Raw genomic sequence first — 71600 nt, 5'->3', positions numbered from 1 at the left:
TAAAGAGCAAACCTGGAGTCAGTGGCATCCTGGTAGGAGCCTGCAAGTGATCCAGCTGTGCACTGCAAGGCAGGCATTTGAGGGATGGTTTAGATCAAGGCACCAACTCCTGGTTGGGGGTAGCTACCTGCAGAGGACGTCCAGCTTTTGCTTGAAATCAGTATAATGTCCAACAAGTCAGTCCATCCTCATTATTCAGACTATAGGCTTGTCTGGGGTGCTGCAGCAGACCCTGGGGATGAATTTCACACGCCTTGGCTGGACTGACACCACTGGGTACTGAGGGCTGGAAGCTGGAACCCCCCTGGCAGAACAGAGCAGGAGTCCATCCCTGACAGCCTGGGCAGAGTATCCCTCCTTGCACTGCAGGCAGGAGAGCCTGTGCGAGCACGGGGCTCACACCAATGCTCCCCAAAACCTCCTGCACACCTGAAGACAAGGAAAATTACTCCACCCCCTTCATCACCAGTTTAAATCCAACGTGCTGCTGCTTTGTCCACTCCATGAGCCGTTCAGCAGCAAAAGCACATGGTGCTGTTGGATTAATCACTGCCACTCACTGGCACAGTTCACACACACATCAGCCCAGCAGGAGTAGTACCGAGCTTTGTCATCGCAGAAGTACTTCTCAAATATACATATAACAAACCTAACATCAAAGATCCTGAAAGAGAAACTTCTTTCAGATGATATCCCAGGCTCAGCCTCTATAGAGCACAAACAGAAGGGATGAATGATGCTGGAAACAACAAAGAGAAGTAAATTGTCTCCTCTGGATGAACTCAAGCTTAAAATCTAAAAGAGGAACTTGTCTTGCTTTTGTCTCTGCTGAAAATCCACCTCCTGCCTGGACAATACACGGCTGTTCAGGAGACAAGAGGCAGTTGGAGAGCTGGGCTAGAGCCTGGTCAAGCTCTATTCACAACCCCCCAGCTCACCAGAGAAACAATAGAACCTGAGCATTTGCTTTGATCAGCCTATTCAGATCTCCATCATATTAATGTAATACGTTAATTAATAGCAAGAGGTCACGCTTCTGAGGTGCCTGTCATTTAACAATCAAGACAGCTCTACCAATGCTCATCTGCACTCCCCAGCACCAAGGTACGCCAGGGTCTCATTTCTCCCTCTGAGATGATTCACAGAGGAAGAGGGAATCTGGGCTGCAAACATGTGCGGGATGCTGGGCTGGAAGGGGTTTTACAGGGTGGCCCTCGGACACCCGCAGATGGCCCATACAGAGAAAAACCTGGCAGACCTGGCATCCTACTAGAGCTGGCCAAAGTAGCTCAGGCTTCGAACTCTCACTGCCAGCCACTTGAGCTGCAGTCTCTAGGGTGTTAATGTGGCATGGCATCATCAGGGACCACATCCCCTGGGCAGCAGGAGAAGAGACAACACCCCTCTCCGACAGGCAGTGGTGAGCCAAGGCTGCGAAGCACAAAGCGACACCCAACCACCGCGTGTCACTTGAGGAGAGGCATCCCCAACTATTATATAAATTGCTGATTCACCATTTAACAAGTTAGCATTAATATTTATTGCAGCGTGTTCACAATTGTAAAGATCTTCATTTAAAATGTTTTGTGCCTCACACCCTGTCAGCAGGGACAGCACTGTAAGGCAGAGAGCAGGTTTGCAGGCTCTAATGCAAAGCGATGGTTCCAACTTCAGAAGGGAAGGCTATTTCCAGCAGGAACATCTGCTCTCGGCATGGAAAGTGGGTACCTAGTCGAGAAGGCTGGGAGCAGATGGAACGGGAAAGTTTCTCCTCCTCTTGCCGCAGAGCCGCAGCGAGCGAGGTTCACCACCTCGCCAGATTGCCTGCTGGGTGGTGCCGCCATCCCGGGCTGCATCCCCATGCTTTCTTCCCTTCTTGCTCCAAAGCAGGCAGGGAGCCGGTGGGAGAAAAGCACTTTAATTGTTCGGTGCAGCAAGAGCAAACCCGATTTAGATCTGGTGCCAGAAGCCACGCCGCTGGTGGTGACGCAGTTCTCCATCTCTCGCATGCCTGCGGAGTCGCAGCCGGGCTGGTGAGGAGAGGTTTGCGTGGTCTGCATCGCCGACGTCAGGGAAGGCGAGAACTGTCTGTGTGTCAGGAGGAGGAAGGAGGAGAGGTTGAGCTGAACCAGGCAAGGGAAAGGTGAGAGGACTGTGAAGCAAAATAAAGATTAAGGTGAAAAAGTGAGAAGAACTTAATGCTAAGATCTGTTAAACCTCCCTCTTGCAAAGCCTTATGCCGGTGCTTAACTTTGCAGGCTGTGAGTAATCCAATTAAAGTTGTTAAATCCCGCAGAGACTTAAATTCAGGGGAATTAATGATAGCGCGCAAAGTTAAGCGCACGCTTACTGGGTGAAATAGTGTGAAAAAGACTCCTTAGGAGAGAAAGCTTCGTGACTTGGAACTTTTAGAGGTGGAAAAAAAACACCATTGGATATATCAAGAAATAATCTTGCATGGGGTTGGAAGAAGCGTTTGATGTGACCTAAAAGTCTCTTCCATCTCTGACTTCTATTAGTCTGTGACAAGACTTAAAAGGTCATCTAGTCCACCCCTTTGCTAATGCAGGATTATTCCCCACAGCACAGTGCCTGTTACTTTGTCCAGTCCAGTTTTAAATGAAAAGCCTTGCAAAACTTCCTCTTCCCAAGGACCATTATCCTCCCAATTCTAATGTGTTTCTTTTTGTCAATAGTTCTGTCAGTATAATGAAATCCTCACTGTGCTAAATTGCTAAAAAAGATCTAAAAGTCGAATCTTCTTCTAATATGACATGAAAGTGCTAGTATAAAAATAGGATTGTATTAGCGATTCTCCACTGTATTGTATTAACATCCTATTTCACTTAAGAAAGGCAGGACTGAATTATCTGCGGATTCTTCCAGCCACTACTCTTACAAAGCTGTGTATTTGGGGTTCAGAGCTGCATGACTTCCCATTAAAGCAATACAATAAAATCCTATGCAGCATGCAAAATGCTGAGGCAGGAGTTTAGGGCACACGTGCCAAGCATGGAGCCTGACCCCGTTCTTCCTTGCACCCAAGCAAAGTCCACAGGCTCTGCGAAGCTGCCAGGGATGTGGGAAGAGGTGTGGGAAGGCAGTTAAGCAAGACTTGAGGCCCCAGGGGTAGAAAAAAGGACAGGCAAAAGTCTAAGAAAATGCAAGAGTTAAAAGGTTCATCCTGGAAGTGCAGTGCGGAGGTGGGATGGGAGTCCTGTTTCTGCCGTTCACAGGTCAGGGCTCCAGGCCAGCCCAGGTGAGAAGAGGAAAGAGCTGGTGACAGAGAATCTACATCCTCAGTACAATCAAAACGGGCGCTTGTAGCCAATGTTGAGGGCATGCCAAGAAATTCAGCTGCCAGGAGGAGGACTGATGCTCACAGCACACTTCGAGGAATGAAGCTCCTGGCATCCTTCAGAAGGGATGGGGAGCAGCAGCGGAGGGGTTTGGGACCGGCATCGAGCCAGTGCCTCGGCTGGGAGCTGGGACAGGCAGTGCCCGAGCAGGCAGAAAACAGAGGTGATGCTCTGAGCTGTCTCAACCACCATCAGCATGGCCCCGACCCCAGCTCGTCGGCGGTTTGTGCAAAACGTCTGCCTGCTGCTCAGTGGCAGGTACAGATGCATTCCGACTGTGCCACGGCTTTGAACAAGCTTTTAAACTAGAAACTTTGCACATCCCATCCCTATGCAGATTCAACAGAGTTCAGTACATTTTTGCATTATGTTGCAATAAAGCCCAACACTAATATTGCTCCATTTTTTTTTCCTAAAAAACAAGTTTGGATGCTTTGAAGGCCCCTGAGCTTCAGTAAGCTGTCCATAACATCCCATTTACCACGAATCTGGAAAAAACAGTTTCATCTTGTTTCAGCCCTGTTCTAGTCACTATTCCCAGCATGTTCTGCTGCCGTGCCCTCCCTGGGATTTACAGGGGCTTATTTTCCCAACACATGCTCCCTCGTTGCTATTCTTTTTCTTCTTTTTTTTTTTTTTTTTTTTTTTTTTACTGCATAGCAGAAAGCTATTGAGTAGAAAGCCAGTGGGAAGCCACAGCTATTGTATCTCTGGTTTAGTTCCTTATCTGCTGAGGGGTCCTTTTGTGATTGTGTTGAGGAAGGACATGCAGACAGTGCCTTTTATCACCAGCACGGCATCTCTGGAATGAAAGGAGAGGCAGCGGGGATGCAGATGTGACGTTAAAGTATAAAAATCCACCATATGGTAAAGATTGCTTCAGCTACAGTCTGGTCAAGATGTTGACACTTTGGTTATGAAAAGCAATATGTATCTCTCTCTTGGTGGTTTCTGTTCAAATTAAATGTTTTGTATCAGGCAGAGAACTAATAACGAGTCAGGTTTTCCCTCGACAGAAGAGTAGTAACAAATATGGAATAATGTGAAAGCTGACTTGAAAATTACTATTCCCAAAGACGCAATAAATGTAGAGATAAGATTTGCTTAGAGGACTCGAATGAGATAAATGCTAAAGGTGCTGCTGGTGGGAAGAGAGTCCAAGGGGAGTGGGCAAAAGTGAAAAAGTAGTATTTAAAAAACACAGTCTGACCTGTCAACATTTCTGTTAACACCGAATACCTCCCAGACACCAGAACCTGCTTCAGCCTTCTGCAACCTGCCCCCCCCCTTCCTTCCTGCAGATAAGCATAAGCAAAAAAACAGGGGAAAAAAAAAAAAAAAAAAGGTGTTTGGGTGCAAACCATTGTGCGTTCAAGCCAAAACAGCCAAGCATGCCTTTTTCAGTGCCTTCGAAAGGGATGAGATGTCCCAACACATAGGCACAGCCATGTGTAGGGAGGCAGGGTGTGCTGCCGGGGAGCAGCTCTGCAGGCAGGGCTCAGGCACAGCCCCTCGGCCGGGGTTGTGCTGGGGGAGACGTGGAAACACAACTGCAGCCGCACCAAGAGAAATTGAGGTGCAAACCCAACACAAAACCAGCCGAGGTTGTTCCTCCGACCAACTGCATTCTGGAGGAGCAACAATTCCAGTCTGACTCAAGCTAAAATAAAACTTGCACATCAAATATTTAATACCCCAAAGTCTCTTCCCGAGGCTACGCCCCACGGCTGTGTACCCCGTGCAGACAAGCTCCCGTCCCGGCGTGCCGAGCCGTGCACACCTCTCCCTGCGCACCCAGCATCTTCCAGTGCCTAATGTGAGTTAACAGCAGTGGCAATGACTTATTTAAGAGCAGATCAAGAAATATCCCAGCTCTCTTTGCAGACTTCAAAAGCAGCTGAACGCTACCAGTATCCTGCGATAAAGACACAGCTTTGGTGTACCGTCTGCCTCAGGGGAACCTTGCACCGCCGGCAGCGGGAAGGGGAGATGTGGCCACTGTGGGGACATGTCTGCAGAGGGGGGACCCTGACACCATCCAGCTGCAGCGCTGCAGCTGCCGGACCCACTGTGGGTGGAAGGGGAGCTGGGGTGACCCTTCCTCTGACGGGGGCCGCATCCGGCCCATGGCTCTGGCGGGCGCTCAGGATGCTCAGCCAGCACCCATCACCTGCCAAGGAGGTGGGATGCGGTTGCTATGACAACAGGGAAAAAAATAAAAGGAAAAAAAATGTTTTTCTGTGAGGGAAGCATGGTACTGGTTGTAGGTGTTGGTGCTGGGCACCTTCCATGTGCCACGAGCCAGGGAAGGAGCACTGGGGGATACAGAGCAATGCTGGGGTTTGGAGACTGGGACAGACAATGGAGCAGGGACGGTGCAGGCAGCCAGAGCTCACGCCTCGCTGAGCCCATCTCCTGCCTCCCCCAGCCAGGCCGGCCATCCCTGTGCTACACCTTCACACCTATGAGCACCTTCCCCACAGAGGCAGCGAGTGAGCAAGAGGAGGGCTGGGGAAGGAATTGGCAGGCGGGTTGGAGGCTTTCCACTGAAATTTAAAGCAGGAGACTTCAGCCCTTGTCTCAATCACAAGCATGGGCAGGTGGGGCTGGAGCAGGACAGCAGAAGTGATGTGCTTTAATAGAGACCTTGGGAACGGCTTGCTGGCCGAGGACAAAAACGTCCTCCATCAACATGTGACATTTCCCATTGGGAACTGGGGAACCAAGGCCCCATCGCCAAATTCTCCACCCCAGGCTGAGGTTGATAGAAGATTTGATATTGATTCACTGGGGCCAGGATTTCATCCTGTGATTTAAACCTAACTTCTCCAAAGAGAATAAGATCAATTTTACAGAGAATCAAATAGATAAAGAACAGCCTTTGAGCCTGTGTGCAGGAGAGGCAGAGAGGGGAGTTAAGAAAAAAGGTTCTTTCCTTATCAGGAAAGTTAAAAAAAAAAAGATAGAAAGGAACCTGGAGAATGTTGTTTGCTCATTTTTCCTTTTCCAGTCAAAACAACCCCGCCTCTGTCTGCTCTCCACATGGGCACCGCTGGAGCAGAGCAGCAGAGGGTTTCTGATAGCAGGGCTGGCAGGGAGCTGCTGCTGTCCCCAACCCCAGAGCCCACCATGTTGCTGCCCCCACCCCATGTCCAGCCATTCCCGGGTGGCCCCTGCCCCAGGAAGCTGCCTCAGCACTGCAGAGTGGCCGAGTGATTCCAGGGTGCTGGGGGTCACACCTGGTAAGCCTGCCCCAAGTGATGGGAGGTGACGAAATACACTGGTGGTACAGCCTCCATCTGCCTGGGCAGGAGAGCCACCTGCAAAAGGGGCTGGGGAATGACAGCAAGGTGGGGAAGGCAGAGATTTGAGACGAAACCAGCTCTGCCACAGCAGGGGAGCCAGGCCACACCGGAGCCCCCAGCCCCAGGGGTGCAGGGAACCCGTGCTCCAGCTATGCCCACATTTGGGGACATGAGCTCCCACCAAGCAACCCCCACTCCTCCTGTCCAGGAAGCTGGAAAGCCATGCATCGATCTTCTCTCTCTTGGAGGTTTTATTATCGTAATTCCTTTTTATTTTGGCCTTGGAAGACAATCCATCACCCTCAGGCAGCACAGACTGGCCCCCGCCAAGGCTGCTGCTCTGCTCTTGCGCTGTCTCCCCCTAAAACATCAGGCCAACTTGGAGTTTCTTCTGTCCTAAAGCTTTGCAAAGGGATCAGCCTTACGTTTGTCTTTGAGCCTCTGTGGCCATCCCAGCCACCTTCACTCGCCCTGGGCAGGAGCACCTGCAAGCAGCACAGGACCCGTGGCAGAGGCTTCTGCAGACAGCCATCCCCCTGCCCGTTATTTAACTGCAATCCAGAGACAATTTTTCTTGGGAAAAGCTTTTAAGCTTGATCAGTGATGGGGTTAATATTGTTTGCCCTGTGTCTCAATTTTTTATCTGTATTAATGGAAAGTGCCACAGCAGGGTTTTCTACAGCTGTACTACTGTGGCGCTTTGCTGGGTTGGTTTTTTTTTTTAAAAAAACTCTGAGTTGCAATGACTGATCACGCTGCAGCACAGCAGCTACCAACCACGTTCCCACAGAAGCTGCCCAGACACCCCTGCCAACGGCATGATGTCTACCCTAAAGCCCAGAGTTTGTCCCCAAAGAGCCATCCTTCCTGCTGCAGCCTGTTCCTGTCACCGAGGGCTGGGAGCAGAGGAGGGAGCCATGCCGGGCTGTGGCGGCAGCAGAGGTGAGCTCTATAATTGTACACCTGCCTGTGTTTGTTCTCTGATGGCTCTTTGGGGACACTTGGTTACATCACATTCAAAAGAAAAGGACAACAACACAGAACAAAAACCAGATGCAAGTTAAACAAGTGGAAGGCCCATTGGGGCTGCCAGTGAAGTTGGACTCTAGTTTCTGCCCAAGGCGAGTGACTGCAGGCAGCTATGCAGCAGGCAGCCAGTCCCACACCTTTTCCCACCAGCACCACCCCATGGGAGCAGAGCCTGGATCCAGGAGAAATGAAGGACAGGGACCTTCACCCTCCCATTCCCTGCCAAGCCTGCAATATTCTGTGTTTGCAGAGCCCTGCTTCAAACAGAAATACGTTATATATATTTTTGCTCTGTGCTTTCAGGCCTTTGATCCCTTCAATTTATTTGTTCTTGTCTTTGTGGGCTTAACAGTCAAAGTGTATGATAATTCATTGCTTGTTAATCCAATTTGGCTCTATTTAGATATTCCGGTTTAACATCAAATATAATATAAAATAATGTCCAGAAGAAACAGAAACGAGATCCATGTGTATGAACCAGCTCTGAACCTTGGCCAGTGAGGGCTGGCTTCTTTCTTTACTAATTTATTCTCTCTGACTTCACTGCGCTGGTCTTTGTGGCAGAGCCCCTCCCCACAGCCAAGGGCACAGCAGGGCAAGGGGGTCTGCACCCCTAGAAGCTCTCTTCCATGGGAGAGCAGGGACAGCCAGCCACTGGCACAGCCCCGGGGAGCCTCTCCTAGGAATGCTGGGGAGCTCAGAGGACCATGAACTGGATCCCCTCAGGTCTGGGGCAGTCCTGAGGGGCAGCAGCATCCTGGGGAGCCCAGCCCACCCACAGCACCCAGCTGTCCACACTGTCTGCTCCTGTTTATCAGTCAAGCATGGCACAGACCAAGCCTGCAGCCCAGCAGGGCCAGGGAGGGACCTGCCTGGCCACAGCCAGCCCAGTCAGAGACCTTGCTGGGCCTTGCTTCAGCTCAGGATCCAGCCCCCAGTGCAAGGCAGCCTGCCAAGCAGTAAGATTTAGCACACCCTTACGGGCCAGCAGCATTTCCAGACAGGCACACTTGAAAGAAGAATCCCTTTTTTATCTGCAGTGGACTCTCAATCACGCTCCCTCCTGCCGCCCAGCTCGGCCCTTCCTGGCACTGTTATTTACGCAAACTTCAATGCCGCTGCTGCTGCTGTCTCAGCAGAGGAGATGCTGCAGCTCTTTGGGGTACACCAGCGGGGGCAGAGGATGGCGACAGCTGTCCAGGGAGCACGGCAGGGATGTGTCACCAACCTGACATGTCTGAGCCCCCAGCTCACTGCAAGCAGGCGCCCACAGCCAGCACAGCAAGCTGACGGGCACTGGAGGGGCTTTATTAAATCAGGAGCGAGCCCAGCACCCCTGGGGTCCCAGCAGGTTCTGGGTGAGAGCTGATTTGAGATGCCTCGAGGGGAGTCCTCCCTCTCGGGAGTTTTTAGCCCTGTTTTGGCTCTCAGCCTGCAGTCGGCCTGTGCCCAGCCCCTGGGGTTGGGGCTCTGAATTTCCCTGCTCCCAGCCCCCTAGTGAGCCCCAGTGCAGACTGGGCAGCCCCATGGCTGCTGTCTTCTTTCCTCCACCTCCTACTGCTGCTCTTCAAGGGCAGCTCACTGGGGCCATTCCCCCCAGACAGGGTCAGGTCCTACCTGGGAGATGAGCCCATGGTGCCGGCACAGCTCTGGCTGGGTCCCTGGTGCAGGCAGCAGGTACAGCTCGGGGATGCTGGAACAGCCCACTGCCTCTTTGGGCATGGGCATCAGTCTGCAGCAGCCCACTCCCCACACAGATTGCTAACCCTCAACCAAACCCCAGCTTCCCCTCCCCAGCCTGGCTTTATCTCCTTTTACCCACCTGCCAAACAAATCACTAACAAGGGTGAAACCTGGCACCAGGCTGGCTGCAAACCATTGCCCTGGGGTCCCCCTGACAACACACACCTGTGCCAGAGCTGACACCGGGCACTTGCTAGACCTAGCTGCATCGCTAGAGCCTTTACCGTGGGGTTACATCTGTGGGGGCCCATGCAGGTGTGGCTAACCCCAGCTGCTCCCTGTGTGCCCCAGCCATGTGGGGTGATGCTTGGGAGTGCAGCTCAAGAGTCTTCCCAGCACAGAGAAGGGGCTTCCCATGTTGCTGCTCTTGTTCCAGTTCCACCTTGGTGTCACCCTGGCTGGGCCACTGAATGAGCAGAGCTGATTAGGGGAGGGCATTTACCCCTGCTAGCCACAGAGTGCTTAAACACTCCATGCATAAGAGGAGTCGACGAACAGACCGTTAATTCAGAGGTGGCAGATGCTCCTAACCATCTCCCCCCAGCCTCCAAAGTGCCCACCTGAGAACCTAGGGAAAATAAGTCTTTTCTACTGTGTCTCAGTGGAGGAGAAGTGTGTGTTGGAGGTTTTTCCTACCCACACTTAGCCCTCGCGGAGCTGTTTCCCTTGAAGGTGAGGGGGTGGCTGTGCTGAGGACCGGCACCGTGCCCAGTTTGGTGAGGGCAAGGAGAGGGGCTCTGCCATGGCCAGAGCCACGATGGGGCTCAGAGCCTGCCTGCCCCAGCAGGTCACCCGTGGGGACAGTGATGACCCCTCCTTGGGGCCAGGAAAGCTCTGCTTGAGGTTTGCAGTCTCTCGGGTGCCAAAGCAGATCAGCTGTGGGAGAAGCGGACAGGGAAAGGGCTGGGGTGGCACCCAGGGGACCACACGGGCGCCCAGCCATGTGCTGGCTTCTGCAGGACCAGCACCTGGAGCCCATCAAAGCAAACCAACTTAGGCGTATTTAACCAAACACTTACTTTCCATTTTATTCAATAATTGCTTTAATACTAAAATGCATTAGATGCTCAAAGCAGAGAAAAGAAAAAAATCACATTTAGGTGGAAAACAAAGTTCTCATCAGATGAAAAAACCCCAATGTGGCAGGTACACCATTTTGAAACAGAATCATAATAATTTAATAAAGCTGCTTTATCATCTTCATAAAATAGACAAAATGGTGATTCTTTTTTTTTTCCTTTTTCTGTTTTGTTGTTTACAATGATTCAATCACTGTGAAAATGTACATAACATACATATCAGCATATACAACAATTTATTCTTCATATACTCGGCAACGGAGACACCGTGACGAGCCGTCCCGCGCTCAGTCCCGCGGCAGCCCTGCCCGCTGCCGCTGAGCAGCGATGGTGCCGCCGCCAGCTCTGCCCGCAACGGGAAGGTGCCGGTGTTCCGGTGCGAGGCCCGCGGCTCGTACCTGCTGCCCTGCAAGGCTGCGAGGAGGTGCGTGCTGCTGAAAACCAGTTTGCGTTAGGTGTGTTTGAAGATTATATCCCAGCTTAGGTCAGCTGAACATCAGCTGATGCTGATAAAGGATCCGTCTCAGCAGTGCTCGCAGTGGGGTCGGCTGGGCTCCTCCCCGACGGGGACCGCAACTCACAGGTTGGATCAGAGATTACCCATAGCTGCGAAAGCAGCTGTAGCAACAAGATCATCGATTTTCCCCAATGACAGACAAATGTGTTTCCATTCATAATTAGATTTTTTTTCCCCCCCCCCCAAGAATAGTTTCAACATATTCATCAGACAGTGTGTTCTTTACAAAAGCAACTTGTTTCCTATTTGGAAAAAAAAAAAAAAAAAAAAAGGAATTCACTTCTGCACAACGTGTGATCCACAGGCCACCTCCAGCTTCACAACGAACAGGGAACGGCAACAACCTCAGCAGGACAGTGCTCGGGGGGTATTTCTCCAGCCATCAGTCATCCCCCCCAGCCCTCTGTCATCCCTCCCGGTGCAGCCCTGCAGCCTCAAGGGTGGGAAAGGCCAGGGGCTCCCCAGGGAGCAGGGAAGGGTCCCTGGGCCAGCACAAGGTGGGTTCACCCCCTGTCCCTCAGCCCCGGGACTTTTCCAGGTGGGGTCCTCCTCATGCTCGTGGGAGAATCATAGGTGGTTGCTGCTCTCCTGGATAAACGGGATAAACGGGAGCAGAGCAAGTTTGCCTGAAGGAAATGAACAGAACCCAGCTATTTTTCCTAAACCAAATCTGAGGACAGGTTTAAGTTATTAAAAAGCACAACAATTACATCTGGAACCCCCCCAACACCCGCCCGCCCTCCCTGCAGCCTTGAACGTTTTTGCATGGCCAGTTTCAATGCAATAGGACAAAAACCAAGAGAGACTGCGATTTGCCCAGGAGCCCTGAACTCATCTCAAGTGACACAGAGGGACAGTGACAGGAGTAGCGAAATATTCAGGAGAGGGATGAGGCGGCAGAGCCAGGGCCACTCTCCGGCTCTCCCCTCGGCCCCGCAGAGCGAGGACGTGCCAGGGAAGGGCCCCTCACTCAGCATCCCTGGCTGCAGCCCGGGTCAGCCCAGAAAACTGGTGTTTAAACGATTTTCTTGGAGGCATAAGGGTTTAGTGACCTCCTTAATGCCCCCTTTTAATACAGAATTATTTCACATTCCTCCTCGGCTGTGCTTTTATTCAGAGTGGCAAGGAATGTTTCCTCTGGGTAAATTAGAGAAATGTTTCTTTTTTTTTTTCTTTCTTCCTTTTCAGTTAGCATCTATTTTTCATCCAAAATGCTGGGCTGGTGGTGGCAGCTCCTCAGGCAGAGGGCAACGTTCAGCAGAAATTAACGGCTGGCGCTTTTCGGGCAGCTGGGGATGATGATGGGTCACCCAGGGACCGGGGGAATCCGCGCTCCCCATCCCTGCGGTGGGCAATGGGGGGAGCCGTGTCCCATTCTGCTGGAGGTGGGGGTTGGACAATGGGGTGACATGGGGCTGTGTCCCTGTAAAGCCAAGAGGATCTGACAGATGGAGCATCGCAGGCTCTTGTCACTCAGCAAACACATATGAGAAGCTTCCCCCACAAAAAAACACCCAGAGCTGACAAAAACAGGTAACGTCAGAATGAACCCAGCCTAACAGTTACAGAAAATCCAGTTACTCCAGCAGCCCCAAGCCAGCCCCTTTCTTCTTTGCTTGTGTTATAATAAAACACGCATTTGGGGAAAAAAAAAAACAGAAATAAATGACAGCAGTAACAGTACACAGGCAGGAAACACTGCAGGAACAGAAATAACATATCCCTGAAAAACGGGCTCAAACTCCAGAACAGAGAGGAAAATCCCCAGTTCGCTTTCCAGAGAGATGCAGGACAGCACGTTAACGCATGGGATGGGAGCTGAATGAGGTAGTCATCAACACCAGCAAGGGAAGTGTCACAAATTTCATTAGACAACCGTTTTTTGTCAGTTCTTTCCCAATTCCTGGCCCTAGCAAGTGACAGGGGGAACAGACTGACTGTGGACCTGTCTTGGACCGGCTACAGCTTTGGGCAGGATCAATTTGCTTCGAAGCCTGGCTGGAGCTTAATTTTATTTTGAGGATAATAATGACTGGAGCTTGTTTTCTTGTTGACATTTTTAATTTAAATAAATCAAAGTAACAAATATTTTATCATGATATGTAGACCTAGAAAGACTATTTCTCTAGAAACCACTAATTTCAACTTGCTGGTACAGCAAACATTGGCAAGAGCTATATATTTTCCCTTCCATAATCAATTTTAAATTCTAGGAAACATTATTTAGGGTAGGAAAATCTGGTGAAGGGTTAATAATAATACTACTACTATGCTAACTGAAATCCTCCTACCTTACTCATACCTCACTGAGGAATTATCACTGCAAGAGAGCAGAGAGCTGTGAAACCCCTTCCCTCTCTCCCTTCTACAAAATGGCTATTAAAGTAGCTCAATTTTAAAATCAATTTTATATGAGTAAATTTGTACCCACACAAAAAAGTCCTTAATTATGAGAAAAAATAATGAATTTCTTTCATTTTTTCTCCATTAAGAAGGCACATTAATTGAATTAGTAGCGTTGTTACATATCACCTGTCTGCCCCTAAATTAACATCACTATTGCTCATTCCATACTTATTTATGATGCAGGGATAGAGAGAAATCAGAACAGTCTAAAATCCATGCCATGATGACATACAAGCACACACATACTTGGCATAATCATGGTTGGGAAATGCTGACTTGGAAGTGTGTGTCTAATTGAGAAGGTAATTTAGATCTCTTAAATAACTCCATCACTTTGACTTGGAAATGACTAGAGATGGGGGATATCTAAATCTGGGAACTGGAAAAAAACCAACCAACCAACTTCTGGAAAAACTTTCCATGCATTGCCTTGAAATTATGCAAAAGAAAAGAATAAGGGAAAAAGTTCGGCACAGTGCATCTGACAATTGCAATCCAGGCAGAATTTTCCCCAAAATGTCTTCCTGTAATGCCCTGTCACTGCCCTGCAAGAGCCAGGGGAGGCTGCAGGCGATGGTGGGGGCTGGAAGAAGCGCTTGCTCCACCGGGTCTGAAAACTGCAGGTTCCCCAAAGTTTAAGTAAGATGATTGTGATTTTTTTTTTTTAAGCTTGAAAACCTTTTGCCATCACTAGACATACAGTAATTTGCAATATCAAATACAATAATAGTACAGATAAGCATGTGACAGCAAAAGGATTCATAAATGCAGGGGTGTCCATAGCAAAACAGCAACATCTTCAAGTACAACCAACCTTGCATTGGGCAAATACTAAAACTCACCCGACTGTCGTTTTGAACAGTCGCACACAAGCAATGGCCGCTATTTTGTCTAGACTACAAAATCACCGGGGTGATTACTGAATATGTCCGAATAAGGAATTTGCCGTTCAATTCTTTCCAGGAATGGAAATTTATCTTCATTTTGAGCTATAAAAATATATAAACTCCGAGGAGGGGATACCGAGCGCTCCTGAGGACCAGGGGGGTCTTGACTCTGCCCCCCGCCACCCACCGCCTCCTGGCAAAAGCAAAACACCCGCTACTTTGCTCCGGCTGCACACCCCTGCTGCCTGTTGAGACAAGTGGGATTGTCACATTAACGATAGCTTCATTTATAAACAATACATTTAGGGAAAGCTTTTAAATACAGCAATCTGTGAACCATTGGTAAGCGATAAAAACAATCTGCGCTGGGAGTCGTGCGGTCCCTCATTCTCCTCCTCCTCCTCCTCTCGCCAGGTGCTGCTCAGAGGACGATGTCTTTTAGTCTCCGGGCGCCGGGCGAGTCCTTTTCCCGGCGCTCCTGCAGGAGCGGGTTGCCCTCCTGCCCGCCGCTCTCGCTGTCCGCCCCCCGGGGCTCTGCCTCCGTCGGCCGGGAAAGGCCACTGTTCCCAAAGGGCTCCCGTTCTCGGTTGCCGGCGCAGTGCCCGGCACCGTACGGTGCCGCCGGCTTGCCGGACAAAGGGCTCTTCAGGTGGAGGGGCGAGGTGACGGGGCTGACGGCCTCGCAGCCGTTGCCCGCCTCGCGGACGGCGCCGCTCACCTTGGGGCTGCAGGCGGCCGGGTCCACCGTTCTTTTGCCTTTGGGGTTGGCGAGCCGCTCGTCGGCGAGGGGCTCGCCGCCCTCCTTGCCGAAGGTGGCGAAGGTCCTTTTTGTGCTGCAGTCTGCGTAAGGCTCCGTGTCCACCGCCGTCGCCTCGATGGAGAGGGCGATGACATTCCTCCCATGCTCGGGGGACTTGGCGCGGCTGGGGACGGCGCCGCGGGGCATCCAGCACCTGTCCGAGTGGCCCAGGATGCGGCACTCCTCCCTGCAATGAAATCCTTCGCTCTGATCTGCGAGGAGAAAACACAAGGGCTGTTGAAGGGGGGAGACCCGCTGGGGTTGCCCGCTGCCCCCCAGCCCGCCCGGGGCGGGGGAGCCCCCGCCGAGCCAGGCGCTGCCCACCGCTCCCACCCAAACAGCGGTTATCCTACCCCAAACAGCAATTGTTTTTAAGGCAAGGCTTGGAAGAGGGATTTTAACTGCCATTTCTCGGCTGCTCTAAAGCCTGGGGTTCAATTTCCAACAGGTTGTGTGTCATCTGCCACCGCCAGACCTGCAACCTGGGGAAAGGAGCTACGGCTGCGGATCCACCACAGTGGGTCTGTCCCAGGTGTCGAGCCACTCACAGTCAGCAGTTTCTGGGTTTAGTAACCACTACTAAAAGCCACCATGTTTTAAGCTTGGTTTGACGTGACATTTAAGCTTGACTTTTTGCAGAGGGGAGAAGGGAGTGGAGGGAAGAGGGCGGTTTCTTTTTTTTTCGGATGTATACGTGTGTTTTAACTTTTCACTTAATCCCCACTGACCTCCCACACAACAGAGGCTTTATAAATCTCCAAAACTGCCCACTCCACTGAAGATTAAATGTGTCATTCCCAGCGCTGGGGCTTTATTCATATGAGAGCAATAAAGATCCTTTCTCTCGACTTGGGGCTGTCCCGACACCACTTTACAGGGCTGAAATATGGAGTGGTGGTTTAACCCTTTCCAAGGACCTTCCATGCCCAGATCTGAGCTCCCCCAGGCAGGTGCAAACCTTCATGCCCAGTGCTTGCTGGCATCCCCACACTGCCAGCAGACCCCAAGGGACTGCACAGCCTCACCCCAGCATTGCAAACGAACAAACGGGGGCCCAGGGAAGCAGCCAGGCTCAGCCAAGTGCAAAGCTGGAAATCAAATCCGGGAGTCTCAACATCCCCAGCCTTTGCTGAGCATCCTACCGTGGCTCCCGCTGAACACTGCAGGCTCCCAGCTGCTTTTCAGTCTCGGCTTACGACTTTTCCTTCATTTGATCAGAACTTGTAATTGCAGCTAGCCCTCACAAGCACAACTTTACCCTATGCAAAGACACAGCTCCTTTCTATCATAACCTATATACACACAAAGCAGCATTAAAGCAGTAATGCCATTACCTATACAAGACTGCGCTCGGTCGGTGCCAGTTTGATGGATTGAAGCCTGCAAAGGTGCAGACTCAGCCTGGGTTTGCTTCCCGTCCATCTGCAAACCGTTCATTTTGATGCTTTGTACATCTGTGTGCATAACCTCCGCTCCTCAGACACATTGGTATTTCCACCACATTCGAGCACTAGGGCGGCTGATAAAAATTCTCAGCACATAACACAATGCACCAAAATATGAGCAGCTTAACACTTACAGAGAATAAACGAGTAAAAGGCAGACCTCAAAAAAAAAAAGAAAAAAACAAAAACCAAGAAGGTTTTTTTTTTTAAAGGAGAAGCAACCAATTAATTGAAAAATCTATGGGTAAAACATTGGCTTTTTCTCTACATCACAACAGCTACCTGGTGGTGCGGAGCACGGCGCTGGGTGGCTGTGTAGGAGGTCTGGGTTTCGGCAGCCACCTTTACAGCAGTTTGAGAGAAGGATGCTCTGAGCCTTACATGCAGAATAACCTGCACTGAGATCTAAAAGCCCATGCTCTTATACTTTGATTCTGTTACTTTCAAGTACTTGAACAAAATAAAAAAAAAAAAAAAAAGGAAAATTGCCCAGAAAGTGTTGCTGTCTGCCTATTTATCCACAGCTTAACTTCAAAAGGGTGCTACAGGCATACAAAGTTGTGTAGTCTGGCTGTGATAGCAGAGGACTTGGTGATGGCTGGAGGGGCTACAGAAATATCTTGGGTTCCCATCTCTGATGAGACACTGATTTATTTTGCTGTGTGACCTTGGGCACGTTGCTGGAGCACACATCACTTCAGTCTCTCCACAGATGTAAAATGCCAGATCCGGGCACACGCTGGGCTGGCTGGTCCAGCACAGGAGGGCACAGGAGGAGCTGCTGCTCCTCACCTTCCCTGCCCAGCATCACAGCTCAGCCCCAGATCCATGGGACTACCACAGCCAAGGCAAACCGCACTCCAGACAGAACACAGGCAGGTTTTTCTTGCCTTGACCCATTTATTCCAAGTTGGCACATCTTACAGTTAAAAACACATTGAAGACTTCACTGATTACTGCACTGCAAGTGGATATTCCTCAAACCCTAGAAAGGGACCCATGCTTTAAGAGCAGTTTTATTAAAGACCACTGGCGTGGTGCCTATCTGCTGGGGAGGTGATCGGCTTTGGACACCAAGATGCTTGTCTGCAAGTCGCACCAGCAGCAGCTGAAATGCAGGCAAGAGAAGAGATGAAAAGCATTACATTAAATTATACTGTGTCAATCTTTTATTTTATGAAGGGAATGTAACAAATACAAAAAACGCTGTGCTGACAGGCAGAGGGGCAGGAGTTACCATCCATTCACAGCCCTGAAAACAACAAGTAGCTCCACAGGACATTCTGCCTCCCTGCTCCTGTCCCAACCACATGTCTCAGCTTTGGTCTGCAGAGACCATGTCCCACAGCCAGAACCCATCCTGTTCTCAGGGGCAACATGTGTCCAGGCTGCCCAGACCAGCCCCGACCTGGCAGCAAACCCAGAGATTAGCACAGAGCCCTGAGCAGCAGCCGCTCCTCCACGGCAGAATGAGGACCCAGGACCTTCAGCTACCCACCCATCACTGTCTTAACCCCGTAGTTGATATAAAATACTATTTTCATGCCACAAGCATACCCTGTTGATACACATGAACACCACGCCACTCCTCTGCTGCCCTAGTCCAAAGACAGCAAGCTCAGAGGGGTCTGGGCTCCTCCAGTGGGCTGGGCCCAGGGCTGTCACCTCGCATCCTCCTCCTGCACAGGGGGAGCTGCTGCCCCAAAGCAGAGGCGGGCATGGAGCCGCAGGGCAAAGCTCTTGGTGCTGCCCTTTGCAGCGACGTCTGACTCACCCAGCCTTAACGGCACCCAGGACAGTCATTCACATTCACGGGCTCTTTATTGTACTGTTCTGTCTTGTTTCTTACCACTTTAACAATCGGAAATAGGACAACAGGAAATTCTTTTACAGCCCTAGACCTGCCCTAGTCAATATGACTGTTACTGTCTGCACTAAAAAATGTCCTTAATGCAAGGAGCAAAGCCCAGGTAATAACCACCACACCACGCATGACATGACGAGTGGCAGCCAGCCAAAACAGGCAGCTTCCCACCTCCGTGTCTGGCGCACCGATGGCAGAGCTTGAGCAAGCTGGCGTGAAACTACTGCCCGACGAGAAGCAAAAGGAGGAGGAAACAACGGAGGGGCAGCGCTGGGTGAGCAACACCACAGCTTCAGCACTGCTTTGCACGAGCCATGGAGCAAATGCCTCCTCCTGGACAGGAGTGCCCGAGGAGCCCGACTGCCCTGCTCGCTGGAGAAGCCCAATGCACTGGGATGGCAAGGATGTGCCAGCTGGCACAGCCTGGGGAAGAGCAACACCACAGCCTGGGGCTCTGCAAGCACCCGGAGCTGGGCCGGGCTTTCTAATGAGCCGAGCACATCACACACACACTGTGGGGAGAATCCTATTGCAAATCTGGCTGTAGGGATACCTGTGTCCCATGCAGGCTGTCCCAAGAGATGCTGAACAACTTGCCTGAATGCCAGTGCCATGCACGGGTGATGGCTGTGCAGTCTGGCACACGACATGTGCAGGTCCTGCAGCAGCAATGTCCATTTTTCAGCCAGTCTGCCTTCACCCAGCACAAATCCAGAATCTCGTTTCACAGAATCACAGAATCATCTAGGTTGGAAAAGACCTTGAAGATCATCCAGTCCAACCATTAACCTCACACTGACAGTTCCCAACTCCACCAGATCCCTCAGCGCTGGGTCAACCCAACTCTTCAACCCCTCCAGGGATGGGGACTCCACCACCTCCCTGGGCAGCCCATTCCAACACCTAACAACCCCTTCTGGAAAGAAATGCTTCCTGATATCCAGCCTAAACCTTCCCTGGCGCAACTTGAGGCCATTCCCTCTTGTCCTATGCTTGTTACTTCGTTAAAGACTCATCCCCAGCTCTTTGCAACCTCCTTTCAGGTTTCAGAGCACCTTAAAGCAGGGTTGCTTTTAAAATGTTCCCCAGGTACAAAACGTCCTGGCAGAAGCCTCACCATCAAGAGGTAAGAAGTTATCCTGAGGTCAGGCTTAGCAGAAAAAATGTGTCATTGCTAAATGTAAATTCTCAGAGCAAATATGAAATAAAATCAAACCAACATCTATCCCTGGAATAAATATGCTCCTCAACAAGTATGGCAAAACCCATGTTGAGCTCCAGATTTCAAACCTGCCCTACTTGCACCTTGGGGGACCAGCAGAAAGGCAACTAATAACGATCCCCAGCCAGCCCCTGTGCTGCCTGCGGGGTCTGAGCCAGGCAGTGGGCTGCCGAGAACCACTGGCTGCAGGAACCTGGTGGGAGAGACGACGACACCTGCAGCCCCTCTGCTCATCGCTGGTGGGGAGCGGGAGCTGGCGACAACAGCACAGCGACACAAGAAGCAGGGAGGTGACACGAAACACAGGGATGGCCTGAATTCCTGGGCCGAGTGGCCTGATGCCTGCCCAGTTGAGACCTTAAGCATTTCCCAGTCCCACTGTGAAAGCTCTTGGCCAGAAGAGGAAGGAGACGGGATGGCTGCCTGAGAGCTGGAAGCCAAGAGGAGCCCAGGAGGAGCTGGCAGAGGAATGGGGTGGGCAGTGGAGCAACAGAGCCTCCAGCTCCCCCCTGCACAGGGCTTTCTCTGGTTTAAAGGAAGGATTTAAAAACATGCAGGGTGTACAAGTGCTTTCAGTCTGCTATTCAAAGCCTGCGTACCTGCGGCAGAGCAACATGAAGCCAGTGTGCAAGGCGCCCATTCAGCTCTCAGAGCAATTGAATTATCTCCAGTGGAATCGCAGTGCTGGCCAAAGAGACAAAGTTAAATCGTAGCAAGGTGCAAGTGCCTGGGAATGTAATATTCCTGATAAATGGCCAGATGACATGTGCTGTTATACAATCTAAGGTGCAATTTGGGCGATGACAATAGTCCCTGGAGTTTCCATTTTCAAACAGCCGCTCAGTTCAATCCAATCCATGTCAGAGCAGCTTTGCCGAGGTGAGTAAGTAGAGCTCATTTGTGCTATTACATGGGGAGCGAGGAAAAGGAGCGGAGGAGTTGCTTGAAAATGAAAAATAAGAAAGAAAAGGCCATCTGGAAGAATCGCAGCCGGGCTGGGATGTGCACGGGGCAGGAGGTGCATGGGTGAGCATTGTGCTGAGCAGCGCTAGCCCAAAGGCCCCAGCCCCGTGCCAGCCCAGGGCACGTGTGCCCATACCTGGGCCAGTACCACAGCTACCCTCATGCAGGAGCCTGGCTTTATCTCTGCATTTCGGTGTTTCTTCAGCAACCGTATGATTATACTGTAATCATGATGACACTGCTCCTGGGTACAGCAAACAGCACGATCATTAAAAAATTCATTTCAAAATCTTCCTGGAAGCTAATAAATTTTACAGCAGTTTCAATCCTTTCTCATTGCAACAAAGAAAAGCTTAGTTCCAGACAAATTAAAAGTAAATTGATTGCCTTAGGGGAATCTATTCAAATATCACTTTTCCATGTTAGAAATCTCTTCCTGAAACAAGAAGAGGAGAGCCAGGGAAGCCAGCACGGGAATGATGTGGGAAAGCAAATCATTAAATCTCAGTTCATGAAACCAAGGGGGGGAGGGGTGAGGTGGGGTGGGAAATCAAACTTAAAATAAAATGCAAATGTCTCACTGGGGTGCGGGCCTAACATTTGTGATGGAATTTATGAATAATAAATATGAATAAATAGTAAACATGAAGGGATCAAACACTGCTGTTGATGTTTACTCATGGTTAGCCATCTTTCATGGACAATGCGCAACTGCATTATTTAACACTCCTCTTCCAGCTACTTTGGGGTTTATTTTCAACTCTAGCACCTTAATTTTCTCGGGGATGTATGCCACAAGGCGCGAGGCATGTCCCCAAGCCCCCGTGCAGCACCCACTACCCAGCGTGCCAGCAGAGCCCAGCTCCCCTCCACCCCACCAGGAGTGGCTGTTCCCAGCTCGGGAGCAGCGATCCACCGCATTACACTCCAGATAAAATAATAAGCTCGAGCAAAATACAAACAGTCCCCAGCCATGGCTCATCATTTGCTTGTAAATTAAGACTCTGCACCTCTCCCTTATCTTCTGTAATAGCATAATATCAGGAAACAAGAGGTGGGGAATAGTGTATTATATTTTTGACCTATAGTCTTTTACAGAGCCTTCTTCGCCTTTCCTAATAAGAAATCTCCAGTCTATGCAGAAATGTAATCCTGGCGTGGCTTCCCTTGCACAATGCTCAGAGGATACTAATAACCAGGGACAGTGACAAATGCTCTTTACCGCAACGAGGAGCCTTTCTTTCCCTCTCTTTTGCCATTGTTCAGGATTTATGCAAGCTAAAAAATGCCGTATTTTTAATCCTGGATTGTCTGTCCTGACACAGGAGGTCAACAGTGCTTGGACAAAGCAACTGCCTGCAAGAAATTATTTTAACAAAACAAGGGATGTGAATTAGATTAATTTATCAGGCAATTGCTGATAAGGACTCATGGCTGAATGCAGCTCATGGGCAGCGCTTCTGTAGTGGTCTAATGGAGAGATGCAACGGGGCTTGTGCTTCCAGCTGCTGCAGATACACACAGCTCCCAGGAAGTGCCAAGGACCCACACTGATTTACACCAGCTGGGGGGTTGGCCCATTCACCTCTTCCTCTGCTCTATATGACCATTAATAATGCTCTTTCCTCTGCAGAATGGTCCCTGTATCATGAATGAAGACTGACACACCGGCAGATCTGGGTTGCCTGGCTAGCTACCCACCAGAGGGCTAGGGACAGATTTGAGACAAAAGATTTTCTCCAGAAAAATGCCTTCCTGGGCACGCTGAAGCCGTTGGGATGAGAAGGTGGCTGTGGGAAGGAGAACAATCACACAGAGCAAGAGGAGCTGGTGTTTGGGCACGCCGTGCACTCCAGCAGTCAGACCCAGAAGGTATTATGGGCTAGGCTGCAATTTAGTGCTGGCTGCCCCCCTTTATCCCGGGACTGCAGACCAATCCCCACCTCATTCACAAGGCAAAATTAATTCCCTTTCAGAGGGCCAGCAGAACACACCATTTAAACTCCAATTAATCCTTTTCTTAAGTGGTCCAAAGAGCTTGTGCTGGCCCCTGAGCGGCGGGGATTTCACCTCCAAAACTCCACTACTCATGCCTTGATACAGAGGTCATTAGCATCCTAACCAGTGTTAGAATGCAGGATCTGGTCCTCGGAGAGGAGAGCACTCCGGGAGCCGATAGACCTTTTCCATCTCAAACCATTACAGCTCCGTAATTCATAGGCACAGCTCCCGTTAATGCTAATGGCAGTTACTGTGCTGCCTGCACGAGTGCAGAATACAACCCTTTGACTTCATTACTGGAATTCAATTTCATTAACACTGGATACAGAGGGATTGTCCTAAATACACTCTTTCTTATATTTTTTTCATGTTAATGTAACCATTTGAGTATATTATACCCTGCAGAGATGGAAACATTTCTAGTCTGTTTAAACACATTTCCCACAATTGGGAGCAAAACTTTGTCTCCGTTTATGCCTTTGACACCAGCTGCCTTCCATTTAATGGGACTTTAGTCGCTAAAACAAATTAATCCAAAGGTTGCTTTTCTCCACTATTGTTAAATCCAAAACAGACAAATTCACATACTCTGTCGGGGTAACGTGGGACCAGCCAGGCAGCCACATTCCAGCGGCAGCAATAAATCCAATTATTACCCTGTCCCATTCAAAATTAGGCGTTGCTCAGAAAATAGCTACTCGACAATCCTGATAAAAATCCAGCAAAACAGAAATGACAGTTGGGGGAGATAAGAAGCAATTCCCGGCCGCTTGCACCGTGCCAGCTCCTGGCCCAGCGCCTGTCGGAGCACCATCCCTGCCCTCGCTGCAGCCGTGCTGACGTACACCCCTCGGGGGGCTCATGGCGAACGTGTTACCTAACCAGCACCTCCCTTGGCCAGGACAAAGCAGAACAACCCATCCTCATCCTCTCCCCACAGGGAAGTGGAGGGCCAGGGTGCTGGCAGGAGCAAGGAGGCAGGCGAGCCCCCTGCCTGCCCCCTCCACCCGCACACCCGCCCAACTCATCTCTCCCTTCCCTACAAGGTTTCTGGTGCTTCCACACAACAAGTGAGAAATAAAGGAGCTGAGGTTATAAACGCTGATACATAATTTACTCCTATTATCAAGATTAAACACATCTTTGCATGCTTAGCATAAAACAACTGCCTTTCCCCAGATTTCTCAAGGACATGCATAAACTTCATTATTATCTAAATAATCAAAAGAGTATTTCAATAGAATATTTAACTGTCTGCCTACTGGAAACTCACAGCCTTAATCTAACACTGATCCTCTGTTGTCCTTCATGTAAATATTGTTGGGACGTCAGCCAAAGCCTAGGGAAGTGAGCTTCATCTTCGTGGATGGGAATCTCTCGTGTCAGATACAGTCAGCCTGACTAATGAGACCTACAGCTTGCCAAAACCTACAGCCTCGCTGTCTGTTCCAGCCATTGAACGCGCTCAGAAACCCAGTGGCACCAGCCCAGCAGTCTACAGATCCCAATCAACTATCAATAGCTTAAGTGTAAGTGATTGTGTATGAAGTACGAGCCAAATGTGTTTCCTTTTTCAGTTTTAGGACCTCCAGTATTGTTATTGCACCAGTAATGCTTGCACGGAATTAATCATAGACGTACCCACAAGGCAAAACATTATGAGAAGCTCTTTGTACTTTCTAAAAGTGCGCAGCTCTGAAGAGTGGAGGAAGCTGGAAGGCTTCCCAGCACAATGGGGCGTTCCCCACTGTCAAGAGATAGCTAGGGAATTTTTTCTTTTTTTTAAATTTTTTTTTAAACCAAAAGCATTGGTTGCTGGCCATCTCTCATCATAATATTGACCTCTCACTCCTCCACCCTGAAGCCCAGCATTATCCCCTCCCTGGTGTTCTACTTTAAATCTTTTTTTGGATGAACACTTTTTTGGATGCTGGTGGATCCTCTCCTCTGAAGCACAAGGATGTCCCACAGAAATTGCACACAGAACTGGGCTGGCCATGGAGACAAGTCTGCAAAAGCTGGTCTACATTGTCCAGCATCCAACAGCACCCCCAGTCTGGTCCAGCACCATGACTCACAGTGACACAAGAATGTCCCTGTTCCTCTCTGCCCTGGCCATGGAGCTACACAGAGGGTTCAAACAAGGCTCCAGCTCCATGTCAAAGAGAGATAACGGCGATGTGAGGGGAACATCAGCTGTGGAATAGACTGTCCCCATGGCCACTGGAAGAGATAACAGCATTACCAAAGCCTGGGAATCTGGCCCATTTAATTCAGTAAAAACTTTGTTCTGGCAATTAAGTTTACCTTCATTAATTAAGAGTGTGATCATAGCATATAAATATTCATGTAAAATTACTATAAGGTCAAGAGTCAAATCTGAAACCTCATTATAAGCTTAGGGAAACTATATTACCTGTGAGTCACGGATAAGCTCAGTTTCCAGCTGTGCGGGTGGGATCCCATCCCATCCCGTCAGCCCCACAACAGTGGGGGCAAGATGGAGAACAAGCCCTCCAGTTTGTCTGTGCCTGTAAACTGAAGAGCCACGGGGAGATGGCCAAGCAAGGGGAATGGAGAATAACCATATTTTCATGATCTGTGTCAGCACTGCAAGGAAAGCAGCCGGCTCCGTGGCTCCAGCACTCTTGGCCAAGCTGATGCAAACCCATGGGCACCCGGGCACTGCTGCCGAGCCCACGGCGGGGGTCTGAACGCTGCCCTGGGGTCCTGACACACACCCCCTTGCTGTCCCACCCAGGGACAGGAGGCTCCTTGCTCCCCCAGACAGGCTGCTCCAGCGCTGCTGGGGCACAGTGGACTTCTGGCCCAAGCTCTGCCTGCGCAGCCTCCAATGTTTTCTGATTTCTCCGAGGCATGTTTCTGCAGCGCTGCCCCAAGGTCAGGCTGGATTGTGTTGGCTCCTGGCCCTGGTTCACGGGGCTGTCAGCTAAATTGCACCACGGCATCGTTACTCCCGGTGATGGTGTGACAGACAGACAGAGCCCAGCTGGATTTTCAAAAGCTAAGCACTTTGCAACACTGACAGGCAAGAAAAAAAAAAACCACTAACCCACAACCCTCTTAGTCTGAGCAGGTTTTATCTGGAAAAACCCAAAGCTAGTAAGTATAAGACCCCACAAAGTCACTCCTGAACCACTTTTCTGACCAAACCTTTTAACTGTCACTGGGAAATAAAAGTGCAATAGGTACCAGCCCCAGCCGGCGTTACCTGATTAGTCTAGTCCCTACCACATCCTTAACATGGCCTTTCTTCAAAGGGATACAGCAAGGCTGAAATGACTGATGTAATTTGGTGCTTTCAGATAGAGTTAGCATGAGGAGAAGAGTCAAGTTCATTGCACTGGAGTTCACCACAGGGCTGAGATGTGGCTGGTGCTGGGGCTGAGCCACTGGCCAGGTGCCTGCTTCTGCGGTAGGAGCATAAGACGCACCATAAGCAGGTACGTTTAACCCAAACGTGACCCTCTGCAGTGGGAATTAGCCTGATTCTTCCCCCCAAGCATAAGAAGGGGCATGCAACGGGAAGGTGGGCAGCGCAGTCCTGCAGCAATTCTGCTGGAGCCTCTTTACAGGGATCCACCCTCACTGTCTGCAGCACACAGATGTAATGCTGCCTCTTTGCCACTGCACGCTCGCCTCATTTCTAAAACACTTACACATGCAGCATGCATTAGAATTAAAAAACCATTAAACCTCGGAAAGGAAAAACTTTGACAGGATGCGTAATATACTAAGTATAATTAATTAAATTGGATGAGGCACTGGGGGATGAGAGAAGAGTGGATGGAGACTGTTCTTGGAAAAGGGATGGTAATGCACTAATGTTCAGTGTGTGCCATTAAGTAAGAAACAGCCTTGGAAGAGACGAGGATGAGCGACGGGGGCTTCAAGAGCCGGCACCAGCCAGTTGGGCACCTCGGATGCATAGCAAAGAAGGTGATAGCACGGAAGGCGGCCAATTAGAGCTCTTAAAAAATTATAACGAAGGTGGAAAAAGCACCCGAGAGATGGAAGAGCAAAAATGGTATGCAGGTTGCTAAATATGCCCTACTAGTGACAGCCTCCTCCAGAGAGCTCCTCTCACCCGCCCCACCAGGGCTCGGGGCAATGGACCACCTTCATCACCCAGCACCAGGCTCCTCAGGGATGGCACAGCTGTCAGAACAGGTGAGAGGAGATTCATACTGGAAATATCTGTCTCTCTGTGGGGTTATTCTTTAGTTATTTGTACCCCCGGGCACAGTTCCCGAGCATGGGTAGCACCCTGCTGCATCCATCCCTGTCCGTGGGCACAGGCAGCTGCTGAGGTGGGGTGGGAAGCAGCAGCCAAAGCCAGGGCCAGGGAGGGAGCATCAAAGGCAGCCCCAGTTGACACAGCAGGCTCAACATGATGAGACAGCCACAGTCTGGCTGTTCAGCAGGACAAAGTTTTAACAGGCTTAACAACAGCATCAGCACTGATCATTAGGCAATTACAACCGCTGAAAGTTGACAAAGCACCAGGACCAAATGAATTATCTCCCCAAATCCTGCAGGCAGGAGCATAGAAAAGAGAAAAGTCATCGTCAACAGCCTCTGATAGCTCACCAGGTGCAGAAGCAGTAACTAAAAACTAAAGTGTTGCTCGTTTACTTGCTGTTTGGAGAGATAAAAGGGAAAGGCCAGGAAATGAGGTCTTCAAAAACACTCTCATCATTTAGGGAGCGGTGGGAGGGAATGTCCTGGAAATACTGATACAGCCAAGATTGCTCAGCCCCTGGGGACGGCTGATTCAGCGAGGAAGGGACTGTGTCTGCTCGGAAAGGGAAGGCAGATTTAGGCTGGGGGAGTTCACTCCTGAATCATCCCCAGTGTGGTTACTTGCTCAGTTCTGCACATTTCTGCACATTCCTGCATGGCGCCAGCCAAGGGGATGGTCATGAGCTCTTCTCCTTGAGGACGTGCCCAAACCCACTCTTCTGGGGATCTGCAGAGCTTAATCCATGTGGGACCATGGTGACTCCCTGCTCTGCTCCCTTGCAAACCACGGGATGCTCAGCTTTGTCACGCTGTGCTTCTCAAGCACAGCCCTTCACTTTGAGTGACTAGGCACGCTTTTAGGAAAAACATGCAAATGTGATTTAAAGACTCTAAGTGATACAGAATATATCACATCCCTTGGGAACCTGTTCCAGGGGGTAATTATTCTAATTCCTAAAATCATGCATCTCATTTGCAGCTAGAATTTTCCAAGGCAAGCCTCTATCCTCCAGCAGCGGCTCTGCCTTGTTTGCTGAATTAGAGAGATGCTCAGTAGCAGATTTCTTCTCCCTGAGTTCACTTCTGAACACAGGCTTAGATGACCGATGTGTCAAGCAAAGTTCAGAGCACGTCCCCCGAGGATGCCATCTCTCTTGGGTCCTATTTCAAGCTCAATGGTCTCAGCTGAAAGAGTCCTGCTGGATTCAACAGGCTTTGAGTCAGATCCTAAATCTCCAAACTCATATTTGGAGAATGAAAGCCAATGCCTTCAGCTATACCCAGAAGCTCCTTATGCAGAACAGTCTCCAGAGAGCAAGGGGACAGTTTTGCACTGACAAAGCATCTCCTCTCCACCTGTCTGCCATAGCTCGGTGGTCCCTGCAAGGCACGTCTGCCCGGTGAAAAGCTTGTGTGGATTTTTATAGTGAATTAATTGGACATATCTACCCAATAACAATGGAGGAAGACTGACAAAGCAGAGGTCAGACGATGAGGGAATTGCAGGCGGAATTGTTCATTTTAATTACTTGTCTTCATTAATGTGAGGTTCCTGGATCATACAGTGATGACTAATGGGTCAAAATATTTGCATGAGTGACTATACTTTCACAAAAGGACATGTGGCTAACAGGTAGAACAGACACAGAATTTTCTTTGGATTTTACAGTGGCGTTTCCACCGCAAGATGAGGTAACTTCCCAGAGCCCAGCAGCATACCAGAAGGGACCAACCCTAGATGCAAGATAAACATTTTTGAGGCACAAAAGTGCACAGAAAAAGCATGGCTGAAGGTGGAAATAAGCGATGAATGAGGTAAAACATGGGTTATACCTGACTTGTTTGTGTCTCCCTGGCACCTGAATGAGTTGGATACAAGCAGCAGGGCTACAGCCGTTCTCCTGACAGCACCGAAAGGAAACAAAAGTTTGGAACAAGCCAAACACATTCAATTTGCCTGAATAATTTAAACTGCTGAGTTATCATGCGCTTCATGGACTGTCATCGAGAAAAGCTGTATTGCAGGGGAAAGGTCTGTAAATCAATGCATCTGAGGGACCAAAACTAATCAGAGAGCGGCTGCAAAAGCACCGCCTGTCAGAACAGATGCAGGACATGGAAGTCAACCGGGAAGCGCTGCGAGGCAGCCGGCAGCCCCGTGCTCCCAGGGATGGCTCTCAGCAGCTGTAGGAGACGCAGGGAGGGCCAGCAGAGTGGAGCATTGAGAAGACACGGCTCCTGTTGAAACATGCTGGTGAGTGGTGATGTCAGCGGCACAAATAACTCAGCTGGTAAATAAATGCCAAGAGTGAAAACCAAATGAAGGTCCTGTGTATATATAATGTCTACCTGAGTGTGCCAGACCCTCCCCGAAGGTATTTATACCCTCCACTAATGCACCTACCACTCACAAAAATACTTCTGGCTCTCTGACCTTTCCTGAATTACTACTATGAGCAGTTTTGACTTCAGATTTCTAGCCAAATTCCTCTTCCTAAAAGGGAGCTGCCTCTTTATAACTTCTCACTGAGCTGTATCAAATCCAGAAGCACAGTTAGTTGAATTGAGAAAGCTCTCCCTCTCACAGGGCAAATCCGGAGGCTCCTCGCCTGCCTCAGGAGCGGTTCACCTATTCAACGAGCTGACTGGAGAACGTGCCTGAGCAGATGAGGCAGGACCTTCTGCTGTACTCGCACCAGCTACTCTCCTGCCTCATCCCTTTAGTGTAGGTGACACCTCCAAAGCAGTCAGAGGAAATCAAGTGCCCAAATTATTTTGGTTTGCAAGCAACGCAGACACCCACCTTCCTCAGGCTTCTCACAAAAATTTCCAACCAACACTCCTTGCTCTTTCATTTTTCACAAAAACCAGGGTAACAACAACCTAGTCTCTCCAGCACGCACCCAGTGGAGCAGTCTTCACCCTACAAAGGGCCAGAAGCCCCTCACCTTTACCCTGCCATCAGCCGCAGGTACTCAGCACCCCACAGGACGTGGCACCCCCCTGCCTAGCAGCCAGCCCCCCCTTGCCGCAGGGATCCTCCCGTGACCGTCCCCACACCTCCAGCCATGTGCCAGGGAAGCTTTGTGGCGTACAGCTCTCTCAAGTGCTTCCGTAAGATGTAAGGTAGCATCTGTGGTGAAATCTCACCGAATGATCCAAGATAGTTTTCTCCAGCTGGGACTGATTGAATATAGCCTGGGCACCGGATGATGTGGGAAATCAGTCGTAGCAGAGCACAAATTGCATGCATAGAGGTAATTACTGCAGCACAAGGTTGGTAGCACCACTACCCACATGACAGTTTATCTCAGCAATTTTCATTTCCTATTGCTTCACTTCAGAGAGGGGTTTTTTCATCTTTTTTTTTTTTTTTTTGGTGGTTCAATTTTCTCCTTTTCCTACAGGGGCTGACATTAACTCAGGATTTCTTCAGGATAAAGCTCTGCTTTCACTACAGTTACTCATTCCACACATCCAGACATCCTCCTATTTACTACACGCAGACCTTGAGCCCAACCCAGCTTGACCTGACTCCGTTTCCTTGCCCCAAGTGTGACTGTCACTGCCCAAAGGTGAAGTGACACAGTGGTGACCACCGGTCAACCGCTGCGATGTGCTGTCACCCGCAGCTGGCTGCGGATATCAGTAATGAAACACAACATGTGAGTAGCTAATGAAGCTGGTTACAAAGCAAGTCGTTCTCCACACTTGAAAAAGGGTGAAAATACAATAAGGAAAATGGAAAAAAAAAAAAAAAAAAGTGTTTCTGCTGAAAAATAAAAACACTAAGAGAGCTAATGCCAAGAGTGGGGAAGCTGATCATTACTATTATAGACACTCAGAAAAAATAGGGCCACATTATGCTTACTGTGATTATACACATTGTGGCTAGCATATATCTATAATATACTTGCTATAAAGAACTTACTTTCCAAACAGACACAGGGGTTAAACGCAGGATGGAGAGGGAAATCACTGAGCAAAGGCAACACAAACCCAGCCGGAGCCTGGCACAGCCCCGTGCTCCTGCTTCCCAGCCCAGCCCGCCCTGCTGCATACCTGTGTGTCTGCCGTGAGGAAAGGCTGCCAAACTTCTTAATAATTCTGTGACCCATTTAAAAATATCTACTCTCTTACATTCATATATGCTGTATGAGAAATAAAATATAGCGCTTGTGAGTTTTGAGTGGCAGCACTTCCCTTAAGACGGATAAAAGCTGCAAGTTCTCTTTGCTGTTTTGTGCCAATTATTACAAAGTTTTGACTTATATATTATTACATAGATCATTTAGTAAAACAACCTACATACAAACCCAGTGGTATGTCTCCCTTCAGCAGTTATCTGCTGGAACAGGAGCAGTTCAGACACTTACCCATATACACCGTATTTCAGAGACAAGTGGGCTCCTTCCCCTGTACCCAGGGGAGATGCAGTCCCCTGCCCTGCAGCTCTCTGCAGTACACAAGCATAATTAAGAGAGATCCAAATGATTTATCTTTATCACACTAAAAAAGTTAACTGCACCACTTTTTTCTTTTTTTTTTTTTTGGGGGGGGGTGGGGGGGAGGAAAAAAAAGACACCTAACTTGTACCACCCCCTCCGGAGATGCTGGTCTGGCACTGTACCCGAGTCACCCCTGCGGTGCCGGGAGCATATTTTGATAGAGCAGGAGGGGATTTAACCTGATGGCACCTTCCCGTGCCTGGAAGGCTGCTCCGAACCTCGCCGTGCCGCACACCCCGCGCCTGCAGAGCCGAGGGTCAGCGCGCTGTTTGTGCCGATTATTCCTTTAATAAAGGGCCCTGTATTTTCCAGCGGCTGCAAAATTGATGCAGGTTGCCATGGTAAGCACACACTTTCCCATTTAGTAGAATAATAGACAGCTTTGTATAATTCACTGATTTCAGATGATTTCTCACCCCAAGAGCAAGTCGCTCAAGTTACATAAGTCACCTGTTGTTTAGTCAATCTGGCAATTTTAATTAGAATAAATTTTTATGATTCCTCTTCGCAACACTTAGAGCTGCTCTGCCACCAGAATGCCAAGATGTCTGTAAATTATACAGGCTCCAATCACATCTTTTTTTGCTGTTTTAATTACAGTAACATTGCAGCATTAATCATGTAAGCCTCTGTTAAACAAGTAACAGCCATCCTCCATCATAATTAAAAAGAAAGGCCAAGCAAACAGGAGCTTTGGAGTTTACCATATTTCCTCTGAAAATTGTATTTTAACTTAAGAGTTTCACAAACAGTAGTTTTATTTGGCTCCAATTAGTGTTGTGAAGGAAACACCGAAAGGTTAATAAGAGATGGTTAGTTTGTAATGCAAGTTTCCCGGTGCCAGCCCCAGCAGTTCAGTCTGTTTTCAGAGTCATTAACGATGTAGATTGATTACAGGAGGAGATCGGGAAGTGCTGGCTTGCTGCGTTAGCAGAAGGTTTGGTTTTATTCATATACCTTCCCTACTGTTAAATATGATGGCCATTACCTTGACCATTTTGCTAGTCTTAACTGCTGTGAGACAGAAAGTGTTAATGGTTTCCTTAGAGGTTACTGGAAAAGGAAAAAAAAAAGTCCACGTGAGCCTTTCTTTGGCTTGTTTATAAGGGAAAAAGAAGCTGCAAGCTTGACTGAACTGTTTATTTATCTCAGAAATATTTGAAAATCCAAGTATGGTGTAGTGGTTTTGGAAAAGGATGCTTTGGGAGAGCCAGGGTTAGCACTGTCCCGTCCTTCAGCTGAACCCTGGCAAAGATCTTCTCCATGAACTTTCTGCTTGGGCTGGAGTTTAGGAGCAGTTAACAAAACCAAGCACAAACAGAAGCTGAAACTCTCTAATCAGAAATATCGCTTCTTCATATCTCCTATATATTGCTCTCCAGTCACCCAGCAAAAATATGGGTAAGCAATAACTAAATTCGACAAAATCTCATTAAAAAGTACAACAAAATACTAGAAATTCTCCAACTTTCTGGGTTGATCGTTCATCCATTACAAACCTACACAATGGGGCACAGATCCAAGTTTTAATTCTCTCGAAGTTGCCAAAATGTTCACATCTGGTGAGTGTTTTCTGTGCTTAGATGGAAAGGACATGAGGTTCTAAAGGCTGTAACTCCTGTGACCCTGGACTGAGTAACTTCAGTGATGGAGACACTGCAAGAATTATCTTTGATGGAAGGAACCTGAAAATCGAAGAAAGAGTGCCAGGAATGTGGGATATATGATAATGCTTCTTATGCAAACAAAGGAGGTTACACATCTGATCTTTATTTAGTTCTGCTGTTGCAGGAAGGGACTGGCTTTCATTTATTGCTACGGGTATGACTTCAGTGTCACCCCTGCCCCACCATCAGTTTCCAGCAAGGACTTCTCCAAGCTGTGCTCAACGCTACAGAGCTACAAACCTAAGGAACAAGCAACATGAGGGATCTGTCCATGCCAACCAGAGTGTCTGTGCACGGATTAAACCTCCTCAAGCAACCGCTGCCCTGCTCTGCTCTGACGCAATGCAACAGGGCGGTGAGGGCAGCTGAGCCCATCGGTGGGGCAGCCTGACCCACTGCCCACCTCTGCCTGTCCAGATCACCCACCAAAGATGGAGCTAAGCACTGCGAACCTGGCAACGATAAATGTCATCCTGAAGAGAGACTTGTTAATCTGAGTGCTTGACAGCTTTTTTTCCAGTTACATTCACTGGTCTAATAAAAGCTCTTACATCCCTCTGCGAGCCCGGCTGGGCAACATCAGCAGGAGTGGGTGCCTGGGGAGGATGGAGAGAGCATCGTACAAAAAAGCATCAGTAACCACCACGCAGCCATCCACAAACTGACTTAGATGCTCAATATGTAATAATTTAAAAGAATAGGAATCATAAGACAATCAACTCCTCTTCCCAAAGCCCAGCTTAACCACTCATCATGAAAATCCTTCTCGAGGGTTTCAAAGTACTGTGAAAAGCTGACTGCTCCCTCCAGGCTGGCCACTGCAGGAGCACCACTGAGCTCACTGAGGTTGCTTTACTCAGAGATCCATCCAATAATACAGAAATCAGAAGAGCTGTAATAATTGACATTGCCCTGTAAAGAAAGCTTACAGCGTTTATCCATCTTAAGGGATGTGCTGTCACTCACATGTGAATGTTATACTTTATGTCTTGTGCTGCATATATGAATACAAGGAAGTAGGTATTTTTATTAATTTGTAGAAACTTCCAGAGAAATGCAGCTGTATTTCCAGCCTCCAAAGCCCTAGAATATGTCACTTAGGTCTTCATGTACATACAGCTCTAAAGAAAGGCTTTTCTGCAGAGTAAAAGGGAGTTGCAGGTGGAACGACTGCTGGAAATCAGCTTAAAAAATCAACAGTTTCTAATACCTGTGTTTGCCTCCTGTTAATACCATTAGTCATGTTCTCAATTTATGACTGAAATGCACACAGATACTATGGAGATGAGCATAAGAACCAATTGGAATATTCTAGATAAAACCTGATCCCCTAAATGACAATGTATCTGAATAATTTGGGATGCAACCAGCAAGAAAAGTTCCAGTGAATATCATGTGCCCAGCGCTCCTTCACATCCAAGCCTATTCCTATGCTGTGCGATAGTATGAAGAAGACTTAACGTAAGCATTTAAATACAACCCATTTCTATTCAGAGAACCCTTCATCTTGCTGGAGTTTATGAGACTCAGAAACAATTAAATCACCTATGTGAACAAAGTTACTCAAATGTGGAAATGTATGCAGGATCAGGTCTTTCCAGATGACATTTCACGCCAACCTTTACTGCTGATCTGGCACCAGAAAAATGGAAGTGATGCTTTTAGCAGTAATTCTCTGTAGAGACACATTACTGACATTGCTTAAAAACCCTCTCACTTTGATTTTAAAGCTTTTTCACTATTTTATAGCTGTGGTGACTATTTCTAACACAGGCTTTTTTATGATTTGTGTGTGTTTATTATTTTCGTATTTTCTTTTGGATTCTATTTATATCTTAAACAGCAAATCACTGCTTCATTGCACCAACGATTTTCCTTCTGCAACTGATGGCAAAAATAGTGGTCAGCACTGGGAATTAAGATAAGTTTGAAATCTGTTGCTTCTAACATTAAAAACACATATTTGAAATAGTTCCTTTCTGATTTCTATGCTGGCAAGTGCTCCTATGACTTATAGAGTACAAGTATGGCTCTGGCTCAAGGCATGGTGAAAAAGGTAGCAGAAAACATCTAAGCAGATCTATGTGCCCATATACTTTCACACAGAGAAAACACACCAAACCTGCACAAACACTACATTTGAAAGAGGGCAAAGGGATTTAAAAAAACCCCCAAAGTCCCAGAATGAGCAAAACCAAGGGAGGAATAACTACCTGAATCACAAAACAGAGTATCTAGCCTCAAAGATGCTAATTCAGGTCCTGAGGGATCTAATCAACCTCTTTGTTGAAGTAAAGATAAAACTTTTTGACAGCAAATGCTTTCTGATAAAATGGAATTTTCAATTACTCTGCGAAACATCTGGTCCGCGCTGCCATTTCCCAGGAAAAGCACTGCCACGCTCTGCAGTGTTGGAAAACATTTCATGCTAAGATTTCCCCACACTGCTGGGAGGAAGGAGTGTCATGAGCTTCAAACCCCACAGCAAAGCTCCCACAGCTGCTGGCATCACCCACCGCTGTCCGCGGAGGCGATGCTGGTGGTGGGTCTTCTTCCCCACACCAACCGCACTTCACCTCCTTGCTGGAAATCAGGGTTTCTTCCAGTGCTGAATTTTGAGTCAAGGTTAGACCAGGACGTGGAGAAAATGCACCCCGTATTGCAGGGAATAGGCCAAGATACGAAGGGGTACCCCAGGATTTACCACCATCCTCCAGCAGACTTCTCCAGCCAACCCAAAACATTGCTGAGCTCCAACAGCTGCTTGAAAACCTCCCTTTCTCAGACAAAATCTGTTTGGAAGTTCAGCTGAGGATGCCATTAGGAAAGGAGTGCATATAAACTTCTAGCAACCCTTAACACCTCCACAAATAAACAAACAATTAAATGGCAGCGAGGCAATTGTGGAAGGAGGAGCCATGCCGTGTCCGCCTTCTTCAGCATCCCACTTGGTATCAATTAGCAGGGGAAGGAAAACAATTCTGGGTGATAATGAACTCCAAATTGGGTACATATTAGAGCAATTAAAGCCATCTTTTCAACTGATTAATTTATAATCAATAATTAAGATCCTGAGGGAAAGAGGGACTGGGCAGAAGTCCTACTCCAAAAATAAGCAATGCGGCTGAGCTTCCGGCGAAAGCTCACCACTAAAACTCAACACCCTCCACACTATGGTTTGCCATTTTCCTGGAAATCTAGGTCATTTCCAAAGCAAGAGAAAAGGCTTCTGTCAGCAGGACATGCAACTGGTTTCACTCCCACCCAAGAGTGGCACCAGGGCAGTGAAGGGGTAGAGAGTCCAGAGGTTACCTGAGCATCTACGGCAGGTCCCTGGGGCTCCCATGGCCGTGTACTCACCACCAGTGCCAGGCTCACACACTGGTTTAAGAACACTAAAGAAGCTTGGACCCATCCATGCCTACCCCATGCCTACCTCTTTACATCCAGCACCTCAGTAGGCAAAGGCAGGCCAGACAGGTCCACCCTAACCCTCCAGTGCCACCACAGAGGGATTGGCCCCTACCCCCAAGCTGTAAGGATTTCTGCCAACCAGTGTCTTGCCTTAGCAGATCCAGGATTACCCACCAAGCAGATAAAGACTCCTGAATCATCTAGATGAAGTCTGAGAGTCTGAAGGACTTGTGGTGGTGCAAGCTGAGGTCCAAGCCCATCAGAGCCTGGCCATGGGGGCCGCTCACGGGGCTCTCAGGCAGATCATTAGCATCGACGAGCAACCTCTGATGACTCCCCCAACACATCTCTCTGGGGTTGCATGAGATGCAGTTCAGGCAGGGATGGAGAGCAAAGGAACATGAGCAGCCAGGCTGCCCTCTGGCCACGGACCGTGTGCTCAGGGTCGTGGGCAGCCCACAGGTCCTGCATGTCCTTGGCATTGAACTTGTGTTTCCTCCCCGTCCTGTCTGACCTGAAATTGGGTAAAAATTACCATGCCAAAGCCATCGCTTTAATCACACTGGAATTGCTGTTATCACCATCATCTCAGCATCTTGATTTTCCTGATTATTTTCTGCAGTCCCTGCTCGACAAATCAGCCCAGAAAGTATTCTCTTTAACCTTTTTTTTAAGCTTCTGTGACAGTAACTGCTAACCTCCCCGCCTGCGCTGCTCCTCTCATTGCTCCACGAACATCCTGATAACCTCACAGGCAAGTTCCCCCTGCTCCTCCGCACGAGGCAGTGGGGGTCCCACAGGACAGGAAAGCTGGCCCCCTCCACACACCTGCCTGCCCGCCTGCCTGTAGGCCCAGCTGGATGGCAATGCAGCACTGGCATGCCGGTTTCCTCCCAAAAATAAACCAAAACCAGTGTGCCAACCCCCTGGTCATCACAGGACTGGGAACCAGACACACAGGTTGCCTTTCGAAGTTGCCTTCTGGAAATATTCCTGATTTTTGAGGGGTATTTTACATGCAACGAGGAGTTCACGTTACAATGGATTGGACCGTATTTATTTCCATCTGACTCCTCCGACAAGCTCTGCCTCCAACTCATCGTCTTTAACTTATTTGCATTGTTATCTGGTGCACAACAGAGCCAGCACACAGACTTATCAGAAATGTAATCTCTGTAAAACCCTATCTGCAGTCCATTGAGATTGGTTTTTTTGACGAAGAAATGTGACAAAAAATTAACAGATGTTGCTCAGACCATTCAATGGGACGGGAATCAATTATGAACATTTTTGTTCCTACAGTCATCCCTTACTGCAAACGCATCTTAGGAAACCCTCTCCTGATCGAAATGAAAAAGCATTTCTTTGTAATAGAAGAATAATAAATGATAGCTATCAGCCTGCATTCTCTGACACGGCGCCGGTCCGCGGAGAATTAAACTGCCACTGTACAGTTATATAAATGTTTAATTTTTTTCATCTTTGGCCACAGTAGGGTTGTCTGGAAATACATTATCGCTGCGGATGCCATCCCTCTCCAATTAGCATGGCTGGCAGCGTGGAATGGGTAGGTGACCTCCACATTCCCCTCCTCGTGGAGTCTTACAGGGTTAACTACGGCCATTTAACAGACTCTATCGAGAATTAATACAGCGATCAGCTTCTCTCCAGATAAAAAAAACATTCGGCGGCGCAGATGGCAAGAACTCTCTCTCCCCCGTTTGACTCTTTTATGACAGCAAAACAAAGGCTTTTAATGATGTTTACCATGAATTGAATTAAACAGCTGAAGACCAGTTCATAATCACAGCATTTTGTTTTCATATCCTTAAGTCTTTTAGCAGTGGGGCTTCCAGTTGAGCCTCAGCTACAGCTTATCTCAAGATATAGCCAAGCGCCCCGAGGCTCTCCTGCGCTGGAGCACCAAACTGCATTCAGGCTTCTTAATTGAAAAAGACAGGATGTTTGCATAGGATGTTTGCATCCGTCAGACATTAAAAGCGACATTCATGCCCAAGTACAAATGACGGCTTGGGCTCAGCTGAACTCCTCTGACTTCTTTCCTCTAGCTAATATCGGTCTGGTTTCGGAGCAGGACTTCATCCCTGCACGCGGGGATGTGTAAGAGCTGAAACCCCACCGCCTATTTGGGGGAAAAATACAAACTCTCGCCCACTGGCCTGAGCTAATCCCTCGTGGGATGCCTGACTAATTGCCTACACGCTCTGATGACCTTTTGGAAAAGTTGCTTGGACGGCGCCTGCGCACGAGCTCCGGAGACGGGGAGCAGCATGCGCGGAGAAGGGCTCACCGGCTGAGCCCCGGAGAGGAGCGCCTGCAGGGACCAGCCCTGGGCACGGCGCCGGTAACTCCTGTCCTAATCCCAACTCCGCCACTCGCTCACTGTCAGGCGGCTGCTCAGCGCCTTGGGTTTTCCACTTGTGAAATAGAGGATAATCCTAACTGCTTGCTTACCTGACAGGCGTGGCGTGAAGATTAATTTCTATCTACCCAGCACTGTGACGATGTACAGTGTTATCCCCAACAAGCGCTAAGCATCCTTATTGTGCACCCACTGAGGCAGCACCGGTACCACCGGATGGGGCCTGTGGGGGACGGGGGGGTGATGAGCAGTCCCCAGGGCACATGGTGGTGGCTTACCTTGCTCAGGGCCTTGGGACCCCATGGAGGGGACGCTGGTGTTCAGCACGTCATTGACGGCCGTGTCGCAGTAGAGGCCCCGCTGCACGTCGTGCTCGCTGTCCGTCTGGTCGCTCTCCTCGTGGCCGCTGTCCTTTAGACTGTTCCCCTCCAAGTCCTTGAACGTGGAGCTGCTGGGGGAGACACAGCCATGATTTAATGAAGGAGACAAGGTGGCCACCAGCACCCTGCGGCATTGCAGCGAGACCTGCAGTGGGGACAAAACTGCCACCGCTCAGCCTCGTGCCCTGCAGGGACGGGGATGTCCCCAGCCATCTCCAGCACCCAGTGGCAGGGCTGGGACTGCTCCCTCACCACAGACGGCTGGGATAGGGGCTGCAGGGGTAGGGGGGGCACCCCCTGCTCAGCACCTCTGCACCCCAAAACAGCATCCAGCCTGCACCACCTCGCAGGCTGCTTCTGGCCATGGGTATGGTGTGAGCCTTTGGGTCAGGCTGGTGTAGGTATTGTGGAAGCTGAGAGTGAAGCAGGATTTGAAAATACAATTTTAAGAGTATAGATTAAATGAGCTGTTTCTATAACAAGGCTCCCTGACATCATATTAGCGCATATTGAAGTTACACAGGATCTAAACCCTAACTTTTTAGGCCAAATCCTAATCACTTAAAGTTTGTAAACAAAAGTCTTCCTGGAAATGGGAATTTCTTTTCACGATGACAACACCATTCTTATTTTCAAAAATAACCCGGTGATTCTGGGTCCAATCTCAGGCATCTTTAAGGAGATCTGATGCACAGTCCAACTCCTTGACACCCCCTGCAAGTGCAGCCACTGCTGGGGGGACCTGGGGGTGGAGCTGCTCCCAGATTTTCCCCAAGGGCTGAGTAGCTCCATCACCCCACCAGTACCCAGCTCCTAGGCCAAGGGAATGGACGAGTTTCTTTTCTGGCTGCATTTGGGATCCTTCTGCTGCTCCCTGCTGCCCTACAGGGGTGATGGCCCTGTGAACCACAGGGACATCTTGAGGTGCGCCTGCCCCAGGTGACACAGCCATCGGGGCATCCCTGCGCCCATCTGCACCCATCAGTGGGGATCCACCTGCACCCATGGCCCCAAACTTTCTCGCCGGATGATTTGGTGCAATGATGGTGGATGAGTTGGTGGAAGATGTGGCCTGTGCTTCAAAGCCCCAAAGAGCTGGAGATTTTCATTACTTTGAAAAGCCCTTTTGCGTCTCCACGGAAACCAAGCAGACCACCTACCATCTGATGCTTTGCAAAAGCACACAAGGGGGGAGCTCTGAAATACATATAAATTGGTAAACCTTCAAACATTACCTTTTAAATAAAGATGTCCCTGTTGAAGCCACTGACTTTGATTCCAGGCGACATCAAAGAATTTTAAGTTAAGAAAGCACTACAAATCTACAATTCATTTGTGTGAGTGTAGATGAGCAAGAGAGGCAGGCAGACAACACAGGAAAAGTACAAATAGATTAATTAAAGTGCTGGACTTGAGGAGATTCACTCACCAAAGATAGAAGAGTTACAACATCTTCATAAAGGCAAAGGATGAAAATGATGCCACAGTATGTTACAGAAAATATTTTTTTTTTTTCTTAGATGTCTGCACAGCGTTCCCAGTACCCGTTGTACTTAAGATACAAGACAAAGGTAGAAAGCGAGGGGAAACGCTGTCCTACACGGAGCTGCTGTTCATAACGTGCAGGCAACCTGTGTTACAACGCATTTATCTTCCCCGCAGTGAACCAGACCGTAATGCAGCAGCCACACGACATGTTTCCGCGGCTGACACTTCTCTAAAGGATGGGCAGGTCTTGGGGAATCAGCAGCAGCAGCATTTCCCAAACAATACAGCCTCAGAGTAAACCCTGCTGCGGCAGGCGGGAGCACTGCTTGCCTTTATCTTAGGTGTGAACGAGGAAAGATTAATAGATTTGGGTTTTTTTCAGTATGCCTGAAGACACTCTGGCGAGGAGCAGCGTGGTGCAGGCAAGCCATCTCTCTCGCAATCGCATTAGCATCGTTAAACATCACGAGCCACGCTGGCAAATATACCTGCCCTCCGCTAGCTGAACCCGAGCTGCTTAAACAATGTGCTCGCAGCTCTCTTACTCCTTATATTTTTAAGATGTAAACAAATGGGATCTCAGCCAGGCAGATAATTGGATATTTTTACTGCTCAGATCTGATCTCAACAGTTTGGGGCCGGCTCCTGCTCCCCATTACACCCTTGCTAGTGCGATGGCTTCTGCAGAGCCCCCAAGCGTGACCCCGCTGGGCACGGACACGGGCACGGGCACGGCCACACACCTCGGCTGGTCCCTGGGGAGAAGGGGGGAGGCAGGCAAAGAGCTGCCGGCCACCTCCTGCGCCCACATCCTGCGCGGGGAGACGGCCCTCCAGCCCTACGCGGCAGCCTCCTGATGAGTATTGATTGTGCTGTGTCAGTGCCTTTCTCTGCCTCGGAAACAGCCGGGGAGGCAGAGACAAGCCTGGCCACCTACCCCACGGGGGGATGCTCACCTCTAGTTTCACATAGTCCAGTGGGGTTCAACTGGATAACCCTGCTGTTAACCTCCCCAAGACATTTCCTCGCTACTGCTAAGCTCTGAGGATACCAGTATTTTAACCAAAGGGTTAAATTCCCCCAAGGGTAATTGCCAGGTTGTAACTGAACTGATGATTTCCTTTTTACCCATGGAAGAAAAAGCCTAGCAAAGTGCTGTTTTGCCTCTGTATTCAAACTAAAACAGTGAGCATGTATCCAACCCAATTACTTGCCGCCAAACAAAATTTATTTTTTTTTTCTTTTCCCCTGCCTCACATGGCAGGGAGATCTCCCCATCCAAATCTATCATTTTATTCCTGTGCATTCAAATAGAAGAAACTCTATGAATTTGAAAGTTGTCAGGGTAACAGCACTCCACCTAACTCACTGCAACTTCCTGGTGCGAAGGAGCCAAAGAGAAGAGAAAAAGACTTGCCTTTATTGCAAACCAAGAGCAATGGGACTTAATAGGAAGTAAATACTGTTTTTAAAATCAAATGATTACTCTAGAAACGTTTTGCATATTAAAAAAAGCAAGTAGTATATAACGCAGTAAGGAAGAACATTAAATAATCAGGATTTGGCTGGGCAAACCCAAGTGCTTTCAAGCGAGCCTACGTACCTTTTTATTAAATGAGCTCTGCTGTTCACGTAGTTGGAATCAAAGGAGTAGTTTTCAGTCTGGAAGGAGGAAAAGAAAAGGTAGATGGTTACAAATCTGATTTCCCCATGACTGAGAACAGCCAGGTTTGCTGGGCCAGGAGAAAAGCCAGCAGCAAACCCCACGGGAGGGAAGGAGCATCCCAGCGTGGGTCAGACCCCAGCGAGGAGGATGCAGCCAGGTGCAGAAAACCCTGTTGGTCTTTTCACCAGCTTTCACAAAAAAAAAAAAGGCTGGCTGGTGACCACAGAACAATTTGCAGAGAAGAAACAATGTGACTACGCTCTGTTACAAAACTAATTGCTTCTAATTCCCTGATGGACTCGGTTCTCTGTGTGTCAATTTGACTGAAAGTTCAAAAGGTATTTTTCTTATTAGTGTATAATTAACATGTTAAAATATTTATTGCATAGATATGTAAATGCCAGCAAGGTAATCCCCTGCTGGAGAATTTAATGCGGGAACTTTTCTTTGTTTTACAACATTTCATTTGCAGAGACAGTGGGCTCTGTTATTAATAAAAAAGCAAACAATGGGTGACATGCTTAAAAGTTGGACGGGAGTGAAAGCAGGGGAGAAAAGCCAATGGATTTGTCACTTGCAAGCAAAGCCCACTAACTCGCTCTGCACTTGAAACACCGACTTTTAATCTCAGATTACATAGCCCTGGATTTCTGGTGCTGGCAGCAGGTAAGGAATCCAAAAAAGCAAACAGAAGGCAGGGAAGAGAGCAGGGTCTTCCCACTCAGGAGTCCATGGTGGGAGCCGTGGGGTGGGAGGTGGTAGGACATGGTGGGAGATGCATGGTGGGATGCGGTGGGAGCTGTGCAGGGGGATGCAGTGGCAGCTGCATGGTGGGATGTGGTGGGAGACACACGGTTGAGTCACAGTGGAGGCCATGTGCTGGGATGTGGTGAGATCTGCATGGCCTGGCCAGGATCCCATGAGGACGCAGGTCTCTTTGTACGAGTCAAGCACCCCACTCCACCTGTTCATCCACCCAAAGTCCCCCCAGATCTGCAGGGAACTCACCTGGGCTCCCACCAGCATCACCCCTGGCCCGGGGGATGCTCCTTGCCCCTGTCAGGCACCCTGGGCAGCAGAAGGGGCAGACTTTGCTCTGCTCCCCTTCTTCTGGGCTGACTGTAGCATCGTCCCAGGACAGCAGCAGGGACAGCCACCTGCCCCAGCAGCCCTGTCCTGCCTCCTCTCTGCCGCCGCTCCGCCTCACCCCGGCCCCCCGGCTGCTCTCCTTCCCAAAGAGCCGCTCTGGGATACTATGGCCTGTTTTTTATGGCAATTATGAACATGGTAAAAATAAATGCATGCATCTTTAATGTCTCAATAAATAAAGGAAAGCAGAGTCTGCTGCTAACGTAATCACAATGGCAGGATGCAGGGAGTGGGGCCGCTGCAGCAGAGCCAAACGTGAAATCCAATCGTACCCCGGCAGAGGTTACACTGCTCTGCCAAGATAATAAAGCAAAGGCAGCGCTGGTTACGTGTGACCTTTTCTGAAATACAGCACAATATCTAATTTACCAAACAGGAACCTCCCAGAGAGAAACATGCAAGGAGCTGCGAGCTGGGGGAGTTGGCCTAGCACTCAGCACAGCTCGGTTATTACTTTCACATAGTAATTACTGCTGGAGAGTCACGCAGGAGATTTACTGCACAAACTACTGGTCCCTGCAGTTCCTGCATCCTCAGTCCTACAGGACGACTTTGATGGTTAGAGCTTGGGAGCAAACGGACACATGTATTTTTAAAATACACAACACTCAAGACTGTAAATGACACAGAAAATGCCTGATCCTGTGTTTATCCATCAATCCTGGCGCTGCCATCCCAGAGGGAGGGATGCCACCCCACAGCATGTCGCCCCACGGGAGAGCGCAGCCCCACAAATGGGCTCTGAGGGTAGCCAAGAGAATGAGGGCAGGAGAGATCAGAGACAGTTTTGGAGCAATCCCTGCTCGGCGGGGAGTCCTCCTCCACCACCCTGCACTGGCAGACATGGGAACGGCTCCAGCAAGGCCAGAGCCTCCGCTGGTTTCATCCCCGCATCCCGAGCCCTGCTGCTCTGCCCAGCAGCTTCATCCCTATGTGCGCGCATCTCAGCCCTGGGAAAACCAGGAGAGGTACGGGTGGGTGGGGGCCAGAGAGCAAGTTTCAATATACATAGGTACATCACAGAGCTTTAAAATGCTCAGAGCACTGACACCGCATGGCCCAGGCTTCAGGGGCCAAGGGATACCCAGGGCCATCCACACCGAATGCTGGTGCCACCGAAACCCCACCGCTGGCTCAGAAAATGCCACGTGTGCTGCCATCACGTCTCCTGCCGCAGCCCAGATACAGACCTTGTACTAAATTCCCCTCTGACCAACATCAACAGGAGCTTTGCTATTGATTTCTGACCAAAAGAGAAGACCAAATCCTGGCTGAACTGAAATCATTCACCGATGAGCAAATTCCTCATGATTTACATTTGATGGACTGGAATAACATCCTTCCCATGCAGGCTCCCCAGCCCACACGTCGCCCCTGCTCGGGATGCTCTGCACCACGTCACTAGTCCACATGCAAGCGAGTGGGTTCCCGTGGGGTCAGTCACAATATCCATTCCCAGGCTTTGAATCCCCTGCGCCACCAAAAGCAGCACAACTATGATGATTACTTCCAGATTTTGGACAAAACAAGGGTGGAAAATCTGCTTCCCTGGGCTGGGGGTTTGCACCCTTGGCGAGAGCTGCCTGCTCTGCCCGCACCAGCACGAGGGTGGGCTGCCTGCCCTGCCCGCACTGGCACGTTCCCGCCGGGGCACGAGGCAGCCCAGCAGTTTATGAGGCCTCTCCTCAGCCACGGGATTATTCGTCAAGGTTATCTCCATGCAGGCTAGGGGATCAAAACAGAAAAATAAAAAAGAAATGAGATTTTTCATGGAGAAGGGCTGCTTTATAGCTTGCATTATTCAATCGAAGTTCACTTGATTTAATTCTAGTTCATCCTGCGAAGTGCAATCACTTACAGAGGCAAAAAGACAGGGAAGGAGAGTGTCTCCAGCATGTCAACATTGTAATTGGGAAAGGATCCCCTCCCTCTCTTAATGAGGCCCAAAGAACAAAGTCAAAGCACAAAAAAGAGGGAAAAGCTAAGTCTGACTGGCACCAATGAAAGTGTGCTCTTCATAAAGTGCATCATCGAGAGGCCAGCCCTCATCTTCTTCATTATTTTGGCAGAAGGAAACAAGCCGTAACTTTTCCACTGATCAGCATCACTCCTGTAGAAATCAAAGAGGAGCCCAGCCTCAAGCCCAGCCTCGCCTTTCCATGTCCAGAGCCAGATATGGCAAGGACCTCCTGAACAGCACTGCCAATTCTTATCTCCTGTTCATCATAACACAAATAAAGGATGCTCACGCTTGTCAGGATCTGACTAGCCCTTCAGCCTCTGCACTATGAATAAACAATACATTCAAGACATCAGGAAGCACCGAATAATACCTAGCATAAAGTCTGTGGTCTCAGCCTGCATTGTTCTTGGAGGAGAGAAACTGCTGTCCTCCGGCCTTGGGATTTGCTTTCCAGATGCCGGCATGTTGGTGTCAATGCCATCAAAGAGAGAGCCCTGGCTCGGCACACAGCTTACCAGTGCCTAATTTGAAAAATGCTTTTAACTGCTGCCTTAGCAACACAAATATAAATATAACAACAGACACACTCTGAATCGAGCAATCAGCAGGGAAATTTTAAACTTTTTTTCCCCCCCAGTGGTTGCTTTCGGTTGAGGACTGCCAATTGCATTACATTAAAAAAAAAAAAAAGATGTACAAATGTCAGTACAACTCTTCTTGACCTGGACATCGGGGGGTTGACTTCCCCGTTAGCAAAAGGTCCGTTAGCAACAGGGCGCTGCTCTAACAACTGCTCACTCTCTGCCTTAGGAACAGAAATAAACCCCAGAGGATCCAAAGGCAGTTTAAGGGGAATTAATGCAAGTGCCAGCAGAAAGGTCAGTGGGCTGCAGCCACTCTGGGCATGACTAGTGCTATGGACTGATGGAGAAATAGAGGATGCTGGCTGGGGTCGGTCACTAGGGTTGGGGAGATGTGTCCTGGGCTGTGCCAGGAGGCTCAGATCAGCGCAGCCGTGTCCCTGCCAGCCTGCCCGCCTCGGGGCAGATACCCAGGATCTGGCTCTTTTTCACTCTTCCCTCTTTTCAGCTCTTTCAAATGTGGTTTTTTTTCAAACCAAACTCTGTGGAAGTGAAAATCCAGCTTTTCCCGCTGTGTCCAGATCCAGACTCTTGAAGGGGGGTTTGGCTCCTTGGTCAACACATCAGCCCCCCAGCAAAGTCCATGGTTGTTTGAAACTGGACTCATCTCTCCCGACCCGAAGTGACAGGTATCCATCCCTCCGCCAGCCTCCGCCTCTGAAGACGACTCTTAAACCATCTCAACGCGGGTTTTTTTGCCCTTCTTCTCACTTCAGGGTGAAAACATTTCTATCTTTCTACAAATTATTGTAAACCTGCTGCAACCTCCTGCCAAAGCATGTAGGGACCCTTCACAAAATCAGCTTCATAAAAATGACACATTTAGCGCCACTTTTTCAGGGTTATCCCTTGAGCCTCTTTTTTTCCCCTAAGTGTCTTGTTAATAAAGCTTGCATGTCACCCTTTATTATTAAAAAACAAAGCGGACCTTTCTCCAAGGCTGCAATGTGCATCTCTCCTTTTGGGTTTCAGAAAATCCTCCCGAAACACGCAATGGTTTCTCATCCTCTGCATCAAGCTGCACATCTTCACCAGGAACACCGGTCTCCTGGCCTTCCCTCCATGCTGCAGGCATCGTCGAGGACCACAGAAATGGCAAATCATTCCCAAAAATCCACTGGGCCTCCCCGGTGGGAAGGGTAGGGCTTGCAAGACCACTTTTAGTCCTTCTGTATCCTCAGTCCTGTTCTCCATGGGCCACTCAATCACAGGCTCCAGCATCTGCAATAAAACTGTTGCTGCCTGTTAGGAGATCTCGCCAGCACTTAATTCTTACGATTTGAACTATATTGCAGGTGATATAGAATTCATGCAAATTATATAAAAACCCTCCAGCTGCACTTGGGAAACAGGGAAAATTTCAAAGTAAGGACCAGGTCAAATGAAGTACACATCAGCAATGAGGGAAAGTCATTATCATTTAGCAAGCTGCTTATTTATCCCATGGGAAATAAATAAGCGGTCTGAGACTCTTTCCTGCCAGGAGCAGACATGGTATGAAACCCCACCAAACATCAAAATCTAGCCCCAAGGCCCCAGGAGGAACAGCCAGGCTCGTCCTGATGCTCTCACACGCAGCGAGGTGGCTGGTCTCTCTTCACACACTGACGGGGGACTCACCGGATCCAGGGCTGGGAGCGGATCACAAAGGATGTCAGGAGAGAATTTCCCCCATTGTGTGTGACGCCACGTAATTAGCCCCTGCTCTGCCGGCTGCTGATGAGGACACCGCTGCCTTGGAGCATCAGTCAGAGGCCAAGACTGGTGGTTGCAGACCAGCCTGGATGAGCAGCACAGTGCTTGACCCACCTGAGGAGCTCTGCTCCCCCTTCCCCACACTCACCACCGGCTCTGCTTAGGTGCTGACGGCATCTGCAATGTCTGCAGCTGCGGGTGAGGGCCCTGAGCACCACAGCCACAGCCTGGGAAGATGTAGCAGGAGAAAGACATGTCTTTCCCAGTTCCTCACTCTCCAACATTGGCACCTCCCGACATGGTGGGTGTCAGAGATGTGAGAGCAGCAGCAGCCCAAGGCTTTGGGTTAAACGCCCGTGCAAACTCTACTCAAATAGCTGCTAGTGCTTCCACCATGGGGGAAAGTCAGCAAATGCTGATGGACACAGTGGGGTGAGCGCTGCCTGCATCACCCCAAGGAGCCCACCACCCTCTCCTCAGACAGCCAAGCTGTGCTGTGGCTCAGAAACCCCCTTTCTCTTTGGAAAGGACCCTCCTGGCCACCGGTCTCCATCATCAGCTCCAGCCCGCTCCACGGGCACTGGAGCACAAAGCCAGAGGAGAGAGGCAGAGGGATGCACCTCTGCTGCGTCAACAGCCTCGGGCAAGACGGAAGGAAAACATGAGGCAATTCGGCTCTTATTAAGGAGCATTTAAGAGTCAGTCACCTGGAGGAGTTCAATAAAGGTTAAAAGGATCTGACCTCTGGCATCTCCCTTTGCAGCCATCTACCTATACCCCAGCTCACTGCTAAAGCCTATAATACACGAGATTGCAAACTGTGAACTAGCAACATAGTGTCTCTGAAAAAGTAAGTGCATTTAGCATCTGATATTGATGTTTTATAATTAGATGTAATACAGCAGATCATTTTCCTGCCCTTGATCAATGAAACCAGGGTTGGTTTTGGGGTTGGGCTTTTTTGCAGACACTCTGATTGCTGCCTAAACCAAATGGAGCGGTGCCTCACTCGGTTCAGCAGGAATGAGCAGAGACGAGGATGTGCAAACACAGCATCCATTTAGATTTACTATCCCCGAAATATAAACAGAATATTTATTTCTGACCTTTTAAGCACTAATTCCAAATTTAATGAGGCACAATGAACATTCCTCAGAGCCAGACTCCATGGCTGCTTAACACCACTGACCCTCTAATTATTACTGCCGCTTAAATAAAGGGCATTTGGTTCTGATGGACATTATTAAACACTGAAGGAACTGAGTCCAGCCTCCATTTTCTCTTGATGAAATAAAAAGCATTGCGGAGAAATTACTGGGAGAGTTCATCCTTTAGCATCACCCCGTTCATCAGAGTGAGAAGTATCAAACCAGACTGTATTACAGCACAGGCATGCCCACTAATCCGCGCTGAACTCCTGTCCCCTCCCCAAATAAATACAGGCTTTGTCATTTTTTGTCTGAAAATGTATCAGAGGCAGGAGGAAAGGAGCTGATGTGATGTGATTTTGAAAAAGGGTATAGGATTAGAAACCCAGATTGAATCCCAAGAGCAGCAACACGGAATGAAGCCATAATTACACTCCTGAAAGCCGCAAGTAGTGTCACCTGGTTGATTTTGTCAACGTATCAGAAATCTACAGTATGGTTATGAAGAGCAAAAATGCAATAATAAAAAACCTGCCTTACTTTCAGACGGCACCTATAACCAAAAAGCTCTTTGGTGGCTGTGGCACAGGGGTCCCTCCAACAGCACCGCTGGGGCAGGCACCCCCTTGGCACCACCTCCTCAAAATCGATCAAAAAAGCAAAATACTGACCCAAAAAAGGGGCATGCTTTCCAGGAGAAAGCATACAGATGCCTTCCCTGGACCATGAGTAGCCAGGATGCTGGCGATGCCCCAGCAGCTGCCCCGTGCTCCCCCCTGGGGCTGGGGCAGGAGGGATTTTGGGGCAGGGGGGCAATGTCTCCCTCCCGTGTGCCCACCATTGGGCACAGGGCCGAGCTCACCAGCCCCCTGAGGCACAGCCTTCTGTGCAGGCATGCTGCCTCGATACACCGAGGAAAATTCCCTGTGGGGATATAATAGCCAATAAACCTAATAAAAAGGTTTTTTCCCATCACCTATGCCTGGGACTTTCAAATGTGTAATGGATCCATGTACGTGGCTTCCAGCCTGGACTACACCCCTCCCTAAATAGTGCGAGAAACAATCTGGATCTAATCAGCAGCTCCAAGGTAATGGACCATGACTTACAGATTTGTTAAAAAACCTTTCAGAACTGTCCTTTCCCTGCCTCCTGCCATTAGGAATGAAAACAAATATAACAGAGGAACCTTTTTTTAAATGTTCCCATCACTAGGGCTAAATAAAACTCCTTGTCATTCACCTTCTGGAGCGGCAGGTCAGACCGATGCGTTTTGTAGGGAAAAGGAGAAATCACAGATTTGTCACTGCAAAAAAAAAAAAAAAAAGAAAAAAAGAAAAACCAAAAATCATTGCAGCTGAGTTAAAAATAGCAAAGGCGTGAGATGCCGCTGCCAGCTCGGCACATCGGAGTGACGGGATGCCGGGGCGGCCGCCCCGCTGGCTGCATCCCTGAGCTGCACGAGCCCTGGGGCAGGCGGGGGGCACGGAGGGCACACTGAGATGTGGCTGGGCACCGAAACGGGCAGCCAGGCTGCCACGGGGCACCTCGCTCCGCTTCTGCACCCCAGAGGAGATGGGGATGCCCCTGAGGCAGCCCAGGGCGGTGGGCAAGGGGCCTTGTGGTGGCAGAGAGGATTTCCCCACTTTGTGGCTTAGCGGGGAGAAATTCAGCCAGGGGCTCCTAGACGGGTGCCATAGCAGGCAGCAGCACTGGGAGCAGCTGGGGAGGGGAGGATGGGTGGCACAGAGACCTCAGCCATGCCCTGTGTCTCAGTGCAAACCCCATTTCTTCTGATTTTTGAGCAAGCAACGAGCACTTCCCGTATCACCTACACAGCCCACAGACAACTTCATCCTACGGCTTCACTGGAGGCCTGATCTGATCCCACGTGTGCCCTGGCACGTTGCTGTGCACATCCACACGTGGCTCTGGGGTGAAACCTCCACACCAGCAGCTTTCACCTGGCTTCAGCTAAAATTCCCCAGCAACAGCGGATAACAAAACTGAGGTGAACACTGCCCCGTGTGCTCATCCTGTTAGCATTTACATTGTTTATCTGTATTTGCATGGGAAGGCTTGCAATTGGTGGAAGCCAGCTCCCACTCTAAGCCTCAGGGGGATTTTTCTCACAACAAAATTATTTATCAAAACATGTTTTCCCCTATTTTTTTTTTTTTCCTACTTGGGCAGGAAAATACATCTCTCCAGCCCACAAAATTACCCTGTAGCTATGAGACTGACCGCAAACCTGAGCAGGACTGGCCTTCCTCCCTGCTGCCATCGCTGTCCTCAGTGGCCACAGCACCACGTGCAGAGCCCGGGTGGGGAGCGGGATGCAAAGCCTGGCTCGGTTCAGCTCAGCTCAGCCCAGCCCAGGCCAGCTCCCCTGAAAACCCACTGCCCCCCAAAACGTGCCACACTGGCTCCAGCATCCTTGGGGACACACCAGAACCCTCCTAGAAGCCCTTTCTCCACTCTGAGCCATTCTGCCAGCTCAGGGGTGCCAGGAAATGGAATAATGTAGCCCAACAAGAGCCTGTTTTCTCCAAGAATAAACTGTAGGGAAATAAATGATAATAAAGTGCTCACCAGATATGGGGATCTCTGCTCCAGCACTAACTGGATGCCCCTCTCCATCCCCACATTGCCCTCTCCCCCTGCCCGACAGCCACCCCACATTATTAACAGCCTGGTAAACACAGCCTGTTGGTTATTACAAAGATGCCAAAACCTTACTACTTCTTGTTCCTTCCAGTTAATGTACCATAGCCGAGGATGAATTGCTATTACAAGGAACTAAAAATAAAAATGTTTCAGAGGCCGTAATTGGCTTGTCTTGTTGGGCTTTTTAAGGAGCCAAAGTACCAGTTCCAGGCTATTAGCCCTAAGGTTGTAGGAGAATGGTGTAAAATATTTCTTCATTAAAACCCTACCTTCTCCATAGAGGTGTTTTTCTTTAGGGTTTTTTTCCCCCCTTTCCATCTTCATTTTTTTTTTATTCTTTTCTTTTTAAAAGACGTGAGTTATCAAATAAGCTTTAGTTAAAAGAGGGCTTCGAAAGCCCAGAGGTGATATAAATAGACAGGGCTCGGTGCAGCTGGAGAACCAGCCAGAGCCTTCACTCATCTATTCAGGTCATTTTTCTACAAAACTTACGTAATATTCCTCAGTCGCATCTGTAATCTTGGGCCATTTTTAATAATCAGCACCAAATCTTCCAGTCCCTGGGGATATGTGCTCTGTGCCAGCAAGAACCCAAGCCACCAGCGTGGGACAGGGACCAGCACCATCGCAGGCTGCCATCCCCCTGTGAGTCAGTCAGGGCTGCCCAGGGCACTCCCTGGGATGGGGACTCTGGTTTTTTTTTCCTTTTGAGGCTCTTTGGTGCTGTTTGGTTATTAAGAGCTTTAGTTACCACCACTACTCAATATCAGCAAGAACCATGACAAAGCCAAAACCATTTTTCAACCCTTCTTTCGAAAGAAGCAGATGCTCTGCTGAGAGAGAGCACCAGCCATCCTGATGAGGATGATGACGATGCCCCAGCAAAGCAACAATTTACGGGCATGACTTTAAAATGGGCTTTAAGTCCTGCCATGTGCAGAGCCTGTTCCAACCGATGGGAGCACCTTGGGGCTGCCCTCACCACTCACACAGAGCTGGGCACAGCAAGGTCCCTCTGCGACTATAGCTCGGAGCAGCACGGCATTAAAATAAATAACAGTAATATCAATAATGGTGATGACCAATCTCTAGATAACACTACACAGCAGGGGAAGCTCAGCAGAAAAATTACAACAGACCCTTTACTCTCTGCTTCTGCGCGAGGAGAAGGATGACACATTCCTTTGTGAAACAACAACCCAACGGGTATTTACTACTTTGATTTTGTGATTTGAAGGTTGCTGCTAGAAGACAACTATTTCTGTTAGGTACAATTGCTATTTTTTGATAGCGTCTAGGCAATACCTTGTTAAAAAGGGCAAAACAACAGTTATTAATTACCCTAATTAACCCAATTCATGAGACACATTTGTGTGGCTGTCATGACAACTGCTTTGACTAACTTGCCAAGAATAGCTTAGCTGTCCATTCAAATAAATCCCTGATAATTACTAGTCTAGTTTACTGGGCTTCTGTGATAATAATAATTAGTGCTACTGTACAAAAGGTCGTGCTAAACAGTTTATGAATGATGCATTTCGCATGGTGATTACATGAGTCACGCAGCATCCAGCAAACGGACGCAGCTACGTTTCCAACGTGGCAAGATGCAATTAGATGGGAGCCTGTGGCTGCTCTGCTTGCAGACAGCAGGGCGAGCTGAGAGGGAGTCAGAGGAGAAACAACCAAGGAGAAGTTGGGTGAGGCTGGGAGGGCCACTGACCTGCCTCCTCGACAGCCAGGGTGTCCATCTGCCTGTCTGTTCAGCCACCACAAGCCAGGAGAGGGTACTCTACACCTAACGAAGGCAGTGGTAGACACCAAAAAGCTTCCAAGCCTGACCTGTCACAAGTTGATATCTCACTTTGCCACCTCATTTCCCTCCCTGTCAGTGGCAGATAATCATGGGTCATCTCTCTGGTTTTGGCACACTTCCTCATTATTAGGCTTCAGGATCAATGACAAAAGGTGGGTCAGGTCACCAAAGGCAACATGAGCTGAGGGTGGACAGCTCCAGCCCTCTGTGTCTCCATCTCTACAGGAAAAAACCCTCCAACCTGCAGTTTGGGTGTCTCCATGACCAGCAGCAGCTGCAGCCTGTCGGGCGGTTGCTGGCTGTCCTGCAGGCCACAGGCATCGCTCAGCCCAGCGTCGCCGCTTCCGTGGCTGCTGTGGGCATGAGAAGAAAGGGCTACCTCCCCCAGCCCCTTCCTGCGCTCCTGACATGGTTAAGCTTTCATTCACCTTCACAACGGGAAATCCAGGCCCGGCAAATGACATTTTTCCTTTGCTGAGGTTTGTAAGTGAAAACTGATCTGTGGGATTCACTCTGGCTGCACCTATACAGAGGCGAGAGGGGACAGGACCGCGATGCCACCACCGCCAGTGCTGCAGAATCCTGCAAAACCCCGGGGCAGACAGGGCAGCAGGGCAGGGGCAGAGGCAGCACGCTCACATTTAATAGAGAGGACAGCTGTCAGCTCCCTGGAAATCTATGAAATCACCCCATTTAGAATAAATTCTGATTAAATACCACATATGGTCCTTATTGTCCGTCCCTTGTTACCTATCACAAGAGGCATCTGCATGTAAACAGGGTCTTAATCTGCAAATATTTGTCTGCTACAGCACTCTCCTCCCTCACCCCCACCTGAACTTGCAATTATTCTTATTGATTGACTTTAAGAGAGCACCACGCACATGCCTCGAGCTGCCACGCGCCAAGCAAACAAGGGAACAACGCCGGGCTCCGCTGTAATCATTACCAGGGCGAGCAATTGCCCTGTCACACATGGCAGGTTATGGCTTCAGACTGGAGGCAGCAAGGCCAGACGAACGCTTAAAACGTCGTTACAGTGTGAAAAGCAAGGATGTAGAAATGACACCTCCTTTCTCAACAAATCTGTTCCTGAGCATCTCCCAGCTCTGCAGAGATTTCATCTCGTTAAGCCTGAAGAGCCAGCATGGCCCTTGGAGGGGGGACACGGGCTCGCGTCCTCTTTGCGTGCCAAAATAAGCTCTGATAAGGACATTTCCAAACTGGGGAAAGATGGATTTGAAGTTCTGAGAAGGATTTCAGTCCTGGAGCCTGAGCCCAGGCTACCTGTGCATCACCTGCAGCCCTGGCCAAAAGCATGTACTAGAAGACGAGGTGCTTTTATCAGACCAACGAGGAGAAATTAGGGAAACCTGATGCTGAGCAGAAACTTCTCCAGTTTTCCCAAGTGAAGTTTGAAGCCTGGTTCAGTATGTTAGTGCCTAATGAAGGTTTCCCCCATATTCTGCAGGGTATAATCATTCTCCTCCTAATGAGCGTGTGTTAATGGCATATTAATGCTGACAACAACTAAGTGCAGAGAACAAGAGATGAACATATTCCAAAATTTGTCTTTTTTTTTCCACACAAAGGAATCCGTCGTGCAGCTGAGCGAGCCCCAGCCCAGCGGGAGCCCGTGGCTCCCATGGCAATGCTGCCTCCTCTGGTCCACGGGCTCACCACGGGATGCAGAGCCCATATGGGACCATGGCTTTGATCTCTCACTAACCCAACCCCTGCAATTAATTGACGTAGAGGGAAGGATCGCAGCCCAAGCACGGTGTTTCCCCTCCAAACAGGGGACACAGCCACAGTGGGGGCTGAACAAGAAAGCAGAGGAACTGCTCGCAAACATCTAGAAAAGCGTTTCACTGGGCAGACAGGTTTGGATGCTGTTTCTAAGCCAACAGCCATGTGGATTTGATTACTAAATGTCACTGAAGCTGGGTCCCTGCCAGAGCATCCAGATGTGAATCTGAATATGAAAAGTCCAGGAGGGAGCAGGTGACGGGAGTTACAGACGCGGGCACCAAGCCCCCATCCCGGTGCTGGCGTCCCAGCCCATCTGGATTTGCATTACCAAGTTTATGTGAGCTCACAAGCATGAAAAAGTACACGCATAAAATGGGTGTTTTCCTGTTTTTTCATCTTTGTTTGTGAAGACGGCTCCCAAAACACTGACAGCTCCCCAAAAGTGGCATCAACCTGCCCCACGGGTGTGCTGCCCACTGCCAGGCACTGCAGGGAGGTGCGGAAGCCTAATTCCCTAATGGTCTCACTCCCGTGTGCTCCCACCAGCACATGCATTTAGACTTCCAGATCGATAATCAATGCTAGAATCAATAACAGGGAATTTAGCTACATTATAAAAACAGTAAAATCAGCCAATACTGAGAAATGACTATTGAGCCCTGTGTTTTCTGTACTCACTTAGTCTAATAATGGTGAATGATATTTTCCAAGTACATTATTCAGCAATAAAACTGCCGAATTATTTGATCTCTTTCTAACCTTTATGATTCTAAGCACTCTTTTTGACCCAGATTGAATGAGGCAACATCTGCAGAGCCTTTCACAAAATTGTACTCAGCGTGCACTATTGTAGGTCCGCTGCCAAAGATAAATGTTATTATTTTAAAGCCATCATCCTCCTAATAGATGAGCAAACGCACTGCATTAGCATAGCCTGCAGAGCTCAAGCACGGGTGAGAAAATGCCAGAGGGTTTTTGCTTAATGGAATTTTACATACCTGACTTAGGATGGGTTAATGCAATCCAGCAACACGGGAATTTTAAAACCTGCCCTGTGGCATACACCTGCCATTACAAAAGATGGTATAATCTGACAAGCTCCAGATCCCCGTGAGAACTAAGAAGGATTCACGTCCAGATCTCCGGTGGCCAAGAGGCCGTCGAGACGAGGACCTCATCTACACGGCTCTGACGCACACAGACCTACGGTGTTTATCACAGACCCGCCCGATGTGCTGGGTGTGAGGAGGAGGAGGAGCAGCTGGGGTTACCTGCCGCGCACTCAGGGTTTCCCTCAGCGGGTGTGTGAAGCACAGCGCCTGCGATGCACGTCTGTCCGCTGCAGTGTTTGCAGCCGCCGCCCTCCAGCCTTCGCCACTCTAACAAGAACTCACCATAATTCCATGTTAAACAGGGAGTCACTTTGAGGCTGAGTACTAATCACTTGGCCAGCTGACATAAGCCATTACTTCACTCCAAATTTAGACTAGAAACTAGAGGAAGACACTGAAGCAATGATGCTGCGGTCTCTTCTCCAACAAACCCTCCAACGTGTGCTATGGGCAAGCTCTGCCCCGGCAGACACAGGGAAATTGGGAGCTGTCAACAGCCTCATTGTCCCTTTGCTGAACCCTGGGCAATGGTCTCTTGGGGACGGAGGGGACCGGGACCGCAGGAGATCCCAGGAGACAACACATACCACAGCCCTGGGTAGCACTGCCTGCAGAGCACCCCATCCATTGCCAATTCAGAGCACACTCTAATTTAAATTATAATTACACTTATAAGTACACAGATTACAACTATTTATGCTACAAATAAGACCATCCTGTATTTTAATTAAGAGAAAATGATTGGAACTCAACTATAGCCTCTACTGGGAACAATATCTAATCATTTATTGAAGCAAGGCCATGCCCAGCCCTGTAGGCAGCCTGGCAGGGAAGGGGGAGTGGGCAGGGTTGGGGGTCCCCCCATCTAAGCCCTCACACCAGAGTGGGAGCCACCATCTGAGGGGGCAAGAGGGGTAAGAGGAGGGGTCTCCCAGGAGAGATGGAGGGCTCATCACTGGAGAGCTGGCAGGCAGAACCTGTGGATGGAGGTGGGCAGGGGACAAAGGGCTGGCAGTGCTCTGCCCTTGCCAGCTGAGGGGAATTTAGGGAAGACCCAAGCAGGGCACCACGGAGAGGGCAGGAGCCTGAGGACCTGGGAGGGCACCTGGCTGAGAAGCTTCTCTGGCTCAAAGCCCTCAGGAAGGACTTGAGGAGATGGCAGCTGGAAAACACAGCTCTTCCACAGAGCCAGGCAGATGCGCAGAAGGTTATTCAAAGGCTATGTGCACTTGGCCTTAAAGATACCTTTGCACGGAGTGTGTGCTTTATGCAAAGTAAACGACAGGGAGAAACCACAGAGTTTAAATCGCTCAATAGAACAGGAATTCATTTGGAAACTACTATAAGAAAGGTCACAAGTATCATGCAAGACCACCCTTCTGATGTAATTTAAAAAAAAAAAAAAAACAACCTTACTATAAATCTCTCCTAATTTAAGGGAATTAAATCTTATCTGCCATGTAAATATAGTTACAGGAGGTTTTTTTATAGACTCAACAAGTAAGAGTTATGCATGAGGAATTCAAATTTACTAAAAGGAAAACAAGACAAGCCTCTCTGCTTTCAGCAAGAGTGAACCATAAAACCCAAACCAGTAGCATAAAACCAAATGAAATATATATATGGCTATATGACATATTATATACTTATTTACATAATTATAATATGTAATAATTCTATACACTTTATATGCTTATAAATATATTGTGTATATCATATAGCCTATAGTACATAACAGATAATATATAAGATACACAGTATGTAATATATAAACATAAATCAACATCCATGTTGAGCACTCTCGGTCTTGCCATCAGAGGAGAGGGGTTTTTACTGTTAAATACAGCTTGGCTACTGCCACTGCACCACACACCAGCCCTCATTCCTCCACAGACCCTTGCAGCAAACCCCCTTGGTCTCACCCAGCTGGGACACTGCTGCGTGCTGGAAAACCCCTGGAAAACCCAAAGGGGTGCTGGGATGGGGTCGCAGCCCCATACCACCCTACAGAAGATACATGGCTTAGTGGTGGACTTGGCAGGGTTGGATTTACAGTTGGACTTGATGATCTTAAATGTCTTTTCCAACCTAAATGATTCTATGAGAAGCCAAAGCCTGTTGAACTAAAGGCTCAGTCACAGCGCAGCAAGCGTGGCCGTCAGTGAGAGACATGGTTAAACGTGAATGGGAGCTGGCGTATTTATCTCTGTTGCAACGTATTCAAATGAATTTTTCCAAACGGAGAGCTTGGAGCGATTACATTAGGAGATGTATAATTTGGTTAGGCTGACCTCGGGACGGAATAAAAAGCTGCTGATTTCCATAATGTCAGCCTCCGACGCTTGGAGAGGTCAGGGACCATGCAGCAATACAGAAAACACTTTGGGAGTAGTTAAGCCGAGGGACTTGCTGGGACTTGCGATTTCGGGGCACATTAGGGGTGAGTAGGGAGAGCATCCAGGGAGGTTTGGGGTTCCCACCCCACAGGCTCTGGTCCCCCAGAGGTGCAGCGTGCCCGCTGGCTGCCCTGGCAGGGCCCGGCGAGCTCTCCCCAGGGAGGGGATAACCAATCGCTACCTAAAGCTGAAAGCATCGCTCCTCTTCGGCGGGCTCTCAGAGAATAAAGGCTGCCGCTAGCTCCCAGAGAGGGATGCACAGGCACAGAAACACAGAGGCACTAATGAGAGCCATGACCTGTGCTTACCCATCGCGGTGCGCATCGCAGGCACAAAAAAGTGCTGAGTTACAGTGACCTCCCAAGGAGAAAACAAGACTGGCAACGCTCGCTGCGAAGTCAGCCTTCCGACTAGTCGAACATCATCGCTGATAATGCTTTAATTATTCTCTCTGCTGAAAATAAGCCTTATTTCAACAGCCTGGCATGTCTCAGCACCACAAACTTTCTCAGGGTTGGAAATTATCTCCTTTATTTTCCCCCTGCTCTATACACAGTATTACTCAGAAGCAAGCCAAATCCCTTCCAATTATGTATCATGACGTTTCCCCAGTGTTACACTAAAGCAAGGCCCTTCACTTCTAAATGGCATGGTTTATAACAAATTGTCTGTTATACCAGACAGAAACTGATTTCCTCAAACCCAGCATATTAAAGTGAGTACATTCATTCTGGCTGTAACACACAAAATGTGATTATAACAGACACTTTGGGGGCTTTTTAAGGCTAGCGGAGAAGAGGAGGATAAGCTGGAGGGGAAGAAAGAATTGACAAGTAGAGAAATGACAGAGAAAGAGGAACAGCCACGCTGATTTCATTTCTTACAAAACAAAAATCTTAGTGTGTTGGAGAAATGTGCTTTAGTTAACACCGCCAGATAGCCAGAGCAAAAACTGCCAGTGTCGCCTGAAATGAAAATTGCTCTATTGTGCTTAGAAAACCATTTCCTACAGTTAGGAGAACGCTTTCCAGGTAGTAAAAAGCATATCTGAAACCAACAGGGCCTTATCCTGCAACTGTTGCTTGCTCAAATAATCCCCACTGCCACAAGGAGCCCAAACGAAATCAGTGTGAGTGAGGATTACGCAGGAGTGTATCAAGGTTGGGGGATTAGACCAGGATTATCACTAAAACCAGTAATTCCCCATTTTACTGATGGTGGCCACCAGCTCAGGAGATGGCAAATCACCACAGCCACGACCCCCCCAGGGCTGGGGCCGGACACAGGTCTGGGAGCTGTGGGGCATGTGGGTCCTTGGAGGACTTGAGTCCTGCTGGATCGGTGGCTGCTCCACCTTGACCTCCTCCAGCGGGACCTGCCAAAGCAGCACCAGAGCAAGGCTGTGACTGATCCACACCTCACTTATGGTGTAACAGCCGTGCTCCTGCTTCACTGTCGCTGCCACGATGGAGCCATCCTGGACCCCCAGAAAGAGTCAGTCCTGAACCTCCATGTTAATTCCACCTGTGAACATCTGGCCTCTCAAACAAGGCTCATCCATTCCCATTTCACACCTCCTCACCTCTCCCATGCTGGATCCTGCCATGGACCAGCCACCACTGCAACTCCAGGCCAGGCGGAGGGGCAGAGCAAGCTGCCATGCCCCGGGAGATGCTCCACACCCTGGGGCAGCACGTGATGCTGCAGCACCATTTCCCAAAGTGGCAGAGATCTTGGATGAAAAACCGTCTCTGAAACACAGACAGAGCCACTACACGAACACTGGGTTTTTTTAAAACCATGAAGTCAAAATCCAGGCATGTAAGTGTTACCCAAAGGTGGCTGCTCTGCATGCGAGTCGTGTCCCGCGGATCCTAAAAGGCTCAGCATTCAGACCGGTTTCCACACCACCCCAATGCAACATGCATTTTTATCAAGGAAGCTGCTTAATGGCTCCTATTAATTTTGATTTTTAATCTCCTGGTACAACTTCCAGTAATATATGCGCAAAACTTGACAACAAGCCCTTTTGGTTTCAAAGCTGACTTCTCCTCCAGCTCGGTAGGAAGGAAAAAAAAAAGCCCTCGGCAGCAGCAAAGCCTCTGACCGGCAATGCCCTTGCAGCTCCAACATGTCCCACTTGCCCTCCTGCAAAACAAGTTGAAATACTAACGGGGGCCAAGCCTCCCGCTGTCAGCCACGATCACCAGAGCTGCTCACAAATGCTTTTTGCCATTGCTGCCTACAGTCACAAGGATGCTAAAAGGCCATGGGCAGGGGTCCCCGAGTGGTACCCCAGCACCCAAGGGACCACTGCATGTCCAGAACTCCCCCGGGACATCCCCCGCCACCTCCCGATGCTCTCTTGGCAGCTGTGCCCTGGCACAAACTGAGCTGGCAGCCGAGCCCGGCCCCCACCCAAGGGGAAAAGCTTCTCAAGGGTTGTCTCGAACTTCTTTTGCATCCTCAGAGTGAGTTTGCAGCCCCCACTCTTTAATCCTTTCTGGATCAGCGGGGAAAGCTGAGGAGCACCAAGGAACCAAATGACCACCGGCACGGTACCACCAGCCCGGAGACCTGCCACTGTGCGTACCGCTGCCGCGGCGCGGGAGGAAACATTTCCTGAAGCTCCACAAACAACCCATCCTTGGGGACTTTTATTTCAAGGTTCCTGACTGTTAAAGTAAATGAGCTTCACATTAAAGACCAGCTACATTGCAAACACACCGCTGCCAGGACAGCGCGTGTCTGCAGAGGCAAGCACTTACTCCCAGCCATCAGCGACACATTTACCTCTGTATTTTATCTTTTATCAACCGATGCTTTGCCTTCCCATCAGGAAAAGTCACTCCTAGGTGGAGCAGCAGCAATATCTTCCCAACGCTGACACCTCCTAAAGGCTCCCAGGGGAAATGCCGGTGGCCTCGTCACTGGAGGCGATGCAAACCAGCCCAGACAAAGTCCCACTGGATGCACTGAAGGGAATGGCTTGGCTCTGGAAAGCCTGGGCAGGAATTGTATTTATTAAATCATCACCACCTGGAGGTGTACCAATAGCACACTTCATAGGCATATCATCACACCGCAACACCTGCTAAGGCACCGATGGGCTATGGTGGGTATGAGGCTGCGACACTCCCCCGTGGAAGCACCTTTTGTGGAGTTTCTGTGTCACCCTGTGTGCCAGGACAGGGCTGTCACCCTAGTCACCACTGAACCTAATCACTCTCAGGGGCCACCTGAATTTTTAGGAGCCAGTAGAACCCACACCGCCAGTAAGATAACTTCCCTTGCAACAGCTGGAAGCATAATACTGGGACTCTGCCAAAAAACATAAAAATTCCCACCCTAAAGCAAACTTTTAAGCAAATTCCAGTTGAGATTTCTCCTCCCCGTGCCCTGGCCCTGCCCTTTTGTCCAAAAGCATCCCCAGGGAGCGAGCAGATCCCTGTCAGGACATGCTGCTCTCCCCGAGAGCACCCACCCGCGAGCTGCTGGTCCCTTAGCAGGACTGGAGAGCCACCAGCTGCCCTCCTGCGCGCTTGCAGGGCTGCTGGAGGGCATGTTTTAAGCTGACACTTCATGGCACTCGTTACAAGAGACACGTTTATTTCTCCAGGCAAGATACCAGCTCTTTGCAGTGCATCCCACCTGCACGAGTGATGGCGAAATGAGGCGAGCTGGAGGCATACGGAGAAGCAACAACAGTCCCGGCTGCCTCACATGAGGGTGTGCAAGGTAGTGGGGGTCTTTGGAGAGCACATGCCACCCAAGCCCAGGCTAACCGCTATGTCCAGGAGGAACATGGGCAATGTGGTCCTCTGCCTGCAGCTGCCTGTTAACTTTATCAGCTGCACTATGATGTTCCCGATGGTCCTTCCCTCCTTCCCAGCACCACAGACCTCTCGCTGACGGTGCGCACTTCTGGCTAATGCCAACATGTGATGGATTTTATGACTGAATTTTGTCTGTGGCAGTGAATCACAGGCTGACAGGGTGCTCCTCTGCTTGATGCCTGTAGCAAGGCACCAGCCAGAGATGCGCTCGAGACCCCTCTCCAAAGGAGACCGCTCCAGAAAGGCAGGGATTCCTCAGGGACCACTGCCCCCAGCATCCCAGCAATGATGGTCACCCACAACCTTAGGATGCACCCCCCAGGCAGCACCCTGAGCCCCAGCTGGGACTCAGCAAAGAGCACAGGCAAATCTGAGCATTGATGTGATGGTGGTGTTTCCCGCTCCCGGCCTGCCCAGGCACAGCGCAAAGTGCAGGCGGATTTAGTAGCAGTTCCTCTGCCTTATTTAACCAGAGAGAGACTTATCTCAAACTGCTCTGACTCAGACTCAGATGCAAAGTCCCTGCCTCTCTCCATCGGGGCATCTGGGAGAAGCAGAGCCCACTCAGCTCTGTGGCTGGATACATGCAAGTAGAATATATGAGGGCTTATATCCAGGTCATTTCTATTCACATATTGCTGAGAAACTCTATTACAGCCTTTATATGAACATCAGAAATTAAATCGAGGTTTAATTCTCTGGACTAGCACTGAGCTGCTCCCGCTGTACCTTCCCAGATGCAGGGGGAGCTCCCAGCCCCGCAGGCACAAGCAGCTGCACTGGGCTGTGCTGGTGCACCCGCGCAGAAGTTGCCTCCTCACAGCATCTCAGCGGGTAACCCTGAGAAGGCAATGCCGTACGGCGAGGAGCCTGCACACGCGAGGGCAGGAGAGGTTCAAAACTCAGGCTGGGCAGAAGAGGGCTAAGTGCCCACGATCTGTGGAGGAGATCCTGACAACCCCTCCCGACCGTCTGGTCATTGAAGTGGTCATTTGAGTGACCAGCAGTTGGGCTGGGAGCACCTCAAAACTGGGCTGACACCAATACGTGACCTCTCAGGAGCTTGTTCTGAAGCCTTAGTGGAGGTTAAACACCAGGGTTCAACGAGCATTTTGCCAATACAAGAGCTGCAGGATCAGGCCCACCGGCACCAGTCCTCTCCAGCAGCCCTGCAGACTCTCTCTTGGAGGCTCTGCTCTCCATAGCGCAAGTATAAAACTGAAGCAGATCCACTGTCTTCAGCAGCATCATTTTGCATTTACACCAGCACAGAGCAAGCCATAAATATTTCAGCTGCTTTTTCAGCTTTGTTATTCTGTTCAAAGCAGGAAACATGACAAACCTTTGATTGCTTTGCTTAATACCAAACAATAATTCAAAGAGAGACAAACAAGCAACATTAAATGATGCCTGTGATGTACAGGAAAGCTGATGAATTAGAAGAACCTGATGAGGATGACGTGGATCGGAGCAGCCCCTTTCCCTGCCTTTGGCAGGTACCACACATCCCTCCCACGCCGGCCGGCGTGTGCCCGTCCTGCACGGCCAGGGGACGGCACCGGGCCAGTCGTGCGGGCGGTCACAGCGCGGCATCCTGCGCTGCCGGCATCCCCAGCACGACCCGCTGCCTCCAGAGCAACAGCCGCCAGCACCGCTTTCAACAACCTTTTAAAAAACTCCTGTGAAGGCAACAAGCATCTCCTCCCTTGAGCATCACCGCACTTAAAATCCACTTGCAAAGCAGCCACCTCCCAGGCTCCCGGCAGCACGGAGGCAGCCTGGCCTGGCCCACGCGTGCCGGCATCCCCGCCTGGGAATTTCTGAGGGTCTCTGCAGTGTCTGGGGGTGAAACAAGCACCCCTCACCATGTGTCAGGGCTGCCCCAGAACCTGCAAGGTGGGTGCCCGCCGCTCCGCCCTGCCCGTCCTCCATCACTACCTCATCCCGGGGTGTCCAACACATGGAAACCGCCACTGCCTGTTCTCTCAACATGACGTTTCGGCAGCGCTTACACCAACAGACCCGCAGGCCGTGGTCCATGTGCAAACCCGTTACTGATGTCCCGGGGGCACGGGCTGCCCGCACTCACCTCTGGCAGCGGCATCCCGTTGATGATGAGGTCGGGCTGCTGGGGGCTCTGCCCCGTGAAGGTGTGATGGTAAATGTGGTTGGAGCCGGTGTTCCTGTTGTTCTGGCTCTCCACGTTGAGGAAGGTGCTCTCGGAGCGGCGGCAGCCCAGCGGCAGGGTCTGCTGGTGGTAGTCGAAGTAGTTGAGGGATGAAGTGAGAGAGGAGCAGCTCACAACGTTCATTTTATCCGTTTCTTCCACATCCCGTGGTACCAGGCGGATATCATTCTTGCTGATTTTCTTCTTCTTGCTTGATTTCTTTTGATGCCCGTAGGAGTATTCTGCGATTCTGGGGGACAGAATGAAAATGAATAGCTGAGAGCATCCCGAACCCTGCCCCGCTAAATAACAGGCAGAAACCCGGAGGGCTTGGCCCCCATCTCCATGTAGGCTTCTTAGTCATGCACATTACGTCATGTTTTGGGTCTGGTGGCATGACACGGTCTTTAGCTTATTTTCATATGTATAATGCTTTCAGGTCAAATATGAAAAATAATGGGAAGGAATAATGCCCCTGTTTTTTTGTAGTGTTTGTAATTGCTGATATTTAGTTACTAGGAGTAAAGTCCAGCCTGCAGAAGAGAAAAATGGAGATGTTAAAATCCATGAACTGAAAAGGGTACCTGCATTCATTTCCATGCATAATAAGGATTTTTAAAGTGATTTAATTTGGTCCCTGTAATGAAAATTCAAAATGAATAGCAGATTTTTTTCCCAGTTCATTTTCCATAGCAGTAAATAAAACAGACCCAGAAGCAGTCCTAGCTGGCAAGCTCTATTCTCTCACACTCCAAAGGCTGTTTGTTTATTAATGCTTTATCCAAATTGCTGGTGTTTTGACTATCTCCTGATAATACCTGATAACTTGAAATCTTTTCTCCAACCACATCCTATTCCGACATGCACACCCCGACATGCACACCCCCTTCTGCTGAGAAATGCTTTCGCCTTCTAGAAACTGGAGAACAACAACTGTGTTTTGCAAAGAGAAATGATCCTTTTTGACCTTTTTTTTTTTTACTGCATGCTTTTTTTTCTCTGCCTTTCTTTCCCTCTTTGCTTCCCACCTGCCAAAAGAATCAACTGATGAAGTGCCTTGTTTGCCTTCTGCAAAAACACTGGAGGAAAAAAGTTACCCTAAAACACCACTCGACCAAATAATGACAAATATGACTGCACCTTGCATTAACTGGCTATGCTCAGAGTGACTGTGGCTCCTCTTTCCCCAGGGAGCAACACAGCCCCAGCCAATGCCCCACAGATGAATTTGTACATGCACAGCACTAGGCAGCTCGGTATATCCCAGGGAAGCTCATCAAATGCTACCCACAGTTAGAAATACACATTTTAGAGTCGGGACTTTGCTCCTCTTCTTGTTACGGTAACAGCATTTAAAAAAAAAAAAAAAAGAAAAAGAAAAAGAAAGACAAAAAAATCCAATAGCTGCAACAGAAATAATGGGATGAATAAATAATACAATTTATCTAGAAAGGCAAATATTGGACAAATATTCCTGTTCCAGAAAGCTAATTTCCTGAGCATGAAAATGCCACCAAGTCGAACAGCTCTCATATAACCTTATGTGCCTCATAAATTAACACATGCTATGAAAACTCTCCAGAACATCTAAAATAAGGCACTGCAAAGCCTAAAGGCACGCACCCAGCGTGGGGAGAGGGTGCCCCATGGTCACAGCCGCTGCTGAGCCTACCTGGCGCTGCTCTACCTCTGCAGCTGACTTCTCCTGCTCAGATGCACACTGATAACAGCCCCTGCATCCCCCTGAGCGTGCAAATACATCAGGGGAAGGCAGGGATTTCTGTTGTGCCAACAATCTATATGCTGCTGACTCGTCTAACAATGCTTGATGAAGCTTTAATTGTTTTGTTTACCTAAATGTTTAAGTTTGGCAATGCGAGAGCCCAATTATTTCCTGCAGGCATTCATTTTGCTGTCCTTTCTCTATTGACCAATTATTTAATTAAACTGCACTTCATTAATCCCTAAGCCGTCACAGTAAACCCAGGGCTTATACATATGTGTGAAGCTGTTAGGGGCACGGCCACAACGTGTTTTTTATCCATTCAGGTCCTATTCTCTTCTAATGGGCCGAGCTGGCAAGAAATCTGGTGTAGGAGCTTTCACTTGAAGCTAGACATCCCATAATACAGCACAGACCGACCTTTATTTGCAGATGATTTTTCCCCCATCGAGCAAAAAGGCTTATAAACGCACTTTACGCTGTGAAAACGGGGTATAAAACCCAAACTCTCCGGCATTATTTCTGCGTAAATAAAACTTTAAAGACTGCACATCCCTCTGCGCCACAGAATTGCCGGGGGCGAGCGTGCGTTTCCAAGGTAGAGCAAAATTAATTTCCATCCCTCCCCTCTGAAACGACTCGGTGCCGAAGGAATGGAGAAGTCATGGCTATTTCACTAGTAACAGGATTAAACCATTTATGAGGCATTGCAGCTGCTCTTTTATGGCATCTGATTGATATTCATGTGTGGTTAGCATTTGTCTCCTAACTTGTGTAACACAGAGAATAGTAAAAGAGAGACAATAATCGCCGGGCTGTTACATATTCAGGGGACTGGATTTCCCCTATCAGCCTTTCAGCGGCTCCGGGCGCGGGGCTGACCTCCCCTCCGGCATTTCGGACCCAGGAGCACGCCTCCAGCCAGGGCAAAATAACACAGCGCCGCAAAAAAACCCTCCCTCGCCCCATCGCTCCCAGCCCAACCGGCCGCGCCGGGTGCTGGAGCAGCGTATCGGGGGGAACCGGGTGATTTTCACCACTATTTTATGCAGTTGGCTCCATCGTCAGCCGTGGCGAGGAGCCGCATCGGGCGCACAATAGCTCTTTTGAACGGCGAGCGAGGGCTTACGGATGCCACCGCGGCCGCTCGCCCCGTCTGCTGCGGGGATGCTGCGGTGGGCTGGGGGGGTGCTCCCCCCTCACAAGCACTGGGGAGCTGCGCTGAGGACCGGGGGCTGCCCGCGGGAACCAGCCATGCGGCTGGAAAACTGTTCTCACCCCCTTTCTGCGACGGAGCGCATAAAATCAGGGATGCTGCAACAGATTGTCAAGCCGCACAATTAAGTCGATTCGTTACTCGGCACAGATTTCTGTGCTTCTCCCAGAGAACAATTTTTTTAAGCTTCGCAGGAAATTTCCTTAAGAGGGACGCGAACCGCACTTTTGTTCCCAAAGCAAATGTAACACCACCACCCCCCAGGGATACAGCAGCAAATGGAAAAGTAACTGTGACAGCAAAAATCAAAGCAGACCCGGCAGGTGCACAGAAACAAAGATGTCTTTACCTGCAGTTGTAGGTCCTGATTTCCTTGTTATCCCTTTTGCACTTGACTGCCACGAAGATCATGGTGACAAAAAGAATGGCTGCGATAGACCCCAGAGCAATAATGAAAATCAGGGAGAGGTTAACAGATCCTATGGACTCCTGGGCATCCAGGGCTGGAGACAGGTATATCAAAATCAAGGCAGAAGCCGAGAGAGATGTTTTCCCATGGTCGTGAGCCACCACGATCAGCTCGTAGGCTGTCTTTGCATTCTCCCCAAAGGCTCTGGTGGTCCTTATCTCTCCATTGACCTGGTCTATCTCAAAAAATCCTCTGTCTCCTTCCACCATTTCGTAGGAAAGTCTGCCATTTTCACCCTCATCGTAGTCGTCTGCCTTGACCACCGTCACCAAGTAGCCGACCCCCGCGTTCCTGGGGATGTACACCTCCGCGGTCCCGTTGACCAGCGGCGGGGCCGTGATCACAGGGGTGTTGTCATTGACGTCCAGGACGATCACCCTGACGGTGGCATTGCTCTGCAGGGAGGGATTACCCCCGTCTTTTGCCAAGACCTTGAACTCAAAGGCCTTCGTCTGTTCATGGTTGAAGGACCTCAAAGCATAGATATCTCCGGAGTTGGGGTTGATGGAGACATAGGTGAAGACAGGCATGTCCCTAACTTGGGAGGGCACAATCTGGTAGGAGACACTGCCATTGAGGCCCAGGTCAGGGTCCCTGGCTGAGACTGAGAGGAGGTAGGCCCCCGGGGTGTTGTTCTCCTGCACGATGACCTGGTAATAGGGCTTGGAGAAGTGGGGATGGTTGTCATTCTCATCGGTGATCTTGACAGTGAAGGACTTGGTGGCCTGCAGGGAGGGGACGCCATTGTCCTTGGCCTGGATGGTGAGGTTGTACTGGTCCCTCTGTTCCCGGTCCAGCCGCCCGTCAACCAGGATGGTGGAGAAGCTCTCGTACTCCTGGAGCCGAAAAGGCACATTGCCCAGGAGCTTGCACTGCACCCGCCCGTTAGCCCCAGAGTCACGATCCGAGACCCGCACCAGGGCGATGACGTACCCTGGCGGGGCGTTCTCGCTCACCTCCACCAGCTCGCTGTTGACAGAGAGCAGGTTGATGAGGGGCGGGTTGTCGTTGGCATCCTGGACGCTGACAGTCACTTTGCAATGGGCAGGGATGGAGTTAGGCCCCAAGTCCTTGGCCTGCACGTCCAGCTCATAGACGTGACCCTCCTCGTAGTCGATGGCACCGCTCACTGTGATGAGGCCGCTCTGGGGGTCGATCTGGAAGAGCTCCCGGGCCCGCTCGGAGACGTAGCTGTGGAAGGAGTAGAGGACCTGGCCGTTGGTGCCCTCGTCCGGGTCAGAGGCGTTGAGGCGGATGACCGGTGTACCTGGCGGGGCATTTTCAGGCACGCTGACGGTGTAGGCCGGCTCCTCAAAGAGTGGGTTGTTGTCATTGGAGTCGATGACGCGGATGCTCAGCTCCACCGTGCCGAAGTTGGGCGGGTCACCACCATCCAGCGCCGTGATCACGTAGCTGTAGTGGGACTGGGTCTCGCGGTCCAGACTCTTCTCCACCACCAGCTCGGCAAAGCGGGACCCATCACCCCGTGTCTTGGTCTCCAGCCCGAAGAGGTCATTGGGGGTGATCTCATAGCTCTGCACACCAAAACTGCCCGAGTCCGGGTCGTAGGCACTCTCCAGCGGCACCCGGGTGCCGGGACTGGCCGTCTCCGAGATTTCCAGCTCGATCTGGTCGGTGGGGAAGCTGGGCGCGTTATCGTTGAGGTCCTTGATCTCCAGCTTGATCACGCAGATCTCCATGGAGCTGGACATCACCTCCAGCGAGATGATGCACTTGGGGCTCTGCCGGCACAGCAGGTCCCGGTCGATCTTCTGCTTGGTCACCAGCAGCCCCGACCCGGGGCTGATGTCCACCAAGTGGGGGGCCGAGTTGGAGACCACCCGGAAGGCAGCGGGCTGCCGGGGGTCCAGCACGAAACCGGCGTCCCGGGCGTCCTTGGCGACGTTGGCGATCACCGTGCCGGCCCGCTGCTCCTCCTCCACCGAGTACTTGAGGTTGACGAGAGCCCCGGCGCCGGCCCACAGCAAGGCGGCCCCCAGCAGCGCCGGGAGAGCCCCCATCGCCGCCACCGCCCCCTCCGGCCGCCGCGCCGCGCCGCGCCCCGACGGCCGCCGGCCGCCCGCCTCAGGGGCCCGCCGCCCTCATGCGGGCAGCGCCCGCCGGGCTGCCCCGGCGGCGGCGGCGGCGGCGGGAGGGCGGGTGCGGGCACCGGAGCCGCGGTCCCCCCACGCCAGCGCCGCCCGCTCAGGCGCTGCGAGCTGGCGGTGGCGCGGATGGGCCGCGCATGGCGGGCGGGAGCGGGAGCCGGAGCGGGGTGCCGAGCCGAGCCGGGCCACGCCGAGCCGCGCCGAGCCCGCTCCCGCCGGCGCTCGCTGCGGCGGCCGCACGCCACTGCCCGCAGTCCGGAGCGCCGGCGGGCGGCGCGGGGGCGGGCGGCGCGGGGGCGGGCGGCGGTGAGCTGCGGCCAATGGGCGCCCGGGGGCGGGGCCGGGGCGCGGCGCCGCCGCCAATGGGGTCGCGCCGGGCCGCGCTGCCGGCCGGCGGGGCGGGGCCGGGGCGGGGCCGGCGGAGCGGCGCGGCCGGGCGCGGAGCGGAGCGGAGCGGAGCGGGGCGGCTCCGCCGTGCCGGGAGCCGCTGGCCCTCGCGGCGCCGAGCCCGCCCCGGTGCTCGGCAGCTGCGGGCGTCGCCGGCGCTTCGGGGCGCCGCGGCAGCCGCCACGTCGCCGCGGTCACCGGCGGTTCCGTCTTCAGCGCCGCGGGCGCGCACAGGGCGGCGGCGGGGGGACCCTGCGGGCACCGGCGTGGGCCGGGCAGAGGGGGAGCAGCGGGTCCGCGCTCAGCGCACCCGGGCCCGTCCAGTCGCTTTCTCTAAGGGGCGGGAGTGAGCCCTCTCCGCTCCAGCCGCGCCGCGCTCCGCCGGGCAGGGTCCCCCGGGAGCCGGCGTGGGACCCGGGGCCGCCAGGCTCTCCCGGGCGGCTCCAGCCCCGGCAGCGCCCGCTGCTCATTACCGGGGCGAGCACCACGGTACCGTCTTCCTTTAAAAATGCAATAAACCTTCCCTTTGTCCGTGTGCCGGTGCCTTACCTCGGGTCTCCGCGCACAGCCCGCAAGTTCCCGGGCTCTAAGCAAAGGGGGCACCGGGAGATGTCACCGTGCCTCGGGCACCGGGCGCGCTGCCCCCGGCGGGATGCGGGCCGGTGCAGGCCGGGGGGGCGGGGGGGGCTCCGGCGGCGCTCAGCTTGGAGCTGCAAACTTTCCGACACGCCGTTTCCCCGCCCCGAGGTGAAGAGACGGGGGAGGGGGGGGGGGGGGGGGGCGCCGGGGGCCGGCGCGTCCCTGCGCCAAACCGCCGCGGGGGGCCCCGCCGATCGATGGCAGGCGGCGCCGCGGCGGGGAAAGCAACGGGACGGGGTGGGTGTGCCCGGCCGGAGCTGCCACCGTCGGGGCGGTGGGCGGCGGGGAGCCGACGCCTCGCCACGGTGCAAACCGACCGCTCGGGAGG

General features: G+C 50.3%; 1 protein-coding gene across 1 annotated transcript; it reads right to left on the bottom strand.

The window, feature by feature from the left end:
- Positions 1 to 11782: 11782 nt before the first annotated feature.
- Positions 11783 to 70197, bottom strand: PCDH19 (protocadherin 19). Its single transcript, XM_074915089.1, has 5 exons — positions 68019 to 70197; positions 64653 to 64980; positions 42326 to 42384; positions 39133 to 39302; positions 11783 to 15336 (listed from the first exon to the last, which is right to left on the bottom strand). The coding sequence occupies exons 1-5, from the start codon at positions 70157 to 70159 to the stop codon at positions 14747 to 14749; spliced, it is 3288 nt and encodes a 1095-aa protein (XP_074771190.1). The 5' UTR covers positions 70160 to 70197; the 3' UTR covers positions 11783 to 14746.
- Between the last annotated feature and the right edge of the window lie 1403 nt (positions 70198 to 71600).

This window comes from Athene noctua, chromosome 11, assembly GCF_965140245.1.
Source record: "Athene noctua chromosome 11, bAthNoc1.hap1.1, whole genome shotgun sequence".
Lineage (NCBI taxonomy): Eukaryota > Metazoa > Chordata > Aves > Strigiformes > Strigidae > Athene > Athene noctua.
Note: the sequence above shows the minus strand (reverse complement) of the source record. Positions and strands in the feature narration are given on the sequence as shown.

What these genes read in the sequence shown, in the direction of transcription:
- PCDH19 (XM_074915089.1), bottom strand. Translation starts at nt 70,159, where the DNA reads ATGGGGGCTCTCCCGGCGCTGCTGGGGGCCGCCTTGCTGTGGGCCGGC. An exon ending in ATCAGGACCTACAACTGCAG is followed by an intron (nt 64,981 to 68,018) that starts GTAAAGACATCT and finishes TCTGTCCCCCAG; the next exon opens with AATCGCAGAATACTCCTACG. An exon ending in GTCCCAAGGCCCTGAGCAAG is followed by an intron (nt 15,337 to 39,132) that starts GTAAGCCACCAC and finishes TTCTCCTCGCAG; the next exon opens with ATCAGAGCGAAGGATTTCAT.